At 39.4% G+C, this 58,414-nt stretch overlaps 2 protein-coding genes across 3 annotated transcripts; both read right to left on the bottom strand.

Moving 5' to 3' along the window:
- Positions 1–23,722: 23,722 nt before the first annotated feature.
- Positions 23,723–27,920, bottom strand: hlx1 (H2.0-like homeo box 1 (Drosophila)). Of its 2 annotated transcripts, XM_008276770.1 has the most exons (4): positions 27,296–27,920; positions 26,571–26,753; positions 26,253–26,437; positions 23,723–24,564 (listed from the first exon to the last, which is right to left on the bottom strand). In XM_008276770.1, the coding sequence occupies exons 1-4, from the start codon at positions 27,738–27,740 to the stop codon at positions 24,232–24,234; spliced, it is 1,146 nt and encodes a 381-aa protein (XP_008274992.1). In that variant the 5' UTR covers positions 27,741–27,920; the 3' UTR covers positions 23,723–24,231. The 2 variants fall into 2 exon arrangements, with proteins under 2 accessions (XP_008274992.1, XP_008274993.1); XM_008276771.1 differs by lacking the exon at positions 26,571–26,753 and having other exon boundaries at positions 27,296–27,915.
- Positions 27,921–37,700: 9,780 nt separating this feature from the next.
- slc35f6 (solute carrier family 35 member F6) lies at positions 37,701–47,294 on the bottom strand. Its single transcript, XM_008276773.1, has 6 exons — positions 47,120–47,294; positions 42,940–43,012; positions 42,171–42,342; positions 41,598–41,813; positions 41,201–41,311; positions 37,701–39,551 (listed from the first exon to the last, which is right to left on the bottom strand). Exons 1-6 carry the CDS (start codon positions 47,194–47,196, stop codon positions 39,064–39,066), a joined length of 1,137 nt encoding a protein of 378 aa, XP_008274995.1. The 5' UTR covers positions 47,197–47,294; the 3' UTR covers positions 37,701–39,063.
- Between the last annotated feature and the right edge of the window lie 11,120 nt (positions 47,295–58,414).

The raw sequence follows: 58,414 nt of genomic DNA on the forward strand, positions 1-58,414 counted from the left end.
TTAATTACGTCGCTCGCTAGCCGCGATTTGTGCTGCAACAGCGTAGTACAAACACATCAAATTAACAGTTTATTGCGTTGCTAAGAAATCAAACTAAATCAAGTTTATTGTCGTTTTGCTGTACATACCAGATGAGAGAGCGTTTCTTCAGGATCCAGTAACTGTCCGGGTAAAATAAAATTTAACAAAACAAACGGGAATTTTTCCGCGCTCTCGTTCATCTCCATTTCCATTTCCTTCCGCGCAATGCATGACGGTCCATATTGCTCGGTTAGTGACCATCGGCTGTGCACTACTTTTTATGGTGCATTGTGGGATATTTTGAGTGCACTATATAGTGGATGAAATTTACCGCTGAGAATTCGAACAACACTACAAAATGGCGTGCACCCTATATAGTGCACTATGTAGGGCATAGGGAGTGATTTCGGACACAGCCAAGGAGTAACTTAAGCTAGGTTAGCACAACTTTAGCAATGCAACGTAAATGAAAAGCAAGACCGACGCAACAAAGGACACATCAGTCGTCATGACACATGGCAAAGAGAGTTGAAGTGAAACAGGAAACATGTTGAGTCATTGTTAATGTCACAATGAACTTATCTGTCATTAGCTACGTTCAGCCCACTCCTGTAATGCTGCCTGACTGTAGCTTCCTCCTGCACGACTGAGAAGACAGTGGTGAGGACTGAATGGAGTCATCTCGTGGACAAATGACAGCATTCTGCGCGACTGTGACACTTAACAGCATTTACTGTTTTATGAGAAAATAACCAGATGGTAAGCCAGAACATCACCAAAATTTAATCATCTGTTAATTGTGCCATTTGCTGAATGAAAATCCATTCATAACTTTTAGAGTTATCTTGCTAACAACCAACCAACCAACCAACCAAACAAACAAACAAACAAACAAACAAATAGATAAACGCCTGCTAAAACATAATCTTCTTGGTAGAGATAATTAATTAAAAATATTGCTTTTGCCATGTGTGGGTTTTCAGTTGATCATACCTCTGTTAATATAATACTTTCACCAATACAGATGTCTGAAATACTAAAATATCCTTTAAACCTGTTATGCATGCACTAAAATAATTTTTTAAAAATCTGCTATGTGAATCAATAAAATAAACTCAGCAACACTGCAATTAAGATGTGACAAGAGTGGGCTCTAAACAAAAAATAAACAGCAGTAGCTACTTGCAGTTGATGACTGGGCTGAAGAACATGTGCTACTTCGCTCTCAGCAGTTTAGTCTGAATCTCTCCACATTGGAAACAACTGGTTTCTAGCGGCTCTATATCAATGTTAGCACAGCAGCTAGCTTAGCTACCCAAATCAAAATTTAGCTCAAAAGATGCTAGTTTAATGTTAGCGCTGTTGTTAACTTTGCATGGAAACTCTGCAGTAACAAGTTTAAACAGTACAACTGTAAAACAATGAAATCCATCTCAGCCTAAACAGTCCTCTGCACTGTTTAACCCCAGCACACAGGCTGTTATGGTTGATTTACTAAACTTGTCAGGGATTGCTTGTGCACGCTTGCTTTAGGTTTTACTTTAAACAATGGGAAATTTAGCATTTTGTTGAAAGAGGTATTTAACTTTTAATTAAGCATTCCTGTTGCACTGCATGAACATGAGAGTTCAGTTTTTCAAATAATTTTTAGAAGGATTAAAGATGTGTCTGTAGCTGTTTGTAAAGAAATCTTTTCCTCATAACCCTGCAGTTGCTTGGCCATGTCTCTGCTTTGGGTTTAGAGAATAAAACCCCCTAGTTTTGGGAAGATTAAATGTTGCGTCAACTTAAATGTTTAAATGTATGTATGTAAGGCCGTACCCCTGTGGGAGAATCTGGGAACCCTTTATCACCTTCCCGAGCTGTTGAGCAAAAATAATGCCCTCTCTGTTATCCTCATCACCGGCGCACTGAGCACGTCTGAGGGGATATCCTGTTGGCGAAGTAAATGCATTCATCCTCCTTGCGGCGGTTTTAGTGACATAAGATTTACAAAATGTTCCACCCACCTTCACTTACCTCTTTACAATACTCTGTATATAGAGTAATGGGCCTTAGATCCTCTGTTATTTCAGAAAACAGGGGATACTCAAAACAGTGCAGGTTTGAGCACGACTTGCACAAAGACCGATACCAGCACGGCTGTTCTCACTTACTCTGAAAACTAGGATTTTATGGGCATTATACACTTTGTAACTAGAGCTAATTAAACTGACACAATTAAACTGACACAAGACAAGTTCCTTGTAAAGTATACGGACACTGTGAGTTTCAAATGCTCATTTTGGTGAAAATTTAAAACCTCTGTTTCAGTTGGACAAAGATCTTTGTCCTTTTGACTTTAAGGTTCAAAACATTAAAAAACATTTCAAGTTTTATTTTGTATTTTTTCAAAAATGTAAATATTTTAGACATGAGCTTTAAACTGATAACAGTAATATTGTTTTCTGCCTTTAAACTTATGTCATATTTAAAACATTGGTAGCCTCAATATTCAACAACAATGTAATCTTTAAATGAAGTGAACAGCCTACTTCAATGTGAAGGGTAGATTTAGAAAGCAGATTACTCAACATCCAACTCAATGACTTAAGCAAAGTTTTAAAACCACTATGAAACAATTCTGTGGGCTGGGTAAGGAGGAACCATTAAGTAGCTGAAGTAATTCAAAACATCCACTAACCATAATACACTGTGTGGTTTCTGATTTCTGGAAAAGTGAAGTACTAAACAATCGGATTTTAAAAATGTAATCCTCCTCTTCATTTCTTCCCTCCCTGTGGCAACAGACTCCACCACGGGACAAAAATATCCAGATAAACTAAATTTCTTCTTCTGTTTTTTTTTAATAAAAGAAAAAAGTGTGTCTATTGTGCTATCACAGCTTGTCCCTTTGTTCTGACCCAAACCACACTTGTGGTGTAGCTGCTGTCATACCAGCAAAAGCAATGACATTAACATCAGAAACCAATCGGCAGGAAGCCCGATTGCAGGCCACCCAGGTTTCTAGAGGTCTAGAGAGCCAGAGAAAGTATATCTTGGACAAGTCACTGGACTACCCTCGCATTTCCTATTATTAATTTTACACTGGCGACCAACCCGGATCTGTATATCATACCTGTGGTTTAAGAAGGGCCAATGTGTCTCTTCTTTCTGCTCTCTCTAATTCATGATGAGTTATTCTCATCGATTGTCTTTTTCTGCTTATTTGTCGAGTTATCTGAGAGATTATTCTTGTCACTTGCAAAACAACACAAACACATAATGTAGTTCTTAAGTGTTATAGTGACATTTGGGTTCAGATTTTAAAAGGGCTGCAAGAACCTTTAATGAATTCTTTTAGGTCATCTTGCTATGGGTATGTTTGTGTTTTTGCACGTCAGAGCTACTAAAGAGAGGAAACTGTGGTGAGAACTGGCATCTCATTTCACCCTTCGGCCTTCATCTTAAGCAGAGAAGGCACATAGTGTATTATCCTCAACTCAATACAACGCAGACACACAAGGTTAGACAGCAAGGTCAGGGGAGGCTGTTGAAAGCATATTCTAAGGTTCTGCTTACTTTACATGTACTTTAAGATTCAGACTCACCATTAATGTAACAAATGACTTTGTTTTTGCAAGAAAAGGACCGTAAAAGACAACAGTTAAAAATATGAAATTATAATAAATTTCACCAAATTTCAGTACATTTTCCTTCCTTGTGATAAATGGTGCTTGGAGGGATTTCAAGGCTGTGACAGATATTTTTGCTTTTTTGTAGTTCAGGGGTATAGCCATGGCACACAATATATGAGCTTGTCCATGTAAAAATAAACTTGATTGAGGCAGATGCATAATTTCTGCCCCCCACAGCCCTCCACTGGATAAATGGAGATACAGCCATTGATGCGCACATCAAAGTTGAGTGGTTTACTATCAATATATATGCAAAGATGGTGTTGTATGGTAAAAACTGAACCCCTCTGAATGTTTTACCCATTGTGAGCACACATATCTCAAGACAGAGACTTTATTCTGACAACTTTGTTAAATAGGTCTACATTTAGGGTGTATTCATGTATCCAAATATGTGGAGCAGATTTTCCAGAAAATCTTTTGTTTAATACAATGAGCCCAGTCATTCCCCTTTTTGTTGTTGCATGTGCCTTAATCCAATTTGCAAAAGTGTGATTTTTATCTCCCTGATGTGTTAAGTTCTACAGCAAGGAGGGAGGGAAACAGCCTGTGAAACCTCAAATGATTGCTGGAGTCATTTATTTTTAAGTTTCTGGCAGGCTGCCTCTGAGGATGTTGCAGCTCCCGCTGTGACACATTTACTTAACTGGAATTCATTAGAGCACAACTGTAAGTCATAGCAGCTATATAGGTGTAAGAGATCGTAGGAAGTAAATGGTCTCCACTTATATAGCGCTTTTCTGTCTGGTGGTACTCAAAGCGCTTTACAATGTCTTCTCATTCACCCATTTACATACATTCATACACCAATGGCGGCAGAGCACTCATTGTTGTCTGTCTGTCTCTGCTGGCCCTGCAGTGGATTGGCGACCTGCTCAGAGTTTACCTTGCCTTTTGCCCTATGTCAGCTAGAGTATATTCTAGCCACCATACGACCTCCTACAAGACAAAGCAGGTTTATTAAATAGATGAATGGATGAAACATCTGAGCCATACATACGGTCATAAGCCAAAACATTAAAACCGCTGAGTGGTGAAGTAAAAAACACTGATTGTCTTGTTACAATGGCCCCTGTCAGAGTGTTGGATATGTTAGGTAGCTTACTAACAGTCAGTTGGAGCTTTGCCACTCAGTTTCTGAGGACGGCCTGCTCTGTGCAGATTTACACATGTACCATATTCCACTTAACAGTCGATTCAACTGTCCTCAGTGACTTGGAAATTTTCTTGTATCCATCCCCTGACTTATGCTTTTCAGTAACCCTTTCACAGTTTCACAGAGTTGCTTGGAGTACTATTTCTGTCTTTATGGAGTGATGATAGTCAGGAGTACTAATTAACAAGTGACTGGACCTTTCAGATACAGGTGTCTTTATACTACAATTACTTGAGGCACATTCACTGCACTCAGACGATCTCAGTTTTACTGCGTGATTTCTAGCTCCAAAAGGCTGAACATGTGTTGAAAAAGATGAACCACGTGAATACTTATGGTGTCACTTATTTCAAATTTTAGATTTTAAATTGATTGACCATAATTTGAATGAATGAATGAATAAAAAAATAAATGATTTTGACATGTAAGAGTCCTTTCTGTAAATTCTTGTCAAAAAGCTTGATTAAATTGACCATGATACAATGTAAATGTAAAACAATTAAAAGGGAAAATACTTGCTAAAACTGCTTTACACCTAACAGTATATAATGGTTACAAAGCACTATAAAAGTACATATGTACTCACAGCACCCTTTTTTTGCTGTCTGTGCTTTTACTTTCTATACAGCAAATTTTGCTGATATTAGCATCCAAATGCAAGGGTTTTTTTTAAGGGTTTTTTTTGTTGTTGTTTTTTTTTACTTCTTGCAGACTTACTTTAAAAAGTAAAGAATCTGTCTACTTCCTCCTCCACTGCTATTTAAGCAATAAAAATTCCTTTTTTTAAAGCTCCACATAATTCAAATCTTTGTTGACTTAGTGAGTGACTGCTTATGTTTAAATGCTAAGCAGTTAGAAACTTCAGCTGAAAGACAGCTGGACTTAAAGATGGACCTACTTGGAATGTGCCAGTAAAGCTGAGCAATGGAGAGTCTCAGTGTGAATATGTTTAGATTCAGTGTCATCTGAGTGCATTTGGTAGAATGTAAACACACAGAGCAGACATTTACTGAAGGCAGTCTGCAGATGTACTTGTGAATCAAACCGGCAGCAATTGTAGCCGCATGCAAACTATCTATTGATTTAAACATTCTAAAGCTTTTGTATGCTGAGGGGCTGAATGAACCAACTTTAGTGCTCAAGTCATCACCTCTTTGAGACTCCAGACAGACAGCTCAAGAAATTTTTAAACAAAGTTCAAGAAATCCATCATATCAAAACCGTTTTAGGTTTTATTTGGGCCTCTGGTATCTCTCATCTCTTTTGGAACATGACAGTAATTACAGCCATCAAGGTGCTTGTCGAGATTCGGCGGCCAAGAGTGTGGAGACTGTTTCTCCTCAGCTGATCCTGCTTGGACTTCTCACATCACCGCTCCGTTTGTTTTAACAGACCCTGAAGTATGTAATGGCGATAATCGCAGACAGTCTAGATTTATTCCAACTTGTGGCTTTGGTCTAATTGATATATTAAGCTAACTTTTACTGGGAGTATAATCTTATAAACAAGGTAAAGTACTACGCAGAGGAAAGAATGTGTGGATAAACTTAGGTTATGAAATGGTCAAGAAGGAACTATTCCTGTTTCATCTGAAACCTTATCAGTGGTACATGTAATAACATTGAAGTGGTTCCCCTCTAGCGGTGCCTTTTGTTTTCCCTTTCCTTGTGTTTCTTGTGGTTTTCACTGTTTGTCTCTCTCTTTCTGTATCAGTGTCTCCATGTGGGCATCGGTCCCTTGCCTGCCACACCCACTGGTCACTGACTCAACAAGCACCTCCTGCAAGATTTCAACCCAAGCCCTTTACCGAACTCTACACCAAATCATTCATTCTCAGTAACCTGTTGCTCCCTGTGTTTTGCCTGCTCTCTCTGTGCCGCAGGATTTCAGTCATTCCATGTTACCCGCCAGCTGCCTACCTGGTGGCTGCCACATCTATTTTGCCCAGTCCACACACAGCAAAGTTCCAGCAACCAGTCCACAAACTGCCAAGCTACCACTCCACTCCCTGGATCATTGCTCTGGCTTTATCCTCTCCCTAGGTCCTGGCTTTCTGCTCATTCTCTTCCACAACAACCCACAATAAAACTGTGTTTAAACATTATCTAACCAAGTCCAAGTCTGTCATCTGAGGGACACTTAATTTTACACATGAAGTTCACTTTTCATGGCATGATGTGTCTCACCCACCAGGGTTATCTCAGTTTGGGCTTGGGACTTTGAGCTATAAAAAAGCACCATTAGGGTGCATTATAGGAAAACATATTGTGTTCAAAACTACATTACAAACATCCCATGTTTTCAAGAAGATTTTAAATTCATAGTGTTGAGATTTTTCAGGAGAAGATCTGTAGAGCATGTTGGAATTCCCCACTGAGCACTGGCTTGTTAGAGCTTGTTTTCTATGGTCAAGGGCAGCCTGATGATTGCACGGCAAAACATTACTGACTCGCTTTCAGTGCCATATATTCTTCAGAACTTTGAACTGGCAATCATTTAGTTCTGTCTGTACTAATATACAGCAGTATGGACAAAATGCATGTGTTTGTTGTTGTTTCTTTTTTCTTTTTTTTTTTTACTTTACAGTTGGATTCACGAGGAGCAGATGGCCTAAATAAGTTGCACCTACTGACTTGGCCACAAGAGCTGGAAACACATTTATTTTATGGATGTAGATACAGAAAAGCAGGCATGATTAATATCATTATTAAGTTTGTGAACTTTTAACTGACAAAAAAAAAAAAAACTCAACTAGGCTAAATTTCTCTTAGATGGCTCTTTAAAAAATTGGCAAAAATGAAAACCATGTTTTTGCAGCTTTTTTTTGTTGTTTTGTTTAGTTTTTTTTTTAAAGACAAAGGAATTACTTTAAGTGATTAATGCTGCCTTGTTGGTAACAGCAGGACAGAAAACACAGCTGAGCAGGACTTGGCAGTCTTTTTCCACAATGTTCCATAAGTGGTGAACTGTGCTCCTGTTTCATGCTTGCTTGACAATGCTGTCACCTTTTTTCCTCTTAAATATGAAACACTAAGCACACATGTAAAATGCTGGCTTTTTAACAGCTATTAAATGAGAAGACAAATTATTTTTCGACATAAAAGGAGCTAACTGATTTGCAGTTCTCATTACTTAGGTGTTACTCTACTCGGTTTCATGGTATTATGTCTAATGATGTCAACTTTTCCTTCATTTGAATGTGCTCTACTCCATATTCATTTCAAGGGAAATGACACAGCTAAATCAAGTATAAAGTCTTTATATTATACTAAAGTAAAACACTGGCCCAGATAGAAAAAAAGTCACCCCTAGAGAGAGAAATATGCATAACATCAACAATCTGCCGTGAAATGTGAAATGAAGAAAGTGACCTCTAGTCCCACGGCTCCTGCCCCCCTCCCATTTATCAGCTTCCAGTCTCCACTAAAAGCAGACTTTACAGCCAGTTGGCGCTTGTTCTCTAAAATATATTCTACTGGATGGACACAAGTGTCGATGAGGTGGTATTTCTCAGGCCCCTTGTCTTTGCGTTATCGCAGGATGTGGAGTTGGGAAGAGTGAAGGAGCAGAGTGGGGAGGACTGGAGCCCTAAAGCATGATTTACTTGACCTTGCAGTGCTGGAACTCACAGCCAGAACCTCATTAATTCCCTGGGTCATTCCATTTGGACATAAATTGGTTAAAAATCGGAGAGCGGGGATGACTTCCAGACATACCCTAAGAATTAGGAAATTTCTGGCCTTACCCCAACCTCCCTGACTCTCCACATACCCACTCCAAAACCAAAGCATGTTCAAATCACAGGGCATAAATTACGCAGATCTACTTTGAGGAGTCACCTAATCCTGATTGAAGGGAGGAGGCAGATGGAACGTTTTGTGCTTATTAGGCAGCATATATGGCGTTGTTTTATGAGATTATCAACTATGAATGATTTTATGCTCCCATCCATTCTGCAGCCTTGGCCTGTCTTTTGTTTGGAAAAAAGGAGCTGAGCAACAGCAGGGCTGAGAGGGAAGCCTAATAAATTACACTAATGCACACATTTAAAGGGGCTCATATTCCTTCTGGCCTGTTATCAAGACTACTCCAGTGAGAATGTAAACTATCTCTTTCGGTCCCCCACCCCAGACCTAATATTTAATGTTATCATCCTTTAAAACAACTTGACTGTTTATGTTATCACAAATAAAGGGCAGATTATTTCAGCTTTTTCTCACTATTTCATATTGGCTACAGATTAGTCAGGCAAATAGTTGTCTAATGGTGCTGTTGGGCTCATTAATTTAAAAAGATAGACCCAGATTTGTATAAACACTGTGAAGTCAGGCTGGTGAATCACACCTTCAGTTTACAGAGGCTGAAAGAGAGGGAGGATGCTCACACACACATATGAGCCCACACAAGGAAAGTTGTGGAAAGGAAAACAAGCGTAATCCTGCTGATAAAAGTAGGATCTTTGTTTCATCGTTTATTTGGACATGCAGTGTCTGGCTGAGGTTAGACCCTAATGAGACAGCAGTCTGTCCAGAGTGGATTCATCACCACTGGATCGGGGTTATCACCCTCTGCCGTGCCCCACTACTTTTAATCAGGCTCCCCTCTGGTCACTCCCTATCAGCAGCAGTCCATCTCTGGAGCTGTCAGCATCCATCATGAGCTGCAGACAGGCCCAGGAAGCATGGCTGAGGAAAGCATTTGTAAATTATTGCTTTGTGGTTTAGCTCTTGTTGCTGCTGTGTCACAGAGCATACACTAAGGTAACACACACATGCACATGCACTTACATACTTGAGATATTTATTCATGGTAGAATTGATAGAGATGAAACACTGTGGTAAAACATGCAGTCTGATACATGCTACCGACAAGCTCTAGGTGAAGAACATACATAAACAACAGCTGCAGAAGTTAACACAATCCAGAGCTAAGGCCTTCCAATAAATACTATGGTGGAGAAGTTTCTAATGTTAAATTTGTGAATAATTATCTATGTTGTTCCAGCACCGTCGCCTCAAATCTGGGCCTCTTGTTGTTCAAAAACAAATGCACGGAGACATTTGCCCCCTTAAACACAAAGACAACTGTATCCTCAGACAGACATGATGTATGGTGGTTGATTAGTTCAATTTATAAGGTAATTTAATGTTGTTAGTGTTACTTACTACCTTGACATGACCCTCTCCCACAAAATCAACACGCCTCCACAATCCCAGACAAGCACATTAAAGCCACAACAGCTTTTCATCTGGTTTTGTAGTGATAACATGACATGAATACACATGGCATCTTGAAAATAATAAATAAAGACATTATTCCTTTCCTATGTCCGGTCAAGTGAAATACACAAATCTCATCGTTTGAAAGGGGACAATAATTTATCTACTTGTTGATGTTTAGACCAGTTAAGTCAATAATCCCCATCTTGCCACAGTGGTAAGTGATATTGCAGGGAGAGTCTTTACCATTACTTGCTTATAGCAAAAACATCAGTTGGACCATGTGTTTTGAATAATTGGTCCTATGAGAGAAATGCCCTTGGAAATAAATGAAGAGTGTGATAAATTGCATTTCATTTTTTCTTTCTTCTTCTTCTCTCTCTCTTTTTTTTTTTTTTTTTGTCAGTGTTACCAAGTGGTAATAGTGATGCCTCTTAAAGATGTACCGCCTGGGTTGCAAAATGATGGCAACATGACTATGAGAAACCTAATGGGGGCTGCTGGTTAAAGAAAATGCAATCTGACACTTTTTTTAGTACACAATTGAGGTTAATAGGCTCAAAAGAAAAGTCTTTCCACACTGTACAAATACATTTTATCTGCCTCCAAGAGCAATGTGAGGTGATTAGCTAGATTTATACATTCATTGTGCAGATGTATATATGTAAATGCATGATGATTATGATTTTTCTAACTTTAACTGCATGTTCATTTGACAAAGAAAAAAACACATAAGAATTTAAATTGATTTTAAATTAAATAAAGTTTAAAACTTTACATATGTCATAATGGCATGTTTTAAGCATTTTTATGCACTTACATATGCAGTGAGTTTCTCATGCTTCCATGAAAAGATGATGACAAATGGTTTTGAAATACCTATTGGAAGCATAGAAACGAAATAAAACGCATTTAGAAATAAATGGAAAGAAGAAAATTGGATTCACGAGGATTCCAGATTAGCATGGTTCTTCAGACCATTAAAAAAAGAAATTCCACCAATTTGTGGTTTATCAGAAATTCAATGATATTTTAATACTTACTTAAATGTTACGTTATTACATAAACCTCATGCTACTAGTGTAACTTGCTTGGTTGGCAATAAACTGTCCACAGAAAAAAGAAACACTAAGTGAGGGAGAAACAGACTTTGACACAAGATGCAAGCTACACTAAATCATCTAGCAGGCTCAGGATTTGAAATCGAAAATGTTAAGAATCTCCTCTTTGCTGTATATATCAAACAGGTTACTGTGGTTTCAAAATAGTGGCAAATTAGAAATTATGAACCATCTTTTCCCTTTTTTGCCAGCAGGTGCCACTGGTTGTTACCAGGGAAACCCAGGTGTTCACACTCTGTCTACACTGCATTTGTGAAACCACCCCAAAAGTATTCACTGATCTTTTTCCAAAGTTTGTGTGCCATCATTGACTGACACAATCTTGTTGTAATTAGTAAACGGTCTGTTGTAACTTACATTTGTGTGTGTGCGTGTGTGTGTGGGGGTTTTTTTGTTGTTTGTTTGTTTTTCTTTTTCTTTTTTTTTGTCTATGTCAAATATATGGCTCTGAAATTCCCACTCTGTGAATACATTTTAAACCCCAGCTGTAGTAACAGGAGACTTGATATTGATTTTCTTATACATGCATTTGTTTTTGTTTTTTTAAACAATGAACACATTGCACTGATGGAATCTACTACTGTGAAATATGTTTTGTTTTTTTAAATCCTCAAATGCTGGTATTGTTTGTAAAATAACATGTCACCATGCATTCCATGTAGCTCTTGATGAAACCTTTAATTAATCACTTAGTTGCAACAGTGTTCACAAATAATTCATTTGATTTTTTGGGGGGGATTTTATTTTATTTTTTTTAAATCTTACTAACAGCTTCAGTTTTGTACTGCTGGTGGATTAACACAAGTAGTCTGACATTTTACACTCCAAACCATTGCCAGCATTAAATAATAGATTCATTGATGATGAAAAAAGGTTGTGCTGCATTGCTACGTCACAAACAGTGCAAAGCTATGTTACATAAAAGGTAAATTCAGGAATGTGGACAGATAAAAAAATATATATATATACTGACAAGCTCTTTTTTATAATGGAAAATCCACAATAAACCTATTTCAGCTTTAGATGACACAACATCACTCCAGTTCTCCAAGACCATCCCATAGGCAGTGATTACAGGCTGAGTACCATGTGTATGTTCGACTTGTGGCCTGTGCTTCTGGGCTGCCGAGGAGCCCTGCATCCCATCATGGGCTGTAATGGAATCCAGATGTCTCCCTGTCTGTTTAAGGCTCATAATCAATAGCCTCACTCACAGCAGTTCTGACTTTCTCTGCCTCTCTTTCCTCTCTGACAGCTTGTTATGAGAGGATCTGTGAAGGAATGGCATGTCTGTGCTGCAAACAAGTAGAAGTGCGTCAAGAGTGAGATTAACTAATTGGATTCCTCACATGAGTTTTTGTTTGAAGGAGGTGGGGGGTTGATGTGGTGGATTTGGAAGTGATCCCTCCCTGTAGCCTCAGCAAGCTACATGACACTGCAGACTTGTTCCTCCAATTCCAAGACATTGACCCTGGGAATCCAAGAGTGATGGAGGGAAGGGGATTCCCATGAAAAAAAAAAGAAAATCTGTCCAAATAAATAACCTGAAGTGGCACTCAGAGCAATGCAGTGCATCTCCATTTCCTGTGACTGTTTCCTGCCGTCAGACAGCATCGTTTTATATCTCAATTCATGAGCTTGTGCCAGGGGAAACATTATGAAGCTAATGCCTTTTTTTCGGCATGAGGGGAAGTAAAGGGTATGTTTACAGCACAGGGTTACTGCAGGAAGAGGCAGAGGTGTGGTGATTGGAGTGTGCAGGTCATGACCTCCTACTTGTAATGATCATCTGATGGATGTTTTGTGCCTGAGGTCAACTGTGTGTCAGAGGGGAGCAGGGAAGTACTGAGGGAAGTAGAATAGTGGGCAGCTATACACGGTCAGGATGTCTGAGTCTGCTGCACTGTGAATAACATTCAACAGAGTTTTAATGGCTGACTCATATGACACTAACAGGAATCAGACTACTTCCAGAAGACTCTCCATTTGCTGTTTTCTACTCTTGATGCAAAAACTCTGTCCAGTCTATTCGTTTTTATTTCTTTTAAGCAACATGGTTTGCAGGGGTATTCAGAGAGAGCTGCAGGAAAAAACAAATGTCACCGAAACAAAATCCAAGGAGCTGTGCAAGTTTCAAGAATAAATACATCCCTATGTGAAACCTTGAAATGTTGCCCCATTAAAATACCCAACTCTTGCTATTGTATGTGAAGTATACAGCCCAGTCCAAACTTCTGTTCTGGTAAAGATTCAACAAAAAACTAAGATAGAGCAGTCATTAACAAAGCGTGCAAGATGAACACAAGATTTATCTCATCTAATTTTTGCAGCTTTCGCTATCATTTATTTATACTAGCTATGACAACACTCTACTAACCAATGTAATTGCTGAGATTTGGCAATACAATCATCAACCTCACATGGGTCAGAAGGGCAAGAAAGAGAAGCAGCTTGCCAGTCGAACAGCCTGTAAACAAGTGAACACTTTAGCGACATTACCCAAAGCACTTTGTTTAGAAGAAAGGTGTGCACAACTGTGTAACTGTGATGGATGTTCATGTTTTTACCTCCAAATCAGTCTGGATAAGCTTGTGTTTGTTTGAAAGCTGCATGATCATGAAACTGCTTGTGCTTCTTGCCCTACCTGGTTTCTTTTTAGTGATGGAACCACATTCCCATGTCTTAGCCTTTAACTTGGTGGGTGCAATGTTAATATAATCAATGATGGTCAAAGTTAACACAGGCTTTGTACAAATAAAAATCTTTGTTGGAATAGACCAGAATTATCCTTTAAAGTCAGAAAAATGTTTATGTTTTTGTTTTTAAAACAAGATATGTTAATATGTACACCAAGTATCTACCTGAAGCCAAATTTACATGCAAGTTAATACTACACCAAACAAACAACAGCATAAAACTAGTGCAGGAAGTATACATGTGTTTCACTATACATGGAAATATGTGTGCTTACAGGTGTTTACAGACTTGTATTGTATATAACACTGAATATTCACACCTTGTTTTTTGACTTGTCCATTGAAAGCAGTACATTGTGATTGTGTCTTTTTAGTTATTCACAAGAACATTTATCTCATTCTGAGATATTTTTGGTTTGAGTGTAGAAACTGGGGGCTTTTTTTTTCAAACATCTGCACATATATCAGCAGCACAAACGGCTATGTAGATGTACTTAAATTGAGCGGACCAGTTCTTGATGAGGGCCACTGGGAGAGGAGCAGTGGATCTGGGGTTGAGGCCTCTGTCCGTCTGTAGTGGGAATAACTCCATCTCTTACTGATAAAGGCAGCTGGCTCTGGCAATGCTCAGTAAAGTTTTATAGTCAGATATGCACAGATGATTAGGACAGCTGTGCAGTGTCATATATTCCTAAACAAACCCTGCAGGAATTGAACTCTCACCCCTTGCACATATGGGTTACAGGGCTCGCACTCACACTCTTGTTCAGGCACTTAAATATGTGCAAACGTTACACAGAAACACACACACACACACACACACACACACACACACACTGCAAGAGGAGAACAAGTAAGTCACAGTGTGCTGACTGGGTTGCATGAAAGCTTTGACTGTGTGACCCTTATTTAACCAGTATAAATCATATTCTCCCTTAAAGTTACAGTCTTAGAAATGGCTTTACTGTAACCACAGAGATGCAAACAAGGACAGTAATTATGATCCCTCACCCGCATCTGAATCTGTCTGCTAAATCAGTAAAACGGAAGTGGGACTGAAGGATGTGAAACTGAGCAGCGATTTCTATAAATCACCTGTTCACTCTCACTTGTATGTCCTCTCTCTGGTTGCTGTGGTGATGAGTGTGAGGCGCTTTCTTGATCTAAACTGTTTTGATCAAAGGAACTGTATAATACTAAGCAGCCTCAAAAGCCCCAGCCATTTTCTCCACCGTAACTGTGTTTATTTTGGAACAAGAACAAGACAAACATAAGTGACGTTTTATTTATTTTCTCGCTCTTGCCCTCTCTCCCCCCTTAACCAGCAGAGTCATGAAGAAGAATTCCTTGATAATCCATCAGTATCAGTCCAAAGTGTATGCTCTTCAGAATGTTGACATCAAACACATACACCAACATGTAGATATAATGGAGTGTGACCAGGTCTAATGCTACAACACAGTCAGATACTAAGGGGCAAAATCAGATAAAAGGGGCATGAGCAATGAGGCAGGAGACACGCTTGATTGTGACTAGTCCCTGGGGTGGTCTAAATACTGAAGACTTGTAGGCTCTAACACCAAACTAATATCATCAAAAAATTTAAAAGCTAAAAATCTCACTGTTAGTATGCTCACCGTGCTCACATTTTGCTTATTTTCTATACTCACTTTTAGGAAAGTTGCAAACTGGGACATTTAGTGTTTCTTGGACCTAGTTTGTTTGTTTTTATTAAAAAAGCTGGAGTAGCATGACCTAAAAGTTTTCTCCTAAATTACAACATTTGATTTGATAAAGATAGAACATTTATAGGTGACATGTCACTTACTGAATGAAGAGCCAAAGAAAAAATATTAGTCATTTGACATCAGCATTAGTGGACATGCAGTTTATCTTGTTATTCACTGAGTGATGTTTCGTTTTAGCTGTTCTCTATAAAACTGCATCTGCGAGCCACGATAAGCACCAAAAGAGGAAATGAGGAAACCTCAGACTATACTCAGCAGACTTAACATTTATCTACAGAGAGGCCACACAGGTGACCTCAGTTGCAACATATGTCAGGTTCGGCCGGATTGTAACATAGTTTGTTTGTGCTGTAAACAGTAGAATGGGGAAAACCATGATCTTACTGTAACCTCAACAAAAGCCTTTTTGTTGCCAAAACCTGACCACAGATGGGAGTCTGGATGTAAACCTGAGTCTCTTTAGTCAAGGTCTTACACACCCACCCATTTGCTGAGAGTTCACTAAGGGCTTCATACTAACTTTCTAAAGAAGCTTTATTACTGATATGTATCTAACTTTAGTTGGGTTAACTTATTTTGTAAGGCACCAGGGGGAACATTTTTTCAGTTTTACAGCAAACTTTGCATATAACTCCACTTGAATTATCCTCACTTTGAAATTTGTATATAAACCCTACAATCTAACCTCATAATATGATATTCTCATCACAGAGACAAATAATAATTTCATGATCCTGAAAGCCAGCACTGAGGTCGAACATGCAAGCAACTCTCTCATTTGCACACACATAACGTCAGCTCCATCTGATGCTTGGACCTAGCACACATTTAGTTTGAAAGCCGCAGGCAGTTCACCCCGGTTTCAGAGAGCAGAGTGAAAATTTGCTGCTGATGACAGGTCATGTGAAATGAAAGTGCTTTTTACATCCTCTCTTTTGTGTTTGCATCTCAGCGGGCAACCAGAGCACGGCCATAATCCCCCTCCCAGTGTGTACATCACTCAGTGAATTCAGCCTCTATGGAAACAGGCAGGCGGTCGGACTGCTGCCATTTCATAGCCCTAATTAATACCAAACCTCTGCACTCTTCACAAATTACAGCGTATACCACACAAGGTTGGCTCAAGACAACAGTCTGCAGTCTGCAATAAAACGGTTCCTTCATGGCCACATTAAAAACAGGGCGGTAGGTCAGAGGACTTTTAGCTTATAACTGATTACTGTTGGCCATCAGCTCAGAGTGTGTAGGCAGTGTATTATTTGAGAGCAGTGGTGAAAGAGAGCTTAAGTAGTGCTGTCCAGGTGGGGGATTCTCTGAGGGATTCTCCACTGAGAGAGAGCCATCCAAGGACAACCAGGAGAATGTTTTAGTGGAGGTAGGGGGGAAGGGCTTTTGTTCATGGTCGAGAGGGAGGAATTGGCCACCCCACAGTGCCCCGCTGGCTGTGGTCTGCAGCCAGTGCAGCAGTAGGTAACTCTGGAGCCAAGGTAGAGTGAGAAAGGAAGGGAGGAAACTCAGAGAGAAACCATGAAAAATGTGGAGCATGAAAATGTCTCCCTTGGTTTATGGCAACGCAGCCTGGCTTCCAAAAGAAACACATCTTTAAATTTAACTTGAGATGTCTCTTTTTTTCTTCTTCCACTCCCAACTGCTGGCAAGGGCCTGGTTTTGTAAGCAAAGCCAAGATGCTTGGAAACTGTGACCATGTTAAAAAAGCACTCAATAATGTGGCTTTTTGGAAATGTGGCGACAGCTTCTGTATGAGGGGCTCAGTTTTCAGCGTCAGTGAACATGTTTGGTGTGTGTGCAGCTGCAGAAGAGACCTCGGAACCAAGTATTCAGAAAAAAACACTTGATTTAGACACTGAAGGCATATTTACTCGGGGCTAATATAAGTGTGAGGATGGGATTTTAAAAAAAAAATAAACTAGTTCATTTTGTTGTCAGTTAAAGTGCATTTGTCTGTTTCTCCAAAGCAACTTCAGACACACTCTCGTCCAATACGCAGCTAGAAATATCACAACTGCTTTTGGAGTAAGAGACTATAAATAAAAAACTTGATACTGGTATTCCACTGAATTGGATTAAAATGATGGGGGTGGTTGGAAACATTTTGGTCTGGTATCAAATTAAAGCTTCATACCATGTAATAATATTTTGCTAGTCTCAGGAGGAAGTAATCTCTCATGCCGATGATTCAGAGCTCATTTACGAAAAGAGCATCCAGCCCATCTCATAAATCAGTGCTTGATGGAACAAACATACCTTTGAAGAAAAAAGGACATCGACACTCACTCTTTGAATAAAATGCTCCATTGATTATGAACACATTTGGCTTCGTGTTTGATGCACTTTCGCCAAAAGGTAACACCTCGTTGTGCAGTGGAGAACATAGACATTAATTTATATCTAAGAGTTTGAAACACTGGGGGCAAATAAAACTTGGGTGAGAGTTAGACATATAATAACAGTAATGGAACACAATGAAGTCCATTTGCTCAAATACTATGGAAAATTTTTAGTACTTCACTTGACTATTTGGATGTGCTATTAACTTATACTTTTTAGCCCAGTTTGGCTCAATACGGCACAGCACAATAGTTAAATTATTCATGGGAAAAGCCTTTGAAGACAAGGGGTTGTTTTGATCCATATGTGTATTTTATATTTCTGTTGGGTTGTTTAAGAAAACATGAAGAACATATAGAAATCATTATTTTTATTTACTGAGTCTTCCAGTGAAAGTCAGGTTATTGTGAGGCAATGTTAGACACAAAATGCTCTGGTTTTACCATAAATGTCACAATGTTCATTTTACTTAACAAAGTGCATAAGACTTTCAATGGATTTCAGCGGATATTACAAACAATTTAATACTACAATGGGTTAAACAATAAGTAACAAAGACAGTTTATTAAATAGCAGTATCAGTATAACACTGACACTGTGGCTCTTGTTCGGTTTTCTACCTATGGGTACTGAGAAAAGTCAAGCAAGATAGTGAGCCAAAATTGGCTTCTGTTACTTTTTTTTTGGTAATGTGTGTTGCCTTTGCAGTTTTAAATTTTGTGCTGACATGGTTTTTTTGTTTGTTAGGTTTTTTTGGTTTTTTTTTTTTACAATTAACAGTAAGCGAAACAGGTGAGCTTATTGTGCTAACACTCGGTCAAAAGTGGCTTCCATAAATAACCACAGTAATTAAAACAACAACAACACTAACACTGGGTCAGCACAAAGCTAGTCATATCAACCCAAACTGGGTCCATTTTATCTTCATATAATTAAAATTGGCATTCAACTTTGACCGAGTACAAATGCTAAAATACTGTTCACATGCTAACATATTAGTAATAATACCAAACTAACATCATATATAAACATGTAGAACATATAATAACATAACATCTAATAGAGGCCATTCTGTGTGCAGAATGTCGGCCTCTACTTATGAAGCCTCAAGTACATTTCAAACATATGATCAGTTTGTAAAATACTGTAATTAACCTTTATTTCCTCTATTATTATGACTGTCGTAGTTTAATGTTGTCACCAGCCTTGCTAACATGGTATGGTTCAGAGACCAGGAAATGTTCACCAAACATAGGTTGGAGTACAAAAATATTTAATGCTTTATTTGAGACTCAACTCATTAAAAACAATGAGGACAGTCCTAAGCAGTAGCTAATGGTAGGCAACACCTCTTGAGAACATGCAGTTACCCCGCAGCCCAAACACACAGCACTGCAAGTGAATCAATTCCTATCATAAAACCACAGTAATAACACTGCACAGCTTCAAAGGTTCAATTACAAACAGCACGGCAGCCAGGAAGGACCACTCCAAAGTGAAAGTAGGTCAAAACCATTTGTAATACAAAGGGTATGGGGGTTCCCTGTGATTAAGTAGAATTACTGGAAAGGAGAGCAATACTGCGATGGCAGCGTAATCTCAAAGTCTATAATTAGGACAAATAATAAAGACAAAGACAACAACAACAAAAGATGACATACACAAATTTCATGTGGACTAAAAGTGACTTAACAACATCATCGGGTGACTAGACTCCCTGTGGGTTCTGAACATGGGATCTCCCTGCAAACCAGCTGAGCGATGTGGGACAAGGAGGCACAGTTAACAAGCACAGAGGCCAAAGGCACATACTGGTCCACAGTCTCACCATGTTTAAAGGAGGCTTGTAGCCTCCCACATCACACTGGAACAGCTCTCCTGCTTGTCTATAGAAAATGAATGTAAGCTATTTGTGAGATTTTCACATCAGTGTAGATTCTCATCATGACAATTAAAGACAGTGTGAGTATCATTTCTGAAATAAGGAAGAAGTATATTTACGAAATCCTCCATCTTTTTGTATGCCACTTTCCTCAGCAGCAGTTTGTCAAACACTTGCCGAATTAAAGTGTAACTTTTTTACTTGTCTTTCCTCCAGCAGGCCCATGGGTTCGAAGGCCTCCACTGATGCATTACAGCAGTGTAGGAAAAATCTCCACTGGCCGATCAAACAACCTCACAGATAATGCCTCAAAGCACTTGAGACATCACAGCTTTTAGTCACGTTAATCCCTGAACAACTGCAGACAGAAACCTCCCTCGTCTGCACTCACTAAGGTAATTTGTTTTACACAGTTACTTTTTCAAAGCGTTAAATATTAGTGAAATCTGCAAGGCTAGTTTGTTTTATAGATTGCCCTGTCCTGGGTTGCCATAAGGGACATATAGGACAGCTTTTAATGGAGGCGTAAAGCCTGACATTAAATACAGGCCAGATGGACTTTCTCCTATCTTGCTCATAAAATTCTTAGGGCAGTTCACAAATCAAGGCCTTTCAGTATTATGTTAAGCGTTTGGATTGTTATTGTTATTGTACATTTGCAAATACTAATGTAATTTATAGCTTTTCAAGCATATTCAAGACCCAACCCACCCAGACATTTAATACGCAAGCGGTTAACACTTAATATTAGGTTGATAAAGTGCTTAAGGCTTTTACTGCCTTCCATGGAAACTGGCTATCATAATTCTGACAACTTCACATCCAGCGTGAATTAAGAGTGACGATTAAGAAAACTGCCATCTACTTCTTAACCATATCATGCCAAGTGAGTTTATGAGAAGTTGTTCTGGAGTTAAGGGTAAAATATGTGTTGCATGGGAGAGAAACAAAAGATGGCAGGTATACTGTACAGCCAGGCAGAAGGGGGAAATGAAAAGTGAAATTCAAGATGCTAAGCTAAAACGGAAAAACTGCAGCTCTCAGGGGGTCAGTCCTCTTTCCGGTGGAGAGGAAAGTGGACCCCATAGTAGAAAGGGTTTGTGGTGGGCCAGGTTTTTGGGTCAGTCACTATGATGTTGTTGTTAACATGACAACAAATAGCAAAGGGCTCTGACATTCCTGTCTGAGTATAATGCAGTCTAAAGGACTGGGGATTTATTTTACATCACCACAATACTTTATATCAAGTTTTTCCTGTCTTAATTTGTTTAGACAAGGTGTTAGTTTTAGAGGTGCAGCAGTGGAAAATAACAGAGTCAATCAAGTAATGTTCTTACCTACAATTTTGAGACACTTACGCTGGAGTATTTTCGGTCTATGCTTCCATATAGTTGTGCCCCACTGTGTTTCAGAAGGCAATATTGTACTTTTTACTCCACTAGTTTTATTTCACAGATATATTTACTCTTTTTCATAGACATGCTTTATGATGTACATGAATTATTACATACTGAAATGCCAAAAAGTATAGAAAATAGTCAAAATAGTTCCAGCTGATCACAGTGGAGTTTCTTTTTCCTTCTGCGATGCAATGAAATAGTTGCTTATTTCATGTTGTTCTTAAATTAAACTTAAGTAAAAGCTGTATCAGTGGAAGAAGTACTCATATCTTTAACTTAAGTAAAAGTAGTAACACAACAGTTTATAAATACTCTGTTAAAGTAGAAGTCTTGCACTAAAAATCTTACTTTAGTAAAGGTACCTAAGTGTTAGCATCAAAACATTCTTAAACTGCCAGAAGTAAAAGTTCTCACCGTACAGAAGACTGCATTTCAGAGTAGTGTTCATTATATCTTTGGTGTACAGCTTCCAGCTTTAAAGTTATCACATCGTGTACTACTGTGTGGCATAATGTGAAAATACTCCAGTAAAGTACAAATCAAAATTGTACAGAACCAGAATGAATGTATTTGTTACTTTACAACACTCAGCGACACTGACAGAGAGACACAACTACCACGGCGATCATGTCATTAGTTGAGTTAAAAAGTTACATATGGGTTTTGCTGACAATATTTGACAGCTATTGGGTCCATTTAAAAAATATCACGGATGTTTTCCCCCCTCTAAGTAATATATAGATATATATCCATGTCAGGAAATAAAATGTAGAGAAAATATCATTGAACAGGTAAATGGGAACAAAAAACACCTTTAAAAAAGATTTTAGACTAGTCCTTTATTATTATTATTATTATTATTATTATTATTATTATTATTATTATTATTATTATTATTATTATTATTATTATTATTATTATTATTTTGGAGTGTGGTTAAACTATTAAGAGGTGCATTTCTGGATTTATTATTTCTGAGGTCCTGGATATGGCAATGCTGACAGGATCAGACTGTTTAGTGTATCTAGGATGCTTTGTAAAACAATACAATAGTTATTTATTTTATGTGCACCCTGCACCAAGCTTGTTTTCCCATAAAATTCCTTTGGGCTTTTTTTTTTTTTTTTTTACATCAACAAACCTCTTTGGTTGTTACAGATTAATGGACAATAATTTATTTAATTTTTTTTTCAAATTATTGATGGCTTTCTTTGTCTGGGATGCAATTGACTTCAGAAAATACTTATTCAGAAGGAAGGTTCTGGATGAGTCATGAATTTTTGCATCAAAATATTTTCCATGAGGCAGCTTGACATTGACTACACTGAAATGGATATTGATCTTTGTTAAGACATATACAATTATTTAGATAAGAATTTCAGTACTTGAAGAAGAGTTAGAGGAGGTGTCCTTTCAAGATGTATGGGAGTGTTGTGGAAAACAGTTACTCCCACAGACACAAGGAGACTGACGAGACGTGTAACGGGGGAGTGTGTCATGACATCATGTCATTAAATACTCCTAATCTGGTTTAATTGTGCTGCACATGGAGCACAATACTGGAGCTCTGCAATAATGTGGATTTATTCTATCCTTCACATTCTAAGCAGTCACCATTAGCCATCGTGATAAGGCTGATTAGGAAATTACATTTCAACACTGCAGTGTCCTCTTATGTTAGTCGTAACAGAAACAGCAGCTCTGTAGAATGTTAACCCTGGAAAGTGTCTGCAGGTGGAGGTTATGAGCAGTACTATAAACGGAGAAGATGTTGATTGTATCTGTGTCTGGATGCATAAAATATACTCCCCCGGGTCGTCAGTGCTTTCTGGAGCCAGTAAATGTACACAAACTATAAATTACCCTCTTGTTCTGCGCTGCCAGAGCCGCAGCGTCCTGAGGAGAGACTTAGTTCACCGAGAAACATTAATGCACTTATAGGAGGAGGCCTGAGGATTTCTACATTTATCACAGAGCTGTATGACGACAATCCACGTTTACAAAAAAAAAAAAAAGAAAGAAAGAAAAAGAAAGAAAGAAAGAAAACGGGTTGTTTTTGCCAAATGTTTCATTTAACTGATCAAAAACAATCATTCGTTTATCAGGCACTACAGACCAAATAAAGAGAAAGCTGGGTGCACAGATGGAAAGGATGTTATTATCAGTTTGCGTTTATTTATATTGTCGTGTATTTCATTCTCGTGAACTAAGCCAATCCTATTATACAGCAGCTATGGCCACTTTTCTATTTACCTTCGTTTTTTGGTGTTTTTATAAATGCATGCAGTGCCTTCAGATTCTCCGTTAATTCAAGTTTAGCTGCTGGTCTTGTTTTTATTTTGTCGGCTTTAACTGCAAATTTAATAATAATAATAATAATAATAATAATAATAATAATAATAATAATAATAATAATAATAATAATAATAATAATAATAATAATAATAATAATATGATTTCCAAAGTAAGAAAACATTTTATTTACAATATTATCAGTGCAAATTATTATTAACAAAATAGCACAACTATACATCAAAAACAAAAAACACATGAACACTGCCGTGATGTTGTGAGATTTCATTTATAACGTGAAACGAGTGGTTCATAGCCTAACAATTCACAATCGCATGTTTCCTTCACATGAGGAGAACGTGATGCACACTGACAGAAAAACGACAGTAAGCTGGAGACGGCCAAAAGTTCGTCTTTTACATTAAATAGCCAGTGGATTCATCATGATGGCCGTATGTATCTGGGCTGAAACTACGTGTTACATGAACAGATGAACCCGGTGTGGCTCCTGCCTCCGGCGTCGCCGTGTTCAGCCTGTTTCACTGCAGCTGACTGTTGAGGGCACCGACAGCCTCTGCACGCGTGTCTGGACATCACTGTCGTTTTTCTGTCAAAAATACCAGACTTGTTCTTGTTCTTATTGTTCATGACCTAGATCAGCTGGCAGCCTCTATATTAGCTCCTGGGAGGCCGCTGTGTCCGTGGCTGTGGCCGCTGCTGCCTCCGCGCTGCTCGCCGGGCCGCTGCCGTTCATGATCACGCTCGTCTTGTTCAGCTCAGAAACGTCCAAGTGTCCATCAGCTTTTTCTTCCTGCGCCTCGTCCGATTCACACTCGCTCCGGGCCTCGCTCTCGCACTCGGACTCAGTCGGCTCTTTGGGATCCCTGCTGCCGGACTCACACAGACTTTTCTCCGACTTCTCGTCCTTCTCCTTGTCTTTCTGAGCCTGTGCCTCTTTGGAGTGTCTCCACTTCATGCGTCTATTCTGGAACCACACCTTCACCTGAAAACAAACCCAAGCAGCGTTTACACTTGTTCTAAACACAACCATCAGCGACATTTAAATGCATCCTTCTCTGCACAGCTCTTGTGTATCCTTTCCTCAGATATTCCCTACATTTCCAGATAAATTTAGAAAAAAATATCTTGAGCACAAAGACACGATTTGTTGTAGAAAACGTGTACATTAGGTTTTCCTCATCATTTGCAAATGGACAAAAACACATCTTTTGAATATTTTCTTTTTTCTTTTTTTTCTTCTTTCATCTGACTTGATTAAAATAATAATAATAATAATAATAATGATAATAGGTTACACTCAACACACTCATACTTCAAGGCAAACCAGTGGTCAAGAGTGTTCATTTAATAAGTCCTGTTGGTATTGCTTATGTGGGAGAGGCCTATTACAAGCTCAGACAAAACTTGTCCAAATACAAAAAGCATAGTAGATGACAAGAAATAGGTCGCCCGCCTGCAATAAAATCGGTGGCAAATGTGGCATTCCTCAAAAATAGTTATGAAATACAGAGAATCTGTTTCCATTTTATTTTATGGCATTAATGCTGACATGCTGCTTGATGTCATGAAGTTTCGCTGGCATTAGAAAACTACCTGACTCTGATGAAAGTTTAAAAAGAAAAAAAAAAAAAAGAAAAAAAAAAGTGGTGAAGTGTTGCACAAAACATGGCGATCTGGCCCACACTGGGAGGCCTCTGAGTCAGTCAGGTTGCAACATACAGTAATGAAGCTCATGTTAAATGAAAGGCCTGGATCACAGCCTCTTAAGCCTGTTCATTATTATTGTTGGATTTCAGGTTTTTGTCCTGAAGGAATCTATAAACCTATAAATCTATCAAAGGATCAAGCAGGCTGGTGGCAAAAAAATAGTTTCTGTTTTGTGTTGTTTTTTTTTTGTGTTTTTTTTTTTTTAATTAAATGTATATATATATGTAAATATATATATAAAATCAAGCATTTTGAAGATTCTAAATCTGAACACAAAGCACATTCACTTCATTTCACGTCTTCAGTAGCTACACCTGAGGACAGAGTTTAGCAAGGTAGAGTTAACTGTACAATAAACAGTGAAAACCAAAAACATAGTGGCTATTTTACAGTCTGCAGTATTTTGAGAGACTGGCAGGGTGAAGATGGCGGTATTAGATCTGGTATGTCATTTTGATAATTAGGAGTTAACTGAACATATATCTTATAAAACATTATTCAACGTAACAAAAATACATTGATAGGAGAAAAAAAAACAATTAGAAAAAAAAATTCTAAATATGAAATCTTCTTGTTTTCAGGAAACATGTTTAGGGGGTAAATGTGTCCAGAGCCTCAGTGTTTCTCAAATCCTGACAATGGCTCTCTGTGTGTGTGTGTGAGTGTGTGTGTGAGTGTGTGTTATTTTTAGTTTTATTCCTCATCATGGGTCTCTCCTCCTGCGTCTACATTCTAAGAAAACACACACTGCATACAGTAGATACTACAGTTACAGCCACTACTGCACCTTACAAGACAATTCCATCAGCTCCATAAACATGCCCCAGTGATGATTGCACTGAGTAAAATGTAACAAATAATAATAAACTCGGTCAGGAAATAAAATAATTTGTTTATTCTGCAAAAAAAAAAAAACAATCAACAGGCACATGCTAAATCCATCTGAGTCAGTCCAGCTCTTACCTGAGCGTCTGTCAGCCCCAGCATGGCAGCCAGTTGTTTTCTGTCTGGCTTGGTGACATACTTCTGTATTTCAAATCTCTTCTCGAGTCCTTTCCTCTGCAGGTTTGAGAACACTGCTCTCGACCATGACCTTTTCCTCTTGTACGTCTGAGGCATTGTGTCTTTTGTGAGGACAGCATATGGACCTAAAAGACACGAGGGGCACACGAAGTTCAAGCAAAAAGAGTCCAGCAATCAGAGGGACATTCACTGCAGTTGTCTCACACCTGAAACCAGAGGCCATTTCCCGTCTGCTACAGTCCTACATGTGATGTCTACCTGGGAAGGTGTCCTGAAACTGATGCTGGCCTGATTGTCTGCTGCTGCTGCTGCCTAGTGAACTCATCATGGCGGACGCGTCGCTCATCCCCGGGTCTATGGAGGAGAAGTACTGGCTGGCCGGAGGCTGAACGGGGACGTGGATGCCTGACTGACGGTTCGAGCTAACGATGGACGTGAGATCTGTTTCAAAGCGAGACATGATGGGCTTCAGTCAGCAAAGAGTTATCGCAGTGACACACAAGCAACCTGCAAGAAGACTACAACTGAGTCCGCTTTTGGGGGGCAAAGATGGCCTCAAGAACAGAGAGAGGGAGGCTGCTTTAAATTTACAGGCTGCATGGCTTCTTTGGTAGAGCTTTGAACTAACTCCCAGCAGTGTTGCTGTTTGTAGCTGATCCTGACCTCTGACCTCTTGTTAGGGTCCAAGAGAGGCGAGGATAGCCCCACAATTGAAGACTATCTGCGGTGGAACAAGTCTGTCAGTGTATGGACAAACTGACTGGACAAGTGTAAAGTTAACAGTTGCTTCTGGTTTGTTGCTTTCAGTTTCTGAACTTTGTACATGAGCTTGTCTTGTTTTGACTACTTGATATAAAATATACTAAGAGCATAAATCACATCCCTGTTTAATGTTTTATTTGTCGCTGGTAGGACATGAAGCTTGTCTAGAAACACCGCATATTTTGGGGGGATTTTTAATGTAATAAAATCTCTCTGCTCACCTCTTAGCGACGACTTTTCTTTGCATTTTGGATCAAAGTCCGTAGACAATATCCGATCGATTCCAAACTTGAGATCTTTGCTTGAAGGCGGGGGCGCTTGCTGTGAGTTAAATGCCGTTCTGGAGACTGACGTTAGTTGTAGTCCGTGTCTGTGGTACGGAGACGCCGGACTCATCCTGGCTCCATACACTGACGGCTCCGGCGCCACGGGAGACGGGCGCAGCGGAGAGCTGCCGGAGTGCGCCTGCTGAGCGCGGTGGTGGTGTCCCATGTGCACCATGAGGGCCGACGATCCCGGGATGTTCTCCGCATCTCCAGCCTGCAAAATGTCTGCGATGCAAAATGAGGGTTTCTTCATTGTATCCACAGCGAAGCCTCCAGCGCAGTAAGCAGACCAGAGGCTAAAATTTGATGCATAAAACGGATTGAGCCCAGCCGTGTACATCTTTTCCGTGTAGCCACCTTCTAATGCGTCGTATTGTTTCTCAGAAGAGTGTATAAAAGGACGGGCATGTAAAAAACACGGGTAGCGTTTTAGGAGGATAGATGACCGTCCTCTTTATGTAAGTGCCAAAATCGCCCAACTCTGAAATCCAAACCCTGCAGCTCCACTCCGAAGTTCCTCCGCTGACACTGATTGGTTGCTTTCTGAGCCAATGGATGTTTTGCATTTGCTCGCATCACACCCTGCAAATGAAGATGATGTGTAACATAGTATCTCGCTCACACACACATGACAAGGACACTTTGGAACAAATTTAATCCTGAGATGATGGATTGATCACTTAAAGAGAACCTCATCCTCACCCACATGGCCGCGCATGAAACAATCATTACGCAGGGACTTGTGTTAATTTAGAATCCTCTTTTTGGAAATTGATGAACATTAATCTACAAGTATACAGGGCTTTTACATATTTGCAAGAAAGTCTTTGATCTGTCAGCTTTAAATAGTAAAAAAAGGAAAATCAAATTGAAATATCGGCTACACAGCCACTTCGAATAGCTATTTAATAATAAGCTGTACAAATCCTGTACCCCGGGCCCAGGAGAGTCTCTACGAGCTCAGATTCATCCTGTTTTTGATGGGCTGTGATTCGTGTTAAATGAGCGGATATGCTTGCTAGATTTGGCCCTAAAATAGAACCCGTTTTAGTATTTTAGGATACAGCAGAAATCCTTATTTCTTCCGGAGCAGGGGGGCGGTAGGACGACGACTTTATAATGACTGTTAGAACTTCCCTTTTTCAATATTTGTGCAACTTTATCTCAACCTGCAAGTTGCACGGTGACGCAAATCCGTCCCCATGCTCATAATAAACAGAGGAAATCTATTCCCCTCGAAAACGAAAACACAATTAACTTCAGAGGCGATACTTCATCCGCAAGGCCCCTCAAGATTCACAGGCTGGGCCCGGGCCAGTCACACGTTTTATCACCGAGTGGCTCTGTTGACCGACAACAATACATTTTTGTATATGTAATAATAATATCAGCTTTTACAGCAGCTTGTTGTGAGTAAGTGTGAGTTCATATACTTTGTCTATTTTTAACGGTCAAATAAAACGAGCTGTCCTGACACTAACGTGTCCTGAAAGTGTTTGGGTTCCCTCCTCCTTCCTCAAACCCTCCGATCGCATGTTTCTCTTGCATGTGTTCAAACAATGGCTTCTGAAGCCCGCATTCATTTAGTTTTGATTCATGCAGGCGGAAGGGCCGATGACCCTGACTGCCTGCTATCATGATGTTTTCGAGTGACACTTTTCCGGGTTAAAATTAGAAATGACATTTAACGTTTGCCCTCCATCATGCAGTCAAAACAATCTAGGGAAGAGGATGTAGCAGGCGCAGCATGCCTCGAGTTATTTCAGGTGCTGATGAGCTTTTGAGTGGTAAACATGACAGAAAACAGCCTGAAATGAGCCTTCACACACACACACACACTGCAGAAACTGTGCCACTGGAAGCAACTACATGAACTTTAATGTATAACGTCTTTTTCTTTTCTTTTTTTTATGATTATTTTTTGTAGCTAGATTATGATAAACATAATTACTTCTTTGGTTTATGTCGAATGATTAGTAATAATAGAAACTGAGTTTAAAGAAAGAAGTGCATGACACACACCAGATGGATTTCAAATACATCAGAGGACCACATGTTGTAATTTCCTCAAATTCTGTTTCCTCTGTTTTGTGTAAAACAAACAAACAAACAAACAAACACCTTATTTTATTTTTTAATAACTGTGCACACAGATTTTCATTATGTGTCCCAAAAAGTCAGTAAAAGCAATAAGCCTATAAGTGTAAACACATCCAATAATAAACATGAAATGCAATGTATTACAACCATTTTAAGGTTCGGGTCTGACAACTTTATACTCTAAAAAAATATACAATAAATCTGCAAATCACCAGTAAAAACTGAAATAGTACTTCTTGTGCCAGAGCCCTGCTGGATGCTATTATTTACCTTTAAATCCCTTTCCTGAGCCAGTTCTCCATGGAGCAGTATAAATGATGGCAGGTGGGATTACTGCGGTGCCAGCGACTCCTGTCTTTGGTTAAGAGACTGTACGTGAGAGGACGTAAGGCTTGAACCTGTCCGGAACGAGAGAGAAAAAATGCAGGGTTAGTGTCAGTCTAAAATAAGTATTTGTCTTTGTCTGAAGTACACAGAATTTTTGTCATTGGTATACACTGTTCCTCATCTCATAGCCAACGGATTTCCTGACCGTGTTTTTCCACTGCTGGTGTGCCTTCATAGGTTCGTAGGTTCTGCTCGACGCGCTGAAGTAGAGGACTTAGCCAAGTCCTCTAATTTAATAAAAGTCGGAGATGTTTTAAATTCACGCCGCGTGAGACCGCGTCATTAACTACTTTACTGTTTTAGAATTTACATTAAAATCTGATTTAACTACATGGTTCTATTTCAAACTTCCAAATGTAGTTCTTTACATATACACATAAACTGTACACACACACACACACACACACACACACACACACACACACACACACACACACACACACACATATATATAATACAAAAAAGTGCAGGAAGTGTAATTTTCGATAAATGTGTAACAACTCACTCGTTATATTAAAAAAAATTGGCAAAAATAACAAGTCATTGAGACTAATGAAAACGTGTTGGTGCGGTCAGACGGTGAGGGGAGATGTCTGGTGAGCGGAGGAGGCTGCAGCATCACTTCACTGCACGGAGGCCAATTAGAGCTTTAACAGACCACATGGAAACAAAATGTCGAACCATCTGGATGGAAACAGTTGCTGTTGACTACTTACACTTACACGTTTAATGTGACGGAGCCTATTGTCTGTGACTGATTGCTCGCTGTGTATTTTTCAGGAAGCCCTATCAAGTGGAGGAGAAGTGAATGAGCAGCTCGGCCTGTGTCTCTGCTGGATCACATGTTGCTGGACACAATTAACTGATTTCCATCATTACACAGGGTCTTATTGCTCCCCTCTCGTCAGGCTCCAGCTCAAGCTAGGATTACTATTTCTGGTAATGTTTGCCCCGGGAAGGAACTTCGCAGATTTAATGGGACCTGGGCCATTTGTACACAGCCTTCTGTACGGCACGCTGCCATCCTTTCCACAGAGAATACAGAGAAAAAAGGCGTCAGCTTGAAACAGGACTGTTGCGTTTATGTGACCCTGAACACATCCCAGGCACAGATTTTAGAGAAAGAAAAAAAAAACAAAAAAAAAACAAAAAACAAGCATTGCTCAAATACAGCACTGTATTAGAAATATTCCAATAAATCGTACAGATGACAGGTAATCAGATAAATCTTCAGCTGTGGATGTTTGTGTTGATGCACAACCACAAAAATACCAAAACAGTTAGGATCAGTTTTTTTTAGACTAAATACAGAGCCCATCAACAGCATATGAATGTATACAATAGAACCAGATTAGAACAGAGACATCCTGTGAAACCTTATTAAGCACACTGAGCCCTTGAATGTACAAGCAGCTCCCCCCAGTGACTACATGCTCTCTCCTTTCGTTCTATGATTTTTTTTTTTTTTTTTTTAAACATGTGCAGTTTTCATTTTGAGCAGTTGTTAAAACTGGTAAACTTTAATAATCAATTAATCTTTAGGATTCCAAACACCAAGGAGACAGGCTTCGTTGCTTTTCTTTGTTATAACGTTGGTGTAAAATAAATACATTTAGTTGTTTTTCCCCTGCTGTCCTGAAAAAACAAAATATTTGAAGACATAACCTTCATCATTTTCATTGTTTTCTGATGTTTAAGACGGCAGCTGCCTCCTCCAGCAGGGAATTATTAATCAACAAACAACCCAATAATTTCAATGTGACTGTGTCTAAATATGACATTTTTTGAAAGTAATAAAAAATAAATAAATAAGTGCAAGCTTCACTGCTGAAATATGTATTTCTATGAATCTATGTCAGCGATTTACATTAGATTAAAGTTCTGACTTGCACTTTACATAACTGTTTTAAAGAGGCACATGTTGCGCTTTTTATAGTTTATCTATCTGATAGACTTTGTAGATTCAGATTAATGTAACTAACAAATACATTCTGATTAAGTAAAATGTCACTGCAACATTAAAGTGAGGAATACTTACACATGAACGCAATCCCAGTCCAATGTTAGCCTATAAAATGTATAAGTCTGCAGCAGAAATCCTACCAGGCTACTCCTTGTTAAGACCCAAACTGGAGAAGTGAGAAATAATCAAACAGCCCAACCCAACAAAATGGCTGTGAACACTGAGAGACCAGGGTTAGACACAGCTGTCCACTTTGGGATACATTTATGTGTCTATCTATCTATTAATGTTTCAGTGTTCAAAAGTATTGACTTGCAAATTAATGTTGATACTATAACTGACTGTAAATGCACTCTTTGAGTGGTTTTTAAATAATAATAACTTAACAATGACCCAAATGACACAGGTTTTCTTTAACTTCACTTCAAAACAGGGTCTAATGTGGGAAACATCCATCCATCCATCCATTATCTATACACCGCTTAATCCTCATTAGGGTTGCGGGGGGGCTGGAGCCTATCCCAGCTGACTTAGGGCGAAGGCAGGGGACACCCTGGACAGGTCACCAGTCTATCACAGGGCTACACTTAGAGACAGACAACCAAGCACACTCACATTCACACCTATGGACAATCACCAATTAACCTCAACATGTTTTTGGACCGTGTGGGAGGAAGCCAGAGAACCCGGAGAGAACCCACGCTGCACGGGGAGAACATGCAAACTCCACACAGAAAGACGCGAACCAGCAACCTTCTTGCTGTGAGGCAATGATGCTAACCACTGATCCACCTTTCGGCCCTTATGTGGGAGGTTGAGCAGCTTAAAATAAATTCAGATCATAGGAGAGACCGAGTGAGGAGAGCTAATCCCAACACAGCCCTGTGTTTCCCTCCGTGGTGTCGGACTGCTGGTCAGAGCATGAAGGCTCATCAGCTGGACATGGAGTGCTAGACTAATCACACTCACCACAGGCTGCTCTCCGCTCTAAACAAGCTAAGGGCCTGCTTTAATGGAAGCTTTTAAATATGATGGTGACTCGGTGCCTCGAGTAAAACCAACTGTTTACATTAAAACCGATTAAAGTCATCTGTTGTGTGGAGGTTGGGGCTGTCTACAGCTTCAGTGTGCTAATGTACACACAGTTAAATCACATGCGGCCTGCTCCGAGCTGAGCAGCAGGGAAGAGACACACAAAAGGTCATTAAAACAAACCATTAGGCCTGCTGTGGAGCAAAGCTATGAGGAGCTCAATCCGGTGGATATGTAGCTTATTCTTAACTAAATTAAATGAAAGGATAATTCCACTTATTACATATTTTTTTATTGCAACAATCGGACAGTCTGCAGTCATTAAACACAAAAAATACCAGATAATAAGAAATACATTTTTTAGAATTTATTTTTACTAGTTTTAAGAAAGCCAGCGATTTTATTTTGCAATGAATACCTGGTTGAAAAAGACCATTCATAAATATGTTAAAACACTGACATTTGAAAAAGGATTTTAAAAGACTTGGTATAGTCATCTATCAGTGGATGCATTGGAGGCTGGTGGCCTGATGCAGAACAGAGCATCTCTGCTTCAATACTTCACATCCCGGTCAAACGAACCCGCTGGTGTTTAATGCTGCAGTGGAAAAACACGATTCATCAGCCGAGAAACTCCAAACAGCAGCGCAAGTCTACAGAATTACCTTTGGGGATCAATAAAGTATTTCTATTCTTAGTTTGATCCTCTTCAAACATGACAAAAGCGAAGCAGCAATGCAGTTTGTGCGAGGAGACCCACAGATTCCTGTGGAGCTGTAAATGTAAGGAACAGAGGTGGAGCCTGACAGATGAACTTCTGCAGTGGAAGGACAAAGCTAGAAACAAAAATAACTGTTTAAAATAGAACAAACTGAGAGTTCTTATCTAGTTTTCTATCTGTCACGTGATTCATTTGGCCATTAAGTGGAGATATTTCTCCATGCTGTCTTCTGCACTGCTTCTATACACGTCCCCCACATAGTTCATGTGTTTTATTTGCTGCTGTGCAAAAATGGCTTATATTGTTTGTTGCACAACACTTCACTTATGTCAAACATAACAATGGCGTTTTAAAGCAAAACGCTTCCTACAAATCTGCATGATGGGTGAATGAGTGCAGTCCATTGCTTTCTCTGCACGTCGTTTATTGGTTCGCTGTTGTTGCATCATTGTCATCCTGACAACACACAGAACCCACGGGGTCGGTGCCAGACACGTCGTGTGTTCATGACTTCACGGGTCAGAGCTGTTGTAGCGGTAGGATGCCCTCAGAGCCACACACAGTCAGTCAAGCACACACCGTTTTACAGCAACACGCCGCCATCCAGCGACCAGGGGCCGCTGCTGCTGAGCAGGCCAGCACCAGCAGCGCCCTGGAGCGGGCTGAGTCTGCAGACCTTCCAGGATCATGGTGTGCTAAAGGAAGTAACAGCATTTATAGACGACAGTCGCAGCGTGAGTACTGATTTATTTGTTTCACGTTAATTTTCTGATGTCTTCATTTACGCAGCAAAGCTACTGTTACGCTGCCAAACTGTGAGAAACGAACTGTTTTAAGTCAAACACTGCAAACGGTCAAGTTTTATCTGATGAAAGCTGCTGCAAAGCCAACTCTTAGCTTGTTTTCTTATGTGCTTAATGGAGTCACAGTGAGATTTCGACAGTTTAGCTCCAATGATGATCATTTAGCCACTATATTAATGAGTACTTTATTAGATGATAGAAGCATGCTGAAACGATCACTGTCACTACATGAAGCAGCAGCAACCTTCATGGGAATGCTTGTTTAACACTCATTGTTTTACAGTTTTAATCTGTTCATAATTTGGATGGTTTTTCACTACATTTGAACTTGTCATAGTAGAGAAAGCAGAGGTGTATTAATGCTGGCTGCATCCCTCTTAGCAGAGCCCCTGCTGTTATGCAAACTGGTTCTCTGTCATATTCTGTCAATATTTCTGTCAGCTCAGCAGTAATAATGGTGTCTATGTTGTTTCAGTGAAGTGAAGGAGTTTTGCAGAGAGGTGGAAAAAGGTTGAAGAAAGAAGGGAGACAATTCAGTCAGTAGGTGGGGGAATGTTGCTTTTATGTTATTGTATAAAATAAATGAATAAATACATATCTACCTCCAGAGTTGTCCTTGTGTATCGCCTCTTTCAAACCATCCTGTTTGAGATCTAATCACTACAAAGGCCACAGCATATGCTTCCATTATTTTACCCCGTAATGACACAAGTATGATAATTACATATTTTGTCAAAATGCAAGTCTTAGCAACCAAGTTCTTATAATTATTGTAATAAGTAGTATTTTGAGTTGAATAACCCTTTCAAACCTTAAGTTGTTGGTAAAAAGCACTATTTGAGTGGAATAAACCTTTAAAATTGTAGGTACTTCGACATAAAGTAGTACTTTGTGTGGAATACTTAAATAAATGTTTTAAATTCCAATTATATTTTTAGTGAAATACTGCTTTAAAACCATAAATCGTGCACTTTGCTGATCATTCATTGCGGTAGGTGGTGCTGTCGAGAAACAAATGCTGTAAACAGTCTGCGGTGCCATCGGTGCGGTCGCAGTACTGACAGTGCAGCCTCTGTGCAATACAACCAGGCACCTGTTACACCTTTACACATGCACCTTATGTAAGGTAACAGTCCCATTTGCTTTGTTTATTTGATTTATTTATGTGTATGTATATGTATACACATAAAGTATATTCTTGAACCCTTTTTTTTTCTTTTTCTTTTTTTTCTTTTTGATTGAAACTGGATGCTGGTACAAAACACATTTCACTGCACATTGTACCGTGTATAAATGTGTATGTGACAAATAAAGCTCATCTTGAATCTTGAAATCTCACTTTGCCTAATACTGATGCCCTGTTCCAAGACAACTGATTGGTCAGTAGCCGGTTCACACTGACATCAGACGTGATCTTGGTCAGACTGAAACTGAACATTACTTTTTGTTGCTGTTTTCAAAATCCCCTTCACTAGAGGAAACAACAACAACCTCTGAGCAGCAACCTGTATATGACAAGTTTTTCATACAATAAGACAGGCTTGCTTGGTTCTTTTGGTGAATAAGCCATGTTAACAGCAGCGTTCACCTCCCTGTGCACTAATGTTTCACCAAAACAATTCCTCTGTTGCTGTTTTGAAGGGTCACTGTTGGTACATCCTGGGTCAAGATCACTAATGGGTTTACAGAAATTCAAATATGCCAGAACATTTTTCCACCTACAGCAGAATGACAATGAGGTGCTGCCCAGCCGCACTATCTCAGTGCTGTGAAGATTGGTCTAAGTATGTGTGACTAGAACAGGGCTAAAACCAGGAGCGAATGTTGTCATGATAAAATATATGATCCTTGTGGTATTTTGTGTTGAAAATTGGAAGACACATTATTGGGACATGTGAGAGTTTGGGTTGGGATGGAGTCAATTCAGTGCCTTGTTCTCACTGAACAAGGCCTGATACATTGATCTTGTCGTGGCGCGATCACTTTATGCCTACCTGATTACACTTTGGATAACACTGAACCAGTTTCCACAGTGTTCTAGAGTGCCATGCACTGCCTCCTCAGAAAACTTCAGTTTAGCCGTGATGTGATGGTGAGAAATCTCTTTGCACAGAATAACACCCTGACTAAAAGCTTTGACTTAGTGCCATGTTTCCCACTATCACAAAGCTACTTTATAGGTGATGTTCTGCTGGAAACTTGAGGAACAGTTATATTTCTAACAAAACAATGATGTTGATTTAGTTGGACAAGCCTCTAATAAGCAGATCAAATGGAAATCATTAGAAGCTACAACTTCAGGAAATCTGACTTTTTGTGCAAAGAGGTAAACATGGTCAGTATTATTAATTAGCCTCAGTTCGACTGCTGGCAGAATAATAATGCAGAATCTGAAATATATGTGTTGTTTTTTTCATTTGACATGTCAGCTTTTGCTTTAAATATATCTCTAAATGCTAAAACTTTAGAAAATATGACAGATTATCAATGCTGTCTTAGGCTTTTGGAACTTATTGTAGATAAATTTAAATCATTCAATGTCAAATGCCTGTCTTTACCTACTTAAAAAAAAAAAAAAAAAACTTAATGAATGTGCAATGCTAGAGTCCATTTGCTCTCAAAACCAACTCAGTGGCATGGATTCCTTAACATGTTAGAAACATTCTCTTGAGATTCTGCTCCTTATTGCTATGATTGCATCAAATAATTTCTGGAGATATATGTCAGCTGTGAATCTCATGTTCTACCTTTTCCCAAAGCGGTTCCAGGTCAAGGGAACTATTGAACTCACTCTCAGGTTCATGACACCAGTTTGAAACAACTTTTGATCAATTTGATAAGTAAAATGAGATGAATAGCTGACTATTAAAAAAATCACTATATATTTTCTTCAACCCTTTTGCATGAAGTTGAAAGTGATCACATGTACAGACCTCTGGGGATTCCTGGGTTCAACCTACGACCTCCATTTAGTAGAATGGTTACTCGGAGGGGTGTTGGCTTGACTCAGAAAGTGAAAGCAGGTGTCAGCTGCTGGTGTGGGTGCCATTAGAGCCTTTTACTGACACTGATACAACTATAATGACCGACTTGTGCTACATTTTCATGTCTAAATTTTCACTAAATAAGAATCAAAGTGTTTTGTACAACTATGAGATAAAGGTTGCAGGTTATAGAAAATTAGGTGTTATGTTTTCTATTGATTCTTAAATAATTTAAAATTGCTTAGAATATCCCAAATCATTACTTATCATTCCTTATTGCAATATTAAGATCCAAAACTACAACTGAAGCTGCAAGTTAAGGTCATTTTCTTTACTGATTGATCTGTTGATTGTTTCTAAGTAACTGTTTGGTCTGTACAATATACAAAAACTTTAAAACTGGTGACATTTTAAAATGTGTCAATTTGGCCAATTGTCAAAACACAATTCTCATTATTACAAAAAACAGAAGCAGTAGATCTTCACACCATTACAGTCAGAGAATATTTGACATTTATCCCATTTATGTTGTTTTTTGATAGTAGCAGTAGTTCCCTTTTTCTTACTGTACATTAACGTCAACGGTTTGGATAACCGAACAGAGCAAAAAAAGTAGGATTTACAAAAACAAGTGCAAATCACGTGGTGTAGAGCTTTGACCTGTTGATACATGTCCATCTTTACAAATGCAATTGTGGGACAGAGAGCAAATATACAGATATTTCTTTAAAAACATTTTTTTTCTTACCAAAGAAATGTTAAATACCACTGTAGTGCAAAGACCAGCAAGTAAATTCAGTGCACAAACATTTTGGCACAATCAAATAAACTGCACACTTGGTACCATTATCCTTAAGATCACAACGAAAAAAGATGCATAAAGAATCACTTAAACAAATATTCAAATAATTACTAGAAACAATGTGACAATGGTCCATCTCTTGAAGAAAGTGTTTTTGTATTGATTCAGAATGACTAAAAATAAAATTAAAAAATCATCTTTAAATTAAAGAAATCCCGTAAAAACCTGTCCTCCCAGCCGCCCTTCTAATCATCCTTTTCTTAAAAGTTCTGACATTTTGGGATATAAGCTTACAAAGATTAATAACACTCATGTCTGTCCAGTAAATACAGTGTGTAGATAGAACCAGCAATTTTACTTAGCTTAGCATAAAACTGGGTATAGGGAAACAGCTAGCTTGTCAGAAAACAAGATCTGCCTACTAGCACCTCTAAAATTTACAAATTACTATTAAACTATGTCTTGTTTATTTTCGTCCAACTAAAAGTGTTAAAACAACACATTGTGGTTTCATGCTGGTTATATTGTTGAGAGTTCCTCAGATTTAGTTACATTTGGACAAATCCAGCGTAGCTGCTTTGTGTTGTTTCCAGTCTTTGTGCCCAGCTAAGCTAACAATCTCCAGCTTCATATTTAGTGTACATATATGACAGTGGTATTAATCACCTCACCTAACTCCTGGCAAGAAAGCAAATAAGCAAATTTCCCCCAAAAGTTTTCACACTTCCACATTTTACAATATTATGAGAGGTCAGTTAAAATCTGAGGTGTTGATTAAAAAGTGACTAACAGATAACTGACAGCATCCTTGAAAGGTGCAGTGCCATTGAAAGGCAGTCTGTTACAGTGGGAAGCTGTCTATGTGGAAGTTCTAGTGGTCTCCATTGGCCTCCACCCTGCCCTCACCAAAAAGTCTCTCTGTTTCTTCAGGGCTGCCCTCCTCATCTACAGTCACCATCCAAGCGCAGCATGGTATCCTGGCCAACAGGGGGCGGTGCAGTCCATTGTAGACCGATGTACCCAGAAGCAACACCAAGAAGCCCAGGACCTGCAGGCCGTGGAAGTCTTCCCAACCCAACGCCAGACTCACTGCCCAGATGACCAGTGTACGCAGGCTGTCCAGCACCATACGGGTGGTGGCGCTGATCTCTTTAGTGACGCTGATCCCAGCGAAGTTGAAGAAGGCGATGCTGACTGTGTTGCCCAGCAGAGCCAACACAATAAGTGGCTGGTGTCCGATCTGACAGAAGGCATCTAGCGCATCCTCAAGGACATGCCGAGGATTGTCACTGAAGTTTCCAACATGGATGAAGTACATGGGGATCAGCAGCAGCGTTAGGACGACGAAACCAAAGAAACCTGGGAATAGAAAACAGTGTTTAATCTGACCTACAGTAGTTTCCGACCACTTCAATCAAGTCTCCTGACAAGCCTACGTCACCATCTGCATATTTACAATCGAAGAGTGACTACCTCACTATAAAATCATCAAGTTATTTACAAGGCATAACCAAAGATTAGAGGAAAGGCTGAAAAAAATACTTTAGCTGGCAAAAACACATTTTCTTGTTTTCAGATATATTTTGCAAATCATGGTTTGGGTACCAGCTAGGGCTAAACAATGTAGTGAAAATATCTTATTTCAATTTATCTGGCAGATATGACCACATCAGACACCATCTCAAGTGTGACTGTCATAAACAAGACTTGACTCGAGTTTTTAGGGAGAAGAGGGAGTATACATATAGAGACTAGGCTTATATCAGTCGAACAGTAATAAAGCACGTAATAAACAATGATCAATATAGTGATCAACTGGCAAGCATATACAAACCCTTGAAGTTCCAGTTGGCTCAAATTAAATAAATTCATGTGTTCTAAATTGTAACCTTGCAAATGCCTGCTGTACACTTTCTAACTGTGATTTTAATTTGAAGTTGATGAACTGTTTTAGCACCAACCCCAGTTTGTGAGCCACTTGCACACATTGTTAGCAAACAGCTGGTTGTTTACACATGCAACAGTTATAGACTAACATTGTCCTTCATTTGGAGTCTTGCTGCCTGGTAAACATAATTTTCATCTTTTTATTTTCTTTTTTTAAGCATAATCTTTGCTCTCCACATACTGCTAAGAAAAATATTTGGTTCTTTAGCTGCCAAATATTGAGTTACATTTATTATTCTGTTGTGTCCTACTGCTATTTGGGGGCTAAGTAAGTTGCATACAGTGGGTTCTAGACACCTGCGGTGCCTAAACTGAGTGAATGGGAGCAGTGACAGTGAATAAACAACAACAGTTGAGTTGCGGGCAGTAAGACCAAATCAGCAAGTCGAACGATTCTAAAAAGGTCCATGAAGCTGAGAGCAACTGCATAGTCAGGTGTTAATAATATGAGGGCTTTTCACTACAAGTGAAACCATTTCACGTAATCATTTGATATCCATAGTTAATTTTAAGCCATTTATTGGTGCTCTAACAAACTGAGTGTTATTGGTTCTGGGTTTGAATCTGTCAGTCTGTATGTTCTTGCAGGTACTCTGGTTTCTTCCCACAGTCTAAGGACGGGCAGGCTAGGTTAACTGATTCTGATCTGTAGTTGAAAATGTAAGTGTGAGTGGTTGTCTGTCACTATGTATCAGCCCTATGACTGACCTGTGTCCTGTCTAGGATGTAACCCTGCAGTTATAATATACAATAGAGGGGATACAATACCAAATGGAATCATTGCCAGACTGTGGAGAAAGATTCTGTATTCGTTTTTCAGTACTACTTTCTCTTTTGTATCTGCTGTACAGTGACCAGACTTACATACATATATTTAAATACTCTTATCTATTGGAAAACAATGTTGAAACTAACTGTTCTTGTATTATTTTAGTGTTGAACTTCTGCATTTCTCATTATTGATTTCTTTCAACACTGATAACTCAGGGAATTGGCTCTAATTAGTTTATGTGTTACGAGAATGCAGATGAAAACAGACAGCAGATCGAAAACTGCTTTACCTTCAGTTCCGACTGCCCGAAGAGGATGGACATCATGTTTATAGACAAACTTTTCCTCCAAGACCATCTGCACTGAAACAATGACTTGAGCCATGATGATCAGAAGGTCTCCTGCAGGACAGAGGAGAGTAGCAGTGATTCATTTATTGCTATAAAAAACAAACCCATCGGATTCTCTGTGTAGATTTATGTTGTAGCAGAGCTGTAGAGTTAGAACAGGTGTTTCATCCTATGTTGTTCAATTCAACTGAATTGTTATCATTATATTTGTCCAAACAAATGTACCTTTAGTTGTACCAGGCATTAAAATGAACCAGAAATTGAAGAAAACAAGGGTGGCCTAATCATTTTTTCCATGACTGTATATTAATTACCATGGGGAATAAAAACCTCTTACCAGTGAGGACGTCGCTTAGTTTGTGTGAGTCATCTTTGTGTCCACTAACGAAGTCGGCAAGGCCCACTATCACCAGGCCCAGGATGGTTATCATGATGCCGAGCCACTGATTGAGTGCCAAGCGACGGCCCAGAAAAGCCACTGAAAGAAGACCAGTGAAGATGATGACAGCTCCACGAAGCATCTGGAAGCTGGAGGCACTTGTCATGTTGAGTGCTGCAGAAAGATTTAAATAGGATAGATACACAAATTACCATCTGAAGTTTAAATGTGGCTGAATTCCTGACAATGCCAGAAGTTAATCTGTGAGATTTGTGATCCAGAAATTAAGACTTTAGTTTTTGCATGACACATAAACACACAATTCATACTGTCTAATTAAGATGAAAGTAACATTAAGAAAAACAACTTCTATCTGAAAGTACCTCTAATAAATAAGTAATGTCTTTTCCGTTGACTGCATATTACTACATACTGTGGAAGCACACAACAATAACAACAACACAGGACCACCTTAAATAAGCTGACAGTATTTCTTTCTTTATTTAATAGATACAGACTGTGGCTACTTACCAACATACATAATGGAGGTAGCTGTCATGTCACACATGGCAGGAGGGAAGAAAAGGAGAGGATTGAAGCTCTGGCCGGTGTTCATCTTGGGTTCTGGACTACGTCTGTCATGGCAAAGCAAGATGTAGAAGACTGCAAGACAGCTGAACTCTCCCAGAAACATCCCCACTGCCTGGATAGGGAACATGGGAACAGGAGAGAGAAACAGACTGACAAAAGATCACAATTCTGATGGAAAACTGAATAAATGCAAGGTATACAGTTTAAGCCTCTTGAGATGAATCACTTTGTTCTCAAAACGTTCATGACAAGCACCTCTTAAATAAGTTTGCACCTAAATGTTTTTTAAATTCGGTTTTCACTTACTTGACCTGCAAAAACACATTGACATGCTAACGTATGTTTTTAAAAAATCTATACATATTCATATCTATGGCCTGTGCAAAAGAGGGCTGGTTTATAAACCCATTTTTTACCGAATAAAAGAAACCGTTCAAAAGTCTCCTGTGGTCTAAATGCCAACAAGAGACAAAAATATGTTGAAAATTGGCAGGAATTTTATTAAAAACTGGACCTATGTTGTCAAACAACAAGGAGAAAACATTACAAATTTGACCAAATTTTGGTACGTGATCATTTTTAATGCTTGCTAAAGGCACATTTTTTCGTAGAACCAGGAAAGTTTTGCAGTTTTTCAGTCTATTACCAACACACAGTTGAGTTAAAATAAAACAGTAAACAAAAAAGTCTCTGCTGTTTACTACTATACCTGAACAAATGGGTGCGAGAACGTATGTTCAGGGTCATCATGGCAACCCCTTGCTGTAAACATGTCAGCCCATCTGTCAAATACAAAGACATTTTTGCATCTCAATTGTGGAAATTTCAAACAATAGGCAAAGTAAAAAAAAAAAAAAAAGATCTGCACATCAAGTAGTTCCCATCAAAGGATTTCACTTGCTGTGACATTCTGACCATGAGTCTCTTCTTAACCCTTCCGTTTATACTTACAACCCATATTACAAACACACATGGCATGCCATACCTGTTGCAGATTCCCATCAGTCAAAAATAAACTACATGCAGTTAGGTCCATATATATTTGGACACTGACACAAGTTTTTTATTTTATTTTTTTTAACTGTTTAATGAAACATATTTCAATTATAGTTATATAATGGACATGGACATAAAGTGCCGACTCTCAGCTTTCATTTGACGGTATCCACATTCAAATTGGATAAAGGGTTTAGGAGTTTCTGCTCCTTAACATGTGCCACTCTATTTCAAAAGGGACCAAAAGTAATTGGACAAGTGACTCAAAGGCCATTTCATGTGTGGTTTGGGCAAGTCCTTTGTTATGTTATTACCAATTAAACATATAAAAGGCCTGGATTTGATTTGAGGAGTGGTGCTTGCATTTGGAAAATTTTGCTGTGAGGACAACATGCAGTCAAAGGAGCTCTCCAGGCAGGTGAAATAAGCCATCCTTAAGCTGCGAAAACAGAAGAAAAAAAAACACCTGCGAAATTGCTACAATATTAGGAGTGGCACAATCTACAGTGTGGTACATCCTGAGACAGAAAGAAAGCACCGGTGAACTTGGCAACGCAGAAAGACCTGGACATCCATGAAAGACAACAGTGGTGGATGATGGCAGAATCATTTCCATGGTGAAGAGAAACCCCTGCCCAACAGCCAGCCAAGTTAAAAACACTCTCCAGGAGGTAGGCGTGTCATTGTCCAAGTCTACCATAAAGAGAAGACTGCATGAGAGTAAATACAGAGGGTTCACTACACGGTGCAAGCCACTCATAAGCCTCAAGAATAGAAAGGTTAGATTGAATTTTGCTAAAAACATCTAAAGAAAAAAAGCCAGCACAGCTCTGGAAGAACATTCTTTTGGACAGATGAAACCAAGATCAACCTCTACCAGAATGATGGCAAGAAGACAGTATGGAGAAAGCGTGGTACAGCTCATGATCCAAAGCATACCACATCATCTGTAAAACATGGTGGAGGCAGTGTGATGGCCTGGGCATGCATGGCTGCCAGTGGCACTAGATCACTGTGTTTATTGATGATGTAACACAGGACAGAACCAGTCGGATGAATTCTGAAGTGTTCAGAGACATACTGTTGGAAAGAAAGGCCCACAAACAAACAGCAACTGAAAACCGCTGCAGTACAGGCCTGGCATAGCATTAAAAGGAGGAAACCCAGTGTCTGGTGATGTCCATGCGTTCAAGACTTCAGGCAGTCATTGTCAGCAAAGGGTTTTCAACAAAGTATAAGAAATGAACATTTTATTTTCTGTTACTTAATTTGTCCAATTACTTTTGAGCCCCTGAAATGAAGGAATTGTGTTTAAAAAATGCTTTAGTTCCTCACATTTTTATGCAACCTTTTTGTTCAACCCACTGAATCAAAGCCAAAAGTCTGCACTTCAACCGCATCTGAATGGTTTCATTTAAAATTCATTGTCGTACTGTACAGAACCAAAACTAGAAAAACTTTGTCTCTGTCCGAATATTTATGGAACTAACTGTATATAAAACTCTGAGCAGATTAGTTTATCTACGTCACATACCTTCATCTCTGCTTGATGTTTCTGTTTCAGCACCCATTATATTGGACACCATGACATATGTGTCTTTGACATTATTTCTGTTTTCAGTGATCAAATACACAATGAAAAAAGTGACAAACGCATTACAAATCCTTTTCTTATGTTGGATTCTTTCACATTATGCCTGGATTTGAGCAATAACTGTATCAAATGTAATGATGTGTAAATGAGTTTTGCTTCTCCTTAAATGCAGCACATTTGTTTCAGTGTGACCTGTTATCACTATGGAGGCCAGAGAAACACTGCACAGTCAGACTAAATAACTTGATGACATTGCTTTTCATTTTTCTAGTCAATGATTGCTTAAGTCGTCATAAACCTTTGATTTTTCTATTCAAAAAGAGCATGACTGGCATGTGAGCATTCTGTCTGCCTCAATGTGCAAGAAATGAGACTGTGGTCTCCCAAAGTGATGACACAACACTTCTTTAAAACACTTCTCTCAAACGTCTGAGTTCATCAATAAACAAAAGGCAACTAGAGTCGGCCTGTTGACTGATCCAAACCTGCTATTCCTATCCTTTTTATTGTGGTCAGAGTGCTTTTGATTAAAAATCTTTACATGGTGCATGGTTGCATGAAAGAAAAGAAGGAAGTTGCACCTAAACTATCAACATACAAGCTGTAACTGATCTTAGCAGTAGGGCTTCCAAAGCAGTGAGGCGTCACTGTGTTGGGCTACTTTCAATTGACTGCTGTGAAACATTACCTGTTAGTGACTATGTCTGACTGCTGTCTGACAGATTAGCACAGAACAGATTACACAAAAACTGTGATGCTGGCAGATTTGAGTTTTGTTTAGCTTACCAAAATCCAGATAAGGACAGAGCAGTTTGTGTGTCTGGCTTTAAAAGCTGACATCGCAAATTATTGGAGAAGTAAAAAAGCTGACTTCTTGTTCCACTAAAACGACAAACCTCTTCCTATCGTGACAACTGGAGAGGACTTAAATGTAATCAACATTTATTTTGATAATGTGATAAATACCAAACATTCTCTGATTCTCAAATCTAAGGCTTAGTTAAAGCTTTCTATAAACAGTAGAATAAACATGTTTGCATTTTGGACTCTTCGCCAAGCAAAACAAACTATTTAAAGACATCATTTAAAGACCATATGGTTAATGTGGTTAACTGTGGTATGATTCATTTTGCATGATTGATTTTGTCACAAGGCCCCAATGACTGACTATCACATCAACAGAAATGAAAGATGTTTTTGCGATTTGACTATTTTCGCCTTTTAAAGATGCAGTAACATGCCTTTGTCTTGCCATCATCTAAACTACTGCAACAGTCTTTTCTAAGGCTCCAAGTAGCGCAGAATGTGACTGCTAAACATTTTGCTAAAAAAGCATTACATCACATACACTGGTGGGTATTTTTAATATATAAATATTTTCTTTAGCTTATCCACTTCTCGCTCTTTCATTGTTTTCTGTGTGTAAACCTTTTGTTTTCTAAAGGTGCTATACAATACACTCATCTTCGCCATTATTATATGATTATTACTATTTAATGAAATATATAAAGAGCCATATTAAAACCTAGGCTGATGCGTTTGTTGACCCACAGAACACTGCCAGTCATTTTCAGATTCACCTAATATTTCGTAATGTATCAAGGAACATGTCAAACAGTGCCCATTGAGATCAAATGAGAATTAAAAGTGGTTAGTTGCAGTCCGAAAATGTGATAGCTTAGTTGTCACACAAGCCGTTGTGTCGACCTTTGATCTACACAAAGGGATGAACAAGACGATGAGTGAACCTCTCACAGGACTTAAAGGCCTGAGTGATACTCCATCAAAGCGAGTTTGATCAGTATTGATAACTCATGATTAGATGCATGAGGCGTTTCATCCCATCAGCAGCTGCTTCCTGTCAGCAGCCTTATCATGTAAATAACCTCATCATGTAAATAACCTCAATGTCTGTCCACACACACCAAGCAGATGCCCAAAAACAGAAAAATATAGCTTCTTATCACCCTTCTGGTTATAGTAGTCCCTTGTACAGCTTGCAAATGATCCAGTCGTTAATTTGCTGTTTATCAACTAACAAGAAAACTATGATACAGCATCTCCAGCTACAAGTTACACACAGCTACGGTGCATGCTAATACTTTGTAGGATAAACGCAATAAACGAATTGCTTTATTAAACTTAACTAAATAATTAACTAACAGACAATACAGTAAAGTGCCATACACATATTGGTAAAATCCTGGTCCAGCTTGGTTTCAGAGTGTTACTGGTGTGACCTAGCTCCTCTAACCATGGACACATGACACAGGAGAAAAGCATAATTCAATCTACTCACTTAGCCGACAATGTATTGATGGAGCCAGTTGTGAGCATGAGTCCCGCGAGGAACAGCTGGTATTTTGTCCAAGCCATGCTGACCGTGAAAACAAAAGAAACAAACCCGGAGACCAAGAAAACCAAGCTGAGCTCTGTGAAAAGGTGCTCAGGCTGTTTACGTCCACGCTGTCCTGCGCCTGTGTGATGTCACGTGACCGCTCCGTCAGCTGACGGCTGTTCAGTGATATGCTGCCTTCATGACCCTCCGGAAATCACACAACGCAACAAACAAAGGGAGTCAATGAGTGAAATCAATTAATTTAGAGAGAGGAGGACACACGATGAAAGAGGAAGTTACAAGTAGAAACTTTAATAGTTTAAAAATTGTGTCACTGATTCATTAGATGTGTAAGGCAGTACTGGGTCTCTACTGCAGAGTCTGTTTGTTTCTAAAACCATGGCACTTAGGTGTATTTTAGAGATTCTCTGCCCGTACTCATCTGAAGGCCTCTTGGAGCCTCAGAACAACTGCTTTTACCAGTAATTGTTGACAGTGGAGGCTGATGGGGGACTAAGATTGTATCTCTGTAGTGGCAGTTTCAAAGCTTTAGAATAGCCTTCCTCCTTCGAGTAAATGTTTCTCCTCCACTGACTCTTAGTGGTCTTACTATTTCTGTATTTTGTGTTAATTCAGTTCAGTTTATTACCTCTGCCAAGGAGGTTATGTTTTAGCCAGCGTTTATCTGTTTGTTGGTTGGTTTGTTGGTTTGTTTGTTAGCAACATAACTCGAAAAATTATGAACAGATTTTCATTAAATTTTCAGAAAATGTTGATAATGGCACAATGAATGATGATTTAATTTTGGTGATGTTCTGGCTTACCATCTGGTTATTTTCTCATAAAACACTAAATGCTGTTAAGTGTCACAGTCGCACAGAATGCTGTCATTGTGCCGTTTGTCCACTAGATGGAGCTCTGACTCCATTCAGTCCTTCAGTCCTCACCGCTGTCTTCTCAGTAGTGCAGGAGTAAGCTAAAGCCGGGCAGCATTACAGGAGTGGGCTGAGCGGAGCTACTGACAGATAAGTTCATAATGATGTGACATTAACAATGACTCAACATGTCTCCTGTTTCACTTTAACTCTCTTTGACATGTGTTATGACGACTGATGCGTGCTTTGTTGCGTCGGTCTTGCTTTTTATTTACTATGCATTGCTACAGTTGTGCTAACCTAGCTTAAGTTACTCCCTGTCTATTTATGTAAGCAATAACATTGCTGTAGTTATGCCAACCTAGCATAGTGTTAGCTAACAGCTTTAAAGCCATTAAGGAACTGCAGAAATAACGTAAGTGTACAAAATATTTGAGAGTACAGAACAACCGTTCTGATTCTGCATAAATCTAATAGTGTAGATCAAATGAATGCAGGACTTTAACTTTGGCTGGAAATCACAGTATGGGTGGAAATGAGCTGCTTGGTGAAGGTCTGCACTCTCTGAGGACTTTTCTAGTTTCAATTGAATTTCTTTAGTGCCAGGTCCGGAAGCGCTGTAAAAAGTTACAACAAAATGAAGTGGAGTGGTGCGATTAATGCCGTGTTATAATACATTTATGGTGAGTATTTAAAAAAAAAAAATTATTGTATTATATATAACAAAGACTATTTCTTCATCCTTGTTTAAGCAGCTCAGACTAGCCAAGCTAAACAATGTCATTAGAACCTGAACAGCAACATGAAAATGGTACAAAACTGCACAGCAGTTGGTATGACTGAAATATTTTTATTTCAAATCAAATCAGATTTGGACATACTACACCAACACAGAGTCTGATCAGAGACTATGCTGTTCTTAACAGATGCGAATTCATCGTGCGATTCGTGCGAATTTGGACGCATGTATGCACTGAGTTCACTTGCTTCATTCGAGCAAATAATTTGCGTCATTCGCACATTAAACGCGGAGAGATTTGTGTCTAAATTCACGTCATTCGCGCGTTAAACATGGAGAGAGTCGTAAATGACATGAATCCAGACACCGCCGTGTCTGGGTCCATCAGATCCTCCAGAGATGCACATATCTCAGGGAATTCCACCACCTTCTCCAGGAGCTGCGCCTGGATGACGGCCGCTTCCAGCACTATTTTCAACCGACCCGGATCCAGTTTGACGACCTGTTGAAGAGGACCGGTACCAGGATATCCCTCCAGGATACTTCTTGACCGTCTGCTGCTAGTTTTGATGCTTTTGGTGACTTTTTTCCCAGCTAAGTGTAATCAGTGTACTGCATGTGAAATCAAAGGTGATATAATTTTTTTTAAAAACATTTATTTTAATACAGGCAATACCCCTTTGAATCTGGATAAATAATTATACTAATTAGAGTATACCATATTTAAGTGTCAGACTGTTGCTTTAAGAATCTAATGATGTGTAGTGCAGTAGTGGTTGTTCTTGATGTCTGCAGTTTCATCATACAGGCAGGACATCTGTCAGTGCTAAAGCAGTTAGAAATCATCATTAGTGAATTTATAGATTAATCTGAGACTCACTTCCCTCTTTTTATTGACTACTGTTAATTATAATAGCAGGGGTTTCACCATTTGTTTATCATATTCAAATTCTCTTGTCTACAGAAATACAAAATAGCAGTTTACAAGGGGACCATAAACACAACAAGACTGGTGTTGTGGAAAAACAGCAGGTGGAGTTGTAGACTAGATAGACCATCTGAGATTTGACAGCGGGGCCACAGAACAAAATTAGCACAGGCATTCTACTTTCTGCAGGGATGCTGTTCCTTATTAGGTCAATCTGTGGCTTGATGAGCTGATGTGGGTTTTTGAAACCTATCAATCAAAGGTCAACATATTTCCAAAATATGATTTTGAGTTAAATTTGGAGATTAGGGTACAGTTTGACTGCAGGGTGCCTACTAAAAATAAACAAAGACATTAAAATAACCACATTCTCTATGATACCTGGACTCCAACTATGTTTAACCCTTTCTTGATGGGTCATACCAAAGCTAGAGAAAATTAACATTTTACACAAAGTTTCCTTTGCTGCAGAGATATTTTAGCTCTTTGCCTGGTTTTACTTGTCTGGTGTTATAAGATACTTAGTGACTTTCCAGACGGCTGATGGTACCAAGGAGTCATCTGCTCAGTGACCCTCTGAGAAGTGTATTATCAGTCCCTATTGCCTTATTTATTTATGTATGTATGTATTTATTTATTGCTGAGTATTCCTGGTGGGAGGTCTTGAGTGTTGTTAGTTTCTGAGTTATATATTTTAGATTCAGTACACATAAAATGAAAATTTTCAAGCCTTTATTTGTTTTACTTTAGTGATAACGACTTACAGCTCATGAAACCTTCCTGAAATCAGCCTCAAATTTATACTATTTCACAGAGCACCACAGAAATGTCAATCAAGGACCCCTAGACACTCCCACACAATCTCGAGAAGAGCTCCAATCACCTAATTAACCCAAAACACCTGAAAAGAGCCTTGAGTTTCTCAGTCTGGTTCAGTATACACAACGACAGTCATGAAGAAGACTGCTGACTTGACAGCTGTCCAGAAGGCAGTCACTGACACCCTCCACAAGAAGGGTAAGACTCAAAAGTACATTGCTGAAAGGGCTGGCTGTTCACAGAGGGCTGTATCAAAGCATATAAATGGAAAGGGATGACAGTAAACTTGAGAGAATTATTAAGAAAAGCAGATTCCAGAATGTGGAGAAGATTCACAAGAAGTGGACTGCATCCGGAGCCACCATGCCTCGACGTGTCCAGGAAATAGGATACTAGGAAGTGTCGAATTACTATCGTCAGTCCACTCCTGAACACCCAATAACATCAGAAGCATCTTACCTGGGCTAAGAAGAGAAACAACTGGAAAGTTGCTCAGTTGTCCAAAGTCTTTTTTTTATATGAAAGTAAATTTTGCATTTCTGAGGTCAGAAACCCATCTGTACTTGGCCACAGCAACATAGAAACAGATTCTCTTTGAGTGTGAGATGATCACAATTTACTTGACTATAAATCTGTCTCAGCAGAAACTTGGTGGCTTCCAGAAACCACGAGTGGCTAGATGTTCGTAGTGTTTCATGTTCCAACATTTTTTTTTCTTCAACACCAAACCTTGAACACAAAGTGTGTTCACTGTCAGAAAAAAGCACAACTCTCAAATAGAAATCATTGTAGCAAGAGCATAGCAACAGAAAAAAAAGAAAAAAAAAAGCTATATTGCGTGTTTTTTCATCTGTGACACAAATTGCAGGCTGGAACACTATCTCTTCTAGCATGTTGGGGTTACAATGTTAAATCCTGTTGATTAGGATATGAGCCAGTAGTTCTGGAAGGGTTAGACAACCCAAACTACGCACAACAGTTCAAGAATTTGGTTCAGAGCACTGCTTGTTACTGTGCTCAATGTACATAGAACAAGCATCATCCATACAAAAACAAAAGTAACTTACTGACCCAAAGAGGGTGGTTCCTAGCTGACAGACAAAAGATCAAATAGACCAGATCAAAAACCAATGTGACCGGTGACCCACGGTTTTTCCTGTCCACTCATCTTCTTTCCAACTCATACCTACTGTGTCAGCAACACACCAGGACAGTTGCTGTGGTTATGCATCAGCTGCTTAGGGCTGTCACTGGTTATGTAATCCCTCTCCTGTGGTGCTCAGTGTACTAGTAGCTGAAACCAGTGCTTTCATAAGTCCCTGAGAGATCCTGAAGAGGCCTTTGACCAAATATGCCTTTAAAGAAATCTTAAGCATCTTATGGCTGCAAGAAGTTTGAGAAAATGAGGTTGATATGTAAAGTATTCTTGAAACAGAAAGGGGAACCTTTTGTTTGCCATGCAGAGAGGGAACTTTTATTATTTACCCTTCTTCCGCATCAAGTCCCCTTGACATGACTGTAAAGAACTCAGAGGTGTGGTAACATTAAATGTGGTTTATCATGTAAAGACATTTGTAATCAGCCTTTTCTATAAGAGAACAAAAAAATCACTGAAACACTCTGGTTGTCAATATTCCTCTCAGATATGTTACAGAGAATCATCTAACAATTTTATCAACTAACTGTGTAAAGTATTTCTTTTTTTTTTTTTGCAGAATGGAGAGCTTCACTGTGGGTGGGCAGGGGAGGGCAATGTACATTTGTTCTGTTATACTTAAATTCAGCTGTCCGCTGTGCGATTTATTTTTATTATTTTAAAAGAGAGATAAAAATAGTTACACCAATATTGAAGCATTTATGTCTTTCATCAGTTTACTGTACATTTTTCACAGTAGCGATGCACAAGCATGTCTGAAGAATCCCTGGTATGCACTACTAATCTAGTGTACACAAAGTTAGTTAGTGCTAGCTTTGACACAGTTCTTGTCAGCTAATTCTAAAAGCAACAGGAGTAATGATGCCAGTTAGGATGGAGCTACTCTGACTCTGACTGATTTCTGGCATTAAATCAGTCATTTTTCATGACTTTCTTCTTCCCTTCTGTAATCTGCCTTTTAATGTCTTTAAAATCCTTTTCTTTATGGGAACCAACAACCTCTGAACAGCTTGAATGGGGCAAAATGTAAATGTTCGAGCCACTTCATGTCATCTCACAACTGCCCAGAGTTTCTGTAGTGTAATGCCACCTATTGATATTATAGCAATATATATTATGTTGGGGGGCTGCAAGGTGCAGCATCCCTGTGAGGACACCCGGGATCTTTCTGCATGGAGTTTGCATGTTCTCCCTGTGCAGCGTGGGTTCTCTCCAGGTTCTCCAGCTTCCTCCCACACAGTCCAAAAACATGTTGAGGTTAATTGGTGATTAGAAATTGTCCGTATATGTAAATGTGAGTGTGCTTGGTTGTCTGTCTCTACGTGTGGCCCTGTGATAGACTGGTGACCTGTCCAGGGTGTCCCCTGCCTTCACCCTGAGTCAGCTGGGATAGACTCAAGCCCCCCCAAGACCCTAGTGAGGATTAAGCGGTGTATAGATAATGGATGAATGGATATTATGTTGGACACCATAATGTATATAGTAATATATATTATAGTGTCCAAAGGGTCCGTCATTTCTGGTCTTCCCTTTCATTGTCTATGTAAGTAGCTGTGCAATGTCCTCTGGCAGAGTTGTGTTGTCTTTACAAAGGATGAGAAATAACTACAACACCAAGAAGTGAGATGTCACTGTTTAACAACAGATTTCAGCTCTACACTTACATGCTTGGTTTGTGTATTTTGTTGGGGCCAGGGCAATCCCGTATATGCATCAATAAAGTTTGCATCAAGCCCTCATGCACTTGATGATTTGACCATAGGACAGCCCTAAGAACCCACACTCTTCATCCCACATCCACCCAACCGGTCGAGGCAGATGGCCGTCCTTCCCTGAGCCCGGTTCTGTTGGAAGTTTTTTTTTGTCCCGTGGGGGTTTTCAGTTCCTTCTCACTGTTGCAGACTGCTTGCAGACTGCTGAAGCTTATAGGGAATCCAAATGTTTTGGATTGTTGGGTGTTTCTGCCTTTGTTAAGTGCTATGAGATGACTTGTTGTTGTAAATACGCGCTATACAAATAAAATTGAATTGAATTGAATTCTCAGTGGGAATGCACCTGAAAGTAAGTATGGATACTGAGATTGGCCCCTTGTCTTTGGCTTGCAACAGATGTAGCGTCCCCTCAGATTCATTGCTCAAGATGCAGAGTTTCAAGCGGGTGTCGATTTATTTCTCACTCGTGGTGAGCACCATGTACCATAAGCACTGTGAAACTACAGAATAAACAGAAGTACAAAGAGCTTCATTGCAGTTTCACAAATAATTTTAACCAAATAGTGACAAAAATATGAAATGAAATGCTCCAAAACCATCAAGACAAATGCATCACATGCTTTTTTTAAAAAAGTGAAATAAAATATTATTGTTCACAGAAAGAATATGTTGCTTATATCCTAATGACCTGCAGTTGTACTCAAACACAAAGTAAGTAATGACATTCTCCCTTTTCTAAAATAAAATATGTTGCTCGTCTGATAATAATACACTTTACATTTCCATACCTCATTCCGCTTTCCAAGGGCGCTAGTTTAAGAGTTTCAGCCATCAGCTAGCATGCTCTCTAGCTCGATACACACACACCTCACAGTTCAGAGCTACGAACGATACAAATAATGAAGTCAATCACAATGTAAACTCTTTCCTCATAGGATTCAAACAAATGAAAATGATGAATAACAAGTATGTTTACACTGTTTTTACCGTTCCTCCGACGACACACAGCACAACATTATGAAGAGAGAGAAGCAGGAAATTCAGCGCTACAAAAAAAACCCAGAAGAAGAAAACTGCGCTCTACAAAATGAGAGCATAACAGACCCCAAGGTGGCACTGCAGAACTGAAATGTCTTGTTTGCACATAAAAACACAGTAAGTGTAGAAGAATATTAACGTAATTTGTCAGACATTTACAACCGACAAACACACACTTGCACACAATGAATGAACGTAGTGGGTAGAAAATGCAGTGATGCATGCTTTCTGTTCAGTTTATTATTTCTTATAGTGTCAGATGTGGATCTTGGACATGGGCCCACTGTTGACAAACTGTTGCACAAAAGCACAAATCAAGCACAGAACCACAAACCAGTGGAGTAGCATGGTCAAAAAACTGTCTCCTCTCAAATCAACAATCTCAACCTTGACTTCTTTAAATACTGGCTCTTATACCCTTCCAATTACAGATGACATTTTTCAGTCTTGAGTTATGTCTTTAGCCTTGAGTCTGATTATTTGAATTTCAGAAAATGAGCAGTGGCTTTTAACTGAAACTTGAATCTTTCTTGAGACTGAGGGCGGTTTCTTAACAGAGGATTTATGTTAGTATAGTTTTTTTTGTATTTTTGAATTATTTGTCATCATCAGTCCATCTGCATAGCACTGTCTAGAGTCATTTTTTGTTATTCTTACACAGGCAGTTGTATGGATTTCACACTCAGTTCAGCACATATCTGGGCTTATTATCTAACCATTGAAGCTGTTTGCGGCATGGCCAGGGTGTGTACAGCACGAACGGTCTGACACATTTTGCTGCAGAGCTTCTTGGAGGGCATCTAATCACAGCTGACACAGGGGCAGCACTGCAAATTTGACGTTTATTCAAGCTGAAGTCTGAAGCATTTCCAAGGCTCTCAGTGGTTTGTTCTAGATAAAAGACATTAACGAAACCACAACGCTATAGGTGATAACTATTTCAATTGTTTACATACACATTAGGCTAGAAGTAAGACGAAGAAAGGGCTAAAGACATCCAAATACTCTGAGAAACTTGTGTGTGCAAGTTTGGCCTGTTGCTTTGGCATGTGTTGCTCAGCTTGGCAATGAATGTCAGGTTTTGTTGCATCTGTACAATATGCAAATATATTTCATTATGAACTCTTAAGTCTCCGACTCACACATTGCCTATTTCCATATAAGAATCTATTCTGTACTTCAAACAAACCCTACACACTTCACATTACCACACTCACGCACACCACACGCACACGCACACACACTGTCAAAGCTGAGCTAACGTTCCAAGGTTGACATATGACAGAGACTTCCTGAAGCTATCTGCTGTTAGAAAAGAGGGTATTGCTTTTTCAGTTTTGAACTGAATACATTGTGACAATGAAGAGTCTAAACAGGAATAGGTAAGAATAACATTAAATAGATGAAGCCTTGTTATATATTAAAGGTGGATATTCATTTTTAGTAACAGCAGTAGTAAAATTAGGCAACAAACCTATTTCATATTTATATATTGTAAACACAAACTCCTACAAAATTACTTGAAGCAAAGCAGATAATTGTTGCTGTTCAAGGAAGTAAATCATCTAGAATCCTTCCATTGTAACGTCATTCTTAAAAGGTGTTACTCACTGTTTGGCTTCAGGTCTAAAGTTTGCTTTGTAGTAAAGCAGCAACTGTGCAGTGTTCCTGGTAGAAACACCATCATTTTGTAAGTTCACTTCCGGCTGTGCTTGGTGTCGTATGCTTTGTGTTTGCAGGCTGAGTGGGCTCCGACCAGTGGAGGTGATTTACTGCGGCCGATCGGCAATCAAACACTGGTTAAAGCCTGGTATCTCCTGCTTCCCAGTACCAGAAGATTGAACTCCTGTGGCGGGGTATCTAAGCCAGCTCTCAGTTGTACACTAGAGTTTTGTGAAGTTTTGAGCTTAGTCTATGCATCTCAGTGTGAGCGCATCTTTAATGGTGGTTTTCCTCCATCTCTCTAGCGATCACCTCCACTGGATTTCCACTCACGAGTTCCACACGCTCAGCAGCAGCGCACTCTGAGCATAGTCAACCTTCCCGTCACGAGCGGTGCTAATCCCTCGGATCCCCTCCCTCACCTGGCTATAGCGTCTGCGTCCCGTGCACCTTCACCTACTCCCCGCGGCACCTCCTGCACCAACCTTCCCCGCTGGATCACCATCCTGCCTCTGGGCTCACCTGTCACTCTCCCTCCCAGGTTTCATAATAAAAACCACCCTTTCACTATTCACCAGTGTGTCCCGCCTTCTCCATCCGGTGCGTTCATCACAAACTGCATGTTTTTCAATGTTGGCAAATGGTGTTGACGGCTGTTAATCTCTCTCTTGATTGTCCCTCTGCAGTGCTACTCTCAAATCGACATGGCAAAGCTGTTCAGGAGTCAGAGAGGATTGAAGGAGTCAAGGCCTTTATTGGTCACAAACACAATTATACGTGGTATAAAGCGCAGTGAAATGCATTATGCACCTGTTCCAGATGGAAACAATAAGAAGAAGAAGAAGAAGAATAAAACACACAATATGTAATATATAATATCAAATCAAGTTTATTGTTATTTTGCTGTACATACAACAGTAGTACAAACAAGATGAGAGAGTTTCTTCAGGATCCAGTAACTAAAAGCAATTAAAGAATCATGTGCATATGTGGAACAGCAATTCACCATTCTGACAACTTTAGTGCTCTGTAAATATTTCCCTGATTGCAGCAGTTCAAACACTTTATGGAGAGGGTGTGAGGAGTCCCTGACAATGTTCAGTGTCCTGCTCCTGCAGCGGCTCTGGAAAAGTTCAGAGCTAGCTGTCTGTCCCCTCCAGCTGTATGGCCGTCTGGGATGCTTTTGCGGAGCCATGCCTCCGCAAAAGCAAACACACAGCAGTCTTTCCACTCTCTGTGGGTTTCTCTCTGCAAACGTAGGTCGAAAATCCTGCTTGTTGTCAACAGAGCAGGCATTGGAGTGTAGGAGGACGGTCCTGCTGGTCTGGAGGGGTTAACCTTTAGCCTAGCATGGATCCCGGCTCTTTTCCTCCTCCTTTGTTTATGTTCGTACCGCTTGCAGCACAGTTAAAATTTTTCTTACCTTGTACACATTTTCAGAATTTAAATACATTAAAAAATGTTGAGTCTTTTAGGACTTTATAGGACAACCTCACTGACACTGTTAAATAATAAAACTGCTCATCACTGAGTTATGGTCCAAGAACATTGACCAATAGAAGTAAGGGGTAAAGATGGCGGTGCACATAGGTGCAGTGGCTTTTGGCTCTCCAGTATGGTGGTTTTTTCGTATATATCCTGCTGTGTGTGTTCAAGCTTTGTCATGCAATGCCTTTCAACAGCCTGCAAGAATAATAATAAGCTGCGGATTACAATCAGTTATAACTGCGGACATTCAATGGATCCTCAACATCCCCTTGGTCATAACAAGACCAGCCAGGTCTCCGTGGCTTGTCGTTGGGTCCATCAAGTGGCGTAGACGGCGAAGGGAGACGAAGCAGAAGCGGAAGCGGAGCTGCAGGGCAGGCCTACTCTCTGACTAAGCAACCCCACAAACCTCCACTTCCGAGCATACTGCCCTTACGCACCAAGGCCATTGCACGCAAAGTGGATGACATGGAGCTTCTGATTGCTGCCAACAAATCAGTACATGACTGCTCTATGATTATAATAACAGAGGCTTGGCTACACCTGGCGGTCCCTGTTGCCAGTGTGCAGGCAGCTAGCAGGCCACACATCCCTACACGGCCAGAACCGCAACAATGACTCCGATAAGTGTAGAGGAAAAGGACTGTGTATTAATGGTCACCATAACGGGTGCTCACAGAGATGTATCATAGATCATTGCTGCTCACCAGACATAGAGACTTTGTCAGTCATGCATAGACCTTTTTACCTGCCAAGAGAGCTAACAGCAGTGGTTACCACTGATGTTTGCATCCCACCCAATGCTATCGTTAACACGGCTGTCAGCTGCCTACATGGGG

This window comes from Stegastes partitus, unplaced genomic scaffold (assembly GCF_000690725.1).
Source record: "Stegastes partitus isolate 25-593 unplaced genomic scaffold, Stegastes_partitus-1.0.2 Scaffold80, whole genome shotgun sequence".
In the NCBI taxonomy this organism is placed as follows: Eukaryota; Metazoa; Chordata; class Actinopteri; family Pomacentridae; genus Stegastes; species Stegastes partitus.

Excerpts from the sequence above, each read along its gene's own strand:
- hlx1 (XM_008276770.1), bottom strand. The coding sequence starts at position 27,740 with ATGTACACGGCTGGGCTCAATCCGTTTTATGCATCAAATTTTAGCCTC. Across the intron at positions 26,754-27,295 it reads AGAAAAGTCGTCGCTAAGAG|ATCTCACGTCCATCGTTAGC; the intron begins GTGAGCAGAGAG and ends GCTTTGAAACAG. Across the intron at positions 24,565-26,252 it reads TGGGGCTGACAGACGCTCAG|GTGAAGGTGTGGTTCCAGAA; the intron begins GTAAGAGCTGGA and ends GTTTGTTTTCAG.
- slc35f6 (XM_008276773.1), bottom strand. The coding sequence starts at position 47,196 with ATGGCTTGGACAAAATACCAGCTGTTCCTCGCGGGACTCATGCTCACA. Across the intron at positions 42,343-42,939 it reads TCTCGCACCCATTTGTTCAG|GCAGTGGGGATGTTTCTGGG; the intron begins GTATAGTAGTAA and ends TTCCCTATCCAG. Across the intron at positions 41,312-41,597 it reads ACTAAGCGACGTCCTCACTG|GAGACCTTCTGATCATCATG; the intron begins GTAAGAGGTTTT and ends TCTGTCCTGCAG.